Raw genomic sequence first — 70319 nt, 5'->3', positions numbered from 1 at the left:
CATGGGACCGTGATGATCTATTTAGGAGGTTGTCTACTTTCAAGTCCATGACTTGGTTTGCTAAACCACAGGTACAAATCTCAGAGCCTGCTCTCTGCAATGGGAATTGTTTTTTTTTTTTTTGGATGGTTGGTTCTAAATTGCAAGAATTAATTCTTTTCTTGTCAAATATCAATCACGGGCATTGGCTGTTAAAGTTTTGTCATGAGATATCCACAAGAAGATCAATGACTATGAGGCGTGGCAACATTTCACTGTTACAGCATAAAGTAATCTTGCCTATTTTAATGAGATGCTAGAAGCTCCATAAGCTGATCCGCTTTGCCATATAATTATAGCATCATTTGTCAAAATTGTTTCAACCAGGATGTTTGCCTTTAGTGGCCATTGTGGTGCTCACAACATCATACATTCTGGCACACATTTTTCTCCATATTCATGAAACCAGAAATTTATATTTTGTAAAACTCCATCACTCCCACATCACCGATATATACACCACATTTAGAATCCACTGTGGTTCATCTTTTCAAAGAGACTTGTCCAAAATATAGTCCCTTGTGAGAATATAAGTATCATGCTCATGATATTGAAATCGAGTTTCTTGGCTGCTATAAATCAAGTTTTCAGTTCTTATATTTTTTAGAAAAAAAAAATTCTCTCTCATTTTTTCGTAAGCACTAAATGAGAGCCTAAGTTTCTCAGCGATATTAAGTATTCTATCATAATTGAAAGTGCAGACATGTATTGCCAGTCTTCATGCCAAGAGCTCAGGATGGAGAGGCTCACTAAAATTTTCCTCTATGGTATTGAAAAGCTCACTAAACTGCCGCGGACTTTGAGGGAACAAAAGATGGAAACATAGAAAGCATGTGCAGTCCCAAAGCATGCTTCTCTTAATTAATATTTCTGCCAAACTCTAAACCAAACTCTAAGGACAAATTGGTCATTTCAATGCTCTGCATGTCAGCAATGGACCCCAAAACTCTGCCAGGGGAGCTAGGTGAAATTTTTAAAACCTTGAGGGGTCTCAGTGCAAGTGTCAGAAACCTCAGGGGAGGTTTGTGAAATTATCCCTTTATTAAAATATTAAGATTAGTATTGTCATTTTAAATGGGCAAGGGAGGTAGGTGTAATTTTTGAAACCTTAAGGGAGCCAAGTGAAATTATTAGAAACCTCAAGGGAGGTTTATGAAATTATCCCTTATATATATATATATATATATATATATATATATATATATATGTTTCTTGACATTTTCTATCTTTGACTTTTTAGGAAAGAAAAACTTTTCTGAAGTCTAAAACGAAACGCTCCATTTTCCTTATCGTATGAACTTTTCTAGATTTGTGCTCCAATAGTTGACATTCATGCAGGATATCTCTGCCTTAAATTAACTATATTCAAAGATAAAAGATGAATTGAAACATAGATGTTTTACTAGTAAACATCTTCCATCGCGAAGATTTTTTTCTCTCTTTTTTTTTCCCCATTTCGAATTGGATAGTGTTTAGAATGAGGATAACTTGTCCAATTGCTTTTTCAATGTTGTTAGCTCATCAAACAATCAGAACAATATTTATAAAGCAAGAAACCTTCCTTTAATTCCTGTCCATCCCAATAAAAAAAAATTAGAAACAAAAAATTGTTTATTGCAACGTGTGCTCCTCATCTCTTCTGTTTCCCCAAATAAATAAATAAATAAATAAAAGCAACAACATAAATCCAGTTTCACATTCCTTTACAAAATAGGACACAATGTGGAAAATATATATGCATGTTGAAAGAGAGAATCATTTGGAAGCCTTGTCAAAGTGATAGAGTAGGACCTTCAATTATATGTGCAGTTTGGACTAGCTTTGAAATGTGCAATATGGAAAATATAAGGGATATAAAGTGATTTAAAAAAAAATAAAATTGGACACTCGATTCACGATTACTCATTATGGTACAATATTGAAATCGAGATAACGTGTAAAGGTCTTCCATGGATGAAATGCAAGATTTCTTTCACATTGTGAAATGATAATTGTTCCAAGAATTAGATCAAAGGCAAATTGATTGGAAATTTCCTCAGTCGCAGCCCTTTAACACATTAAATCTTTCTTCGGTGTTTGAAAGGACCATTAGATGAACCTAAAAATTCTTCGAAAAAGAAAATGAAAGAACCGCCGAAAGCAAGAAAAGTTTAATTCGGTTAAAGGTCATGAAATTTCAAAGAACTTGCACTTTGAAATGGGCGGGTGACTCGTAGGTAGTAATTTTTTTTAAATTATTTTTTAGTACGGAAAGGTGGAATTTAAGGAGCGGGAAGAGTAGGAGGATTAGAATCCAGAACTTCTAATTTTTAGAGTCTAATTTCAGCCACAGTCCATATATTAAGACCTATTGCATGGTAAAACTTTTTGGTTCCGAGAAAAATGAGAAATTCTGGGGACGTAGCAGTTGCAAAATGGTCTTCTAGTTTTGGTTAACTAAATTGGAGCTGTTTCTATAGCAACTATATTTGGTTTCATTTCCAAAAGAGAATTTTTTAAAAAGGACTAATTTTACCTTGTACCGCTTTTCTACTTTACACCCTAAACTTTAATTTTGAATACTTTACATCCTAAACTCTTAATTTTGGACACTTTGCATCCAAAATTCTCAAGTATGTCACATTTAAATCCAATCAATAATACATTATAATTTTCTGAAAGTGGTCGAAAGGAGCCAAGGTATCGCAATTAAAACAAAACAATACATTGTCATCAATTTGCACTGCCTCTTATTTCTTTAATTTTTCTAATAATATTAGTGATTGAAATCATATAAATCGATGAGAATTTGCTAAAAATGGTCAAAAGAAGTCAAGAGATCACAATAAGAACAAAACGATACATCACCATTAATTTATTACATCCTTAATCTCATTAATAAAGCATGTGGCATTAACACGATTAAACACCCAATGCTAAGATTAACTTTGTAAAAGGTAAAACGTGAATGGGAGAACTCTTGGATACTTGATGCAAAATTCTTGCACCCAATGCTAATAGTTTTTGATAAGATAAAGAATTGGGTGTCTCAAATATTCCACTTCTCGTGCTCTGTAGTTAGGAAATTGTTGGACGTCACAAATATAGAATTCCGTTTGTGCGCATGAATGCTATCCATTTGTTTAAAAAGCGACTAAACCTCAGCTGAGAAATACAAGATTAGCAATATTTTGTGCTTAAAATATACTTACCCTAGAACCGGATTTAACTTTTATTCTGGTTTATGGCACATATTATTATCACAAAAAAAAAATTAAAAATTTTTTTTTGAGTACATTACTGGCATCATATAATCCATTGGTATACTGTACTAGAACTTGATTCATGAAATACATCTTATCATAATATTTATGGGTTTTATTTTGTCACAGAAGAAAATAGTACAGGCCGGAAAGCTTTTTACATCCTTCATATTTACAATTGACAGTAACGGGTTTTTTTTTTTTTTTTTTTTTTTTAAGTTTGACAAGAAGCATTCATAACACTTGAGGATTATTGTGAATTAATTGTACAAACTTATCTGTACAATTTTATGACTGGTTTTCATGACAAAAAGGTCGTGCACTCAGCAGCCTCCTTTTCTTTTTTTCTTTTTTTTTTTTGTTTTAAGCAAAGAAAAATCTTGCTTACATACCTTGTTTGGAAAGGGATTTTCTACCAAAAAATCTTTACGTTTTCCATGAACACATTTTCTAATCACTTTTTTATCTCATATATATCAAATTGTTATAATACATTTTCTACAAAAAAAAAAAACTCCAGAAAATTGCAATCCAAACATGATTAGAATCAGTCACATCACTAATCTACATTCTTTTCCTGTTATCTTTACAACCCTAATCAACTCAAGTGATCACTGCTAATCCGTCGCTAATTCGCGTTTGTTGCTCGATCCACTATTTGTCAGTACTTCACTTTATTCCAAGAGGTGGCTGATTTTTCAATTTCAAACCCTCAATCAAAGATGAATATATATATATATATATAGAGAACCTCCTGCAATAGAATGTTAGTGCCACTTCAATACAAGAATAGTTTGTGACTTCAATTGTACTTTAATGATTCGTTCAACAGCATTAAACTGTAAATTAAACCAATGACTAAACTGTAATGTGATGCATGCTTTGCCGTTTTTTGCATAGTGATTAGTACTGATTAATGACCTAGATTCAATGCATCCGACTCAACATTGTTGTGTAGTCCATAACTTTTTATGACTGGAAGCTTGCAAAAGAAAATCGGAAAAAAACAAGAAAAAGAACGACTGAGAATCACTTCACCACATTAGATCCTCGTACAGTTAATACTTTTTGATTAAATGGCTGTAAACTTGTGGGGTTGATATCAAGAAATCCTTGTCATCGTATGGTGACTTTCAAGATTTCTTATAAGATTCAATTGCGGGCCTGTAATCAAATCTCGCATGCCTCCTTGATTTGCAGCTTTCGCCTGTCACCATCAGAAAAATTCACATTCACACACACTAGCGCCGAATATGTGCTTATATCCACACACATTTACATATCAGCCTCGTCGGCATAGAAGTTGATAGAGGCATATGGCAGATTTGGCGGTCGTTCGTTTAAAAAAAGCATAAACGTGCACAAAAGAGTGGAATAATGAGTATCAACTTGACCTTGATATATACACATACATATATAAAGCGCTAAAAGGCCAACTTGTCAATTGAAACAAACAAAATATGAGATATTGAATGATCCAAGATGATTGGACATTTTCGTATCAGCTGATTGAAATCATCCCCATCCCTTTACAAGAATTGAGCAGAAGATACCAATGAAATACTTCATGATTTGGTTTTCTTGGGGAATTCCCTTATTCTCTTTTTTTTTTTTATTGATACGATAGTTTCCTATATTATGGGGAGCAGAGGACTTGAAGAGGTCCTGTAGTAATCCAGAGAGGCCTGAATTCCCTTATTCTCAGTTTCGTGCAAAACGGTTGTGGTTCTGAACGTCAAGTTCAATAGATTATCCCCCCTTTTTTTTTTTTTTCGTTGGGGTATCCCGGGACCACCCGACTATCCCACCAACCCCGAGGAGAGCGGGCCCCACCGATCCCCAGGAAGTTACCCCGAGCTGCCCAAGCTTGGAATCGAACCCAGGACCGGCGCCTTAACTAAGGAAAGCGAAATCCGCCCGAGCAACCCGTGGGGGGCTTATTAGGTGATGCCCTTATTAGGTGATGTGGTTTATGTATGGCTTTATTGATGATGATCATCATCTAGTCTATCTATAAATATTCCACGTGAAAACTAGAAAAGCAAAAGCATTCGAAAATGGTGTCAAACCGTGACTTGCTTAGAGAGAGTAAGAACAAGCTGGATATGGTTGCACTGTCCAAGGAGATATATGCCATACTACTTGGAATTATCATCTAAGAAATAGATGGGATGGGATAGAAAGGCGTGTTAATTTGGATAATATCATGGACCGGAATTGGATATTGATTGATGAAAAGACATTATTGAAATTTTCATTCCAACTATTAAAAAGCAGAAGAAAGCAAGAACAATAATGAGTTTTGGTCTGTAGTGTTTAACTTTTACTGGCAACTATTGGAATTCCTTAATTAACAGACAAACTTTTACAGAATGTTAGCTACAGTTACATTTCTTTTTTTTTTGTTACCTTGAATATTCCAGTACTTTTTTTTTCTTTTTAACACTCTTCATATGTACGTCCTAATTTTTTTGAAAAAAAAAATAAAAGTAGACGAAATCCCCAATAAATGACTTTTACATCTTTTGTGTGGATAACTCTACAAAACGGTACCGTAGTGAGTTTGTGTTGGAACCAAAAACGAGATAGTTCAAGTTTTAAAGGCCGAATGTCCAGATGCGTATATCACATCGATCCAACAATGGTCAATCTCACCATCTGATTTGGGCTTTTGTGTTGTGAATAGATACCAACTCTTTTTGTAAATTGTGATTGATTGACATGGACCGCGTCAGACTACAGCCCAGGTAAAATCTGGAGAACCAAGAGTTCAAGGGAAGATACTAAGGCAAAATACATTTTACCTCCTCCTGTGGTTTAATACTTTTTCGCATAACCTTTTATGGTTTCAAAAGTTATATATACCATTCATGATTTAAATTAAAATGTCAAAATAACGAAATCTGTATTCCATAATAGAATCAACTAAAATGTCAAAAGTACTCCTATGTAAAGTTGAAAAATATTTATTAATCATAGGGGGATTATGCATATATTTTAAAAACCATGAGAGGTTATATGGTAAAGTATAAAATCATACGGGGGCTAAAGTGTTATATATATTATGTTTATATATTTTAGTCACTTCAGCCATTTTAACTTTTAAACGAAGGTAATTTCAATATTTTCATGGGTTCCATTATAAATGATCATTTTTATTACTTCGATACTTTAATTCAAATGATGAGGGGTTATATATAACTTTTGAAACTATAAGAGGTTATGTGAAAAATTGTTAAACCACAGGAGGGTAAAGTGTATTTGTTCAAGATACTAAAGTGCCCAAAATAGTTGTCCCCATCATCGTTAATTTGAGGACTTAGCATTTAACTTTTTATGTACTGATAATGTAGTGTTTTTTTTTACACTAACATCTATGGATGTATGTCACATATGCATGATTTGAATTTCAAATTTGAATTTATGTTATGTGGCATGATCTAAATCTACTAGTGTGAAAAAAATTATATACTGACTGGGTATAAAAAAAGTTACTCAAAAATAAATGAAAATTTTATCGTACCAATAAGTTTAGATAAATGCCAAGCAATAACTATTTAAATTTGAAATTAACATTCTGTGCATGTGGCATGCATTTACAGTATCTATTCATGCAAAAAAAAAAAAAAATTCTACACTATCTGAGTATAAAAGATTAATACAAAGTTAATTATTACAAGTTTGTCAAAAAAAAAAAAGATATAGTAGATTCAATTGGATTTTAAAATTTTCTTGAAAGTAAAGGCACGATTTCTTTTTTTTTTTTTTGTGTGCATTTTTTGTAACATGCTTATTGCTTTAACAAAAGGAAAAAAAAAAAAGAATTGTTGTAAATTGGTTACACGGCACATCAAGGGAAATTCTAAAACTTTTAAAGCATAGAATTGAATAAATGTTTTCCATTTCCTCTCCTCTTTCAGTTGGTTATATTTTTCAGAATCAAGCGTTGCAAAAGGTTTGTTCTCCTTCTTTTGAGCCTTACTTGTTCCTAGCTCTCATAGGCTAAATATATACATATGTTCACCCAACTTCACTCTAATCAAAACCAGAATCAAAGTATTAATGGACTTTTTTTTTTCTTTTAATTTTCTGACACTAAATTTTCTGGTAGTGTATGTGAAGAAATCGAACACCTTTTGACAACAACATGCCAGCCATTTCTTCAAACTCTGAGACTTTTGAAGGATGGACGGCCAAAGACGGTGAGCAAGCACCAAACATATGCTTATGCAACATTTGTAACAGGTCTTCCACATTGCAAAGCTAAGTAGAGTTTTTCATTTGAAGAAAGAATCTTGACAATGCACCACACATAAAAAAGAACACGCAAGCAAAAGAAACAAATATGCATTTTTCATTTGAATTGATGTCTCCTGAACAAGTCAAAATAAACATCATTGTCACGATGGCAATTGTTTACCTGCTCCATGGTTCTCCCATCAAGGGAGGCACAGTCCCATTAATTTTAAGCTCTGAATTTGTCGAGATCAGTCAACAAAAGAGGTTATGGTGCTCCATGCATGATGTTTACTTGTTTGATTTTCGGTTGTCATTCTCTTTTCCAGTGACCAGAGAAGTGAGAAATTTTTCTTTTCAACTCGTCTATCTCAATCATTAAGTTTCGGGAGCTAGCTAGAAGAGTTGACCCCAAGCAAATCGGCAGAAATCAAACTCACGTTTCTGCATTTTTCATTTTCAACATTACGTCTCAAACTTGCAATGTAGTCAAATTCTTTTCCCAACAATGTGGAGAAGACTCAGTGTTGAGTTAGATGAGTACGCTACTTTTGTACGCAAAATAAAACAGTCCGCAACCTGAGGATATGAGGATTGTGCAGAGACCCGTTTGCGGCTGACAAAAAGGGGAAAATCCCATGATCATATCGGCAAGAATTTCATCTTTGCTATGCTCTCGTCACATAGGGCCTTGGAGCTAGAAACGAGACGTACAACAGAATAATCCAACTAAATCCATTCTAACCATCTCATTTGGGCTTTTATGAGTTTAATAATATAAAACCTGTGATTCATCAACTTGGTCCGTGCTATTATAGAACCAGCCCAAAATCTCGAAAGTTCCTTTTTTTTTTCAATCTGTTTCCATTCATTGGTAAGGTCGAACATGAAAGATGGAAAATTTTATACTAAGTGACATATGATTTATACACAACAAACATAAGTTAAAAGATGGTCCGACTTTTGATGTTTAGGAATTTGTATGCTTGTATCTCTCGTTTAGCTGTGTAGTATTTTTAGAATCGATTTTTTTGTAGATGGACTCTATTATAAGTGCCTGAAATAGTTGTCTTCAGTTTCTTTGCTGAGGAGATGTGGCATCATAATTTAGGAAAATTCTATGGATTAATCTTTCCTACGACAGTGTATATATTGTCAGCGTTGGATGAATGACAACTATATAAAATTTGAATTTGAAATTCAACTTTTGCACACATGTCATGAATCCAACAGTGATAGTGTATACACTGTCAGTATATATAAAACTATCTCAAATTCTATAGGTCTCTTTGAGACACTAATCCCTAAATTTCTATCGCACAATAATGACAGTGGTTATAGTAAAAGTATATGCATTAAGGTATGGTAGATTCAATTCAATTTGAAATATTTCTTTGAAAATAAAATTTATATAGCTAATTTCTTTCTCACGAGAAAAATTGTGAAAAAGAAAATTATGGTAGTATGATCGCAGGGCACATGAAAGGAAGTTCTAAAACCTTTATAAAGTATAGACCTCAATATATTGTGTTTCTCTTCCTCTTCTCTTTTAGTTGTTTATTGTCTTAGGACCAAACTCTGCAAGAGGTTTGTTCTCCCTGCTTTCTAGCTGATCTCCCCTCATTTCTTCTCCACTCCCATTCTCAAAAATTTTTTAAAAAGGAATTTGCTACGGTGCCACACTAGCACATTAACAGCTAATCTCTAAGCATGATTAATAAACTAATCACGGCAGTAACAGTAAAAATTGCATGTACAGTCTTACATAATCGAGTATTAATCTTTAAGTGCACACGACTTTTATTATACTGTTATTGTTTTGCATGGTCAAAGATAGAGATTTGCAAGTGATCTCTTGCTCACCATATGTTAATTATTGGATTCCACTGTGATCTCTTGCTCACCTTTTTTTTTTCTTTTCTTCTCTTTTCCTTTTATACTTACCAAATTGTTTTGGTAGTGTACATGAACAAATTGAATACCTTAAAGTAACAATAACATGCTAGCCAATTTTTCAAACTCTATGACTTTGATGGATGGACTGGCCAAAAAGGTGACCAAGACATGGAATTATATACTTGGGAGAATTTGAAAAAAGAAAACATGTAAAATTGATGTAACTTTAAAATGGTCATTTTTCAAGATCGGTCAACAAAAGTGGTTATGGTGCTCCATGCATGATGTGTACTTTGTTTGATTTTCAGTTGTTATTTTCTTTGTTTATGTCAAAAAAATTGAGAAAGTCAATAGGTGGGGAGAAATTTTTTGTTTTTTCAATTTGACTATGAATTTAGTAAAATTTTGGGAGCTACAAGAGTTAGACCGCAACCCAATCAAAGAATTATCTGTAGTTTTCCCTTTTAAACTTCACTTAAATGGTGTTCCAAGAATGTGAGAAACCTCAGCGTTTGAGTTAGATGAGCAGGCTTTCTCTTCACATCACAAGCACAATAGTTGATGAACCCTCAAGAAATACGGATTTTGCATGGAAATGTATATGCTTACAAAAAGGAAAAGAAATACGAATTGGGAAGTGTGAGAGCCCGTAATTTTTCCATTTTAGGGTTTTATTATATTCAATGGCTTGTTTTCTGCACTTTCTGTATCCGAAAAATTTTCTAGATAATTTTTATGAGTAAATATAGTTTTTAGATGATTTTTCTAGTATCGAATAGGTTTTGAGAAATTAAGAGCGTATACCGGACGTGGGACCCACTAGTGCGAAAAGTTTGGAAAAATTCGGCCAACTAGGTTAAGTTTTGGATACTGGAATTAATTTACCGGGTGTTAAGAGATAAGTAGAGGTTGCAATTTGGATTGGTGTGAGAGGAAACAAAGTGATAGACTTGCATTAATGGTGGTGACAAGTGTCACCATTGGATTGGTCCTTAAGTAAGACTACTATTCCTTTTCTTACCATTGACCAAATAAATCAAAAAAATAACCAAAAATTCACCATTTTCTCTTCATCTTGGGCCGAGCTCCTTGAGCAACAAAAGAAAGAAAACTCTTCAAGATTTTGGCTTCAATCTTGCTTCAATCAACTTACCCAACCATCCAACCTTGATTTTGCTCCATAAAACCACTTAAGGGAGTGATAGTGAAGTGTTGTGTGGAGTTATTTGGAAAGCTAAGAGGACTTGTTGCTCTCTCTCTCTTGTTTTTAAGGTGAGTTGTGAAGAACCACTCTCCTCCCTTTATTGATGCTTAAATCATGCTTAGTGATAGTATGAGATGCAATATTATGGATTATTTCTTGATTTGTGGTTGAATTGATGAAGTTTTATAATTTTTGGAAATTTTTCTGTTTTAATATGAACATGATTGTGTGGCTATATATGATGATTGGAAATGATGTTTAAGGACTCTATGAGGTGGAAAAAGTGGTTAATTGCAAACAATTTCTGTTTTGGAAGAAATCTTGGAAAGTTAGGGTTTATGATGATAACATTCTGCCCGGTTTTGTAGCTCCTAGTTAGAGGCCGAATTGGCCTTGGTTTAAAACATGAAAGTTGTAGGGAATGATATTTTAGAGGCGCCTGCAAAATTTCAGGTCAATCGGAGTAGCGTAGCTTGATAAAAGTCAAAATTACCCTTGCTGTTCTGGTTTTACCCGAATTGGAAAATTGCGTCTGTAATTGGTTATTTTGGTTAGGAATGCTTTCGAATTGGTTATTGAGGCCTTCTGATGAAATGTAGCCCTGTTTCTTAGCTTTCAGCTGGTTTTAGAATTTCTGGATTTGGACTTGGATAGCCTGATTTATGATGTTTCCGCTAGAATGCGTTCTGTGAATCTATTTTTGTGATTCTGGTGTAGTATCTTGCATTTTTGACCTGGTTACACTCGAAACTGTGTTGAGTGACCTTCTGCAATATTGTAGCCCTATTTCTTAGCTTCGAAATGGTGAGTCTTGCACCTTCATCCGATAATCGTAGTGTCTTTGGTGCCATTACCGCAAAATGAGGTCGAAAACTATTTTTTTTTCAGGGTTACAACTAGTTTCATTTCCGGATTTTCTGGTTTCCCCTAATGCTTGTATATGCTTATGGAACCCTATTGGGGTCGTGTTTGGTATTGGTTTATGACTCGTTATCGAGTCTCATTGTACTTGTCTGCATGTTTTAGGGCGTGACGGTGGTTCACGACGTTCTTTTGACGGAAGTGCATGAAACACCATTTGCAAGCTTGGTGAGTGTACTACTCACTTGTGTGTTACTATATGACTTTGATACTTGAACTTGATGAGTTAAATGTTATTGCACCATCGATATTGATTGAAGTGAGGGTGTACTTTATCACTCTCACTTATTTCTCATGTTATTTGAATGTTACATGGAATGTTACATGAAATGAAAAGTACTTGACTTGGTGTCGATTGGACGAGTATCCAACGACCATGATTGTTACCATTGAGTTCAACCCCATTGGTAATTGATTGAATCGAGCCGGCGAGGGCTTGGTCGTGCCAATCAATGAACCTTGGGGACTGTTATATGGAATCTTGTAGTATGAGAGACTCTCGATTCCGGTATACTCGAGTAATACCACAGTGCAAGTGTTTGGAGTTCGGGCCCGGTAGGGGTATGTTGGGTGGAAGGAATGGAAGTAAAGTGGAGTCTACGGTTGGTTACTTTTAAACATTGACGGAGAGTCAATGAGGTTCGATCAAGAATGCAAACGAGGAAAAGGGCTCTTGAGAGCCGTCCATATCCTTTTATCTCCACCATTAATGTGTGCCTTTACTTACTTTTGATGAATTGAAATGAAAAGCTTTATGCTTATGTGAACTTTGCTGATTGAGTGGTATTATCTCACTGGGCGTAAGCTCACCCTATTCCTTTTGTTTTCCTTACAGGAAAATAAATACTTTTGGACTGCAATTGATAGTTGGTTGCCGAATTGAGCTAGTTGGACATATCTTTTGTATAACTCATTTATTGAAACCCTAAATGTACTTTTAGGACCGTTTCTCTTTTGATTTGGCAAACCAGATATATATCCACTTTTGAATACTTTTGTATGCCACTTTGGCTTGTAAATGCTAAATTTCAAGATGTGAACGTTTGCTTGGTTTTTGGTTGGATTCTGACGGGTCGGTTACTATTCATGGCCGACTCCGAATTTCATTTTTTTTTATTTTGGGTTATTTTGCCATTTTGACTTGTTTACGCGCGTTTGTAAGTTCCGAAACGCAATAGATCGTTCTAACTGCACCGTTAGTCCTGGCGAGAGTTGGGCAAGCAGTTCGCTAACCCCGTTGGTTCGCCTTAGGGGAAGGTGGGGCTGTCACAGGAAGACCTTTCTTTTTGGCTTTGCTCTTAATTAGTTTAAAGGTTTTTAAGTAGAAAACTGAAATCATTAGCCCTTTTACAAGGCAACCAATGATTTAGACCAGTTCGTCCGATTTCTTTAAGTTTTCACACACTTCAATTTTAAAATATTGTAAACATAGGGCAACAATCATGATAACTTGAAGGCCTTGCAGTTTTTGAGTTGCAAATTTAGTGAACATAATCACTGGGGTCGGTCCAGTGCCGAGAGAGGACTCTTATAATCTTCCCCACTGTTAGATTTAGATTCCAATTCTATACTTAACAGTTGGGAATGAAAAGAGTATGGAGAGTGGTTGAACTCTCGTATAGTTTCCCTCAAATTCATAGGAAGAATAAATTAACATTGTCAAAGTCTTGAATAATACCAAAAAAGTCCTGAAACTTTCCATTTTTTGGACATGTTTTTAACATTCATGTTATTTCATTATATCCCAAAAATTAATCTGATAAAGGGTAAATTACACTTTATCCTCCTGTAGTTTAGTGCTTTTTGTACATAACTCCCCTATAATTTCAAAAATTATACATAACTCTCTCATGATTTGAATTAAAGTGTCAAAGTAATGGAATTTGTAATTCATAACAGAGTCACTTAAAATATCAAAAATACTCCCATGTAAAGTTATATGTATATTTTAAAAGGTATAAGGGTGTATATTATATTTATATATTTTAGTCACTTTAACTATTTTAATTTTTAAATAAAGGTAATCTCGACATTTTTAAAGGTTCCGTTACGAATGATCATTTCCGTCATTTTAACACTTTAATCTAAATCATGAGAAGGTTATGTATAACTTTTGAAACCATAGAAGGGTTATGTACAAAAACATTATACCATAGGGGGGAAAAAGCCCCTCGATAAACAGTTAAAAACAACAGAATTTGTTTTAATGAGAACAAACAAAGAAACTGTATCATTTGTTTGTCTTAGAGTACTTTCGAATCTCCATTCTTCAATCTGATCTCTATTCATTCTGGTACTTGTTCAAGGAACTATCACCAATGCGGCAACTGCTGGTACAAAAATGTACATATCTGAAAGAACAACAAATCTCCAAATCAAAGTTAAGCTCACAAAAGCTCAGAAATAATTTCATCAATGCATTTATCAGAACTTCCCCCTTCACTTATTGCCTCCTTAGCCAGTTCCTTCCAACGAATTGCATTTCTTTTAATCTCATGTCCTCTTACTCCTTCCATCACTTCTGCAATGCATCTTTCCAGTTCATCACCAGAAGTAAAGCGGTTTTCATCAGCCTTAGCTACAACTCCTACCTTCCAAACTTGCTCCACAAAATGTGCATTGATTATTTGGTCTAGAAACTGCGGAATTGCCACCACCGGGACACCAAAGCTGATTGCCTCCATTGTTGAATTCCATCCACAGTGTGACACGAAACAACCAACTGCATTATGGGACAAAACTTCCAGCTGGGGACACCATGTCACTACAATTCCCTTATCTGATGTTTCCTCTTTGAAATTGCTTGGGAGTTTACCACCCAGAGAAAGTTATTGTTGCCATGCTCAAGGGCCTCAGCTATCTCTGCAATCTGTTCTACACTTAAGCTCGTTACACTGCCGTACGACACATACACAATCGAACCATTCTTCTGTTTGTTGAGCCAGTCCAGACAGGTGCCGGTGCTTGGCTTATGAATATTAAACACATAATCACGGGCACTTTCCACTCGTTTATCAAGATAAACAGATGGCACTATTAGGCCAATGGTTCTCGCGCGCCAGAATTTTGACAGCCATCTGACAACCTAAATCAACATAATTACACTGGCAAGGTTCTTTAAGCTTTTCAAAGGTTTCATCAGAAAAGGAAATGCAAACTCAATATAAGAAAATAAATCACATATGATGATGAACCACAAGTCCCTTTTGTATGTGCAGAAACTGCATCCAGTGTCGATTATAAGATGCTTTGAATCATGTACTCAGGAACAAGTATTATGAAACTTTCTGGATATCAAATACCAAAGTCGAGTTCATACGGGAGATTTCTACACTTTATCCTCGCTAGATATCATCTTAAAACTTGGCATTTGATAAAGCTAATACTGCAACAGCATAGTTACAAACAGAGGACTAAACAGGAACCGTATTGTTTCAGCACCAAGGCGCAAAATATATTCAAGGAATGTACTCAGTGTCAGTTAATATGATATGAAAAGAATCGATGAAGAGACTTACCTCTTCTTCCAACGCATTAAAGGAGTAAAAGAGGACCCAATCTGCCTTATCAAGATTATCAAATTGGCGTAATATGTGCATAATCAATGGAGGATAATGTCCTGTATCAGAACCAAGTGATGGCAAGTGGGGAGCGAAATCTTCCTAATGGATGGCAGAGCATATCTATCTATATTAATACAACCCCTAACAGGCCGAGGGAGTTCTTGAAAACTGTTGAAGATCACATCTGAATTTACTTGCAAACCAAAATTGGATAGGAAATCCGCTGGCTGATTCGCTTCCCTGTAGCAATGAGAAATCGAAGCAAAATGTGACTTATACACCAATATCTCATTGATCTCTCGCTGAACTTTCCAAAGGCAATCCGGGTATCGCAAAAGCAGGAAGAGGAACTTCTGTTCCTAACAATTCACAGTGCATTGGATAGTAAGTACCAATGGCTGCACATGATTGAGTAAAGAAGGCAGCCCTTGCAATGCCTAGCTCGGTCGCAACACTTGAAGCCCACATCATATCAGCATCATGCACGAGACACTTGATGGGGTGATCAGTATTTTCATGTTTCACAACAATTTCAGTCAACTTTTTCAAGCCACTGGCTTCAAACCTGTCAAGAAAGCCTTTAAATCCTCCAGGTCCTGCCACCCCACCGTCAGTAATGTCATCATACATTGACACGACTGAGAATAGATCAGAGGTTCGTTCCATAGTCTTGGCAGTTGATGCTGTGGTAGCTATGGTGATTTTGATTCCTTTAGAGGCCAATCTTTTAGCAAACTGCACCATTGGATTAATGTGGCCCTGTCCATGATACGGTACCACAATAACATGAGCTTTACAAACACTCTCTTTCTCCATCTCCCTGACAAATCTTCCCAAGCAGAATCCCCCTACAGAGCTCCTTTATCTCGAAGAAAATCACCTATTATAAATTGACATAAAAAAGTATGGCAGAAAAGTCAGGCAAAGAATAAAAAAAGGGGCACATAATTGTGAAACTGAGTTATCTAAAAAGCATGACTAATCTTGAAATTTACTTAGAATATTGACAAGTAAAGTGTGATATGTGTCGCGCATAATTGGTGTGGTTTGCTAAACTTGATCCCTGCATATCTAGGACTGCTTCTGGACTGTCTTCAACTTTGGAGTGAAGACGTGCTTTAGAAGATCACTAATACTGAATTTACAAATACCAATCTTGATTGCAAAATAATCAACTAAAGACGTGGCTAACCTTGAAATTTTAGTTAGAAATGATCCCTGCAATGATCTCTACTACTTCAGAACTCCTAGTTCATAGCTTACAAGAAAAATTGCTCAGGAGGCTAAGCTTCAACTCCTGCAACAAAGTTAAGAGATTAAACAAGAAGCTCACATCCAAAAAAAGAGAAGAAAAAATAATGCATAGCAATAGAAGGTTTTCAAGAAAGTTTTCAACTTTTCATCTACTCGTCTGACCAGAAATCTAATTTTGATCAAGAATAATAATAATAATAATAACAACAGTTCGAAACATGAATTCAAGGATGAAGTATATCTTACCTTCACCTGATCTGATTGAACTATAACATTAGCTCTTCAAACATCAAACTCAGACAAGTAAATATCTTCTGCAAAATTACAACTAAAATTCGTATGGATGAAATCCGGCCGAGGATATCACGGGCATCTCGCGGGAACGGAGATAATAACAAGGAAAATAACTAATGAAAATTTTATGGCCGGCCTGTCTAGATTGTCACATAAAAATGTGCTTCCAATATTGAATCCAATATTATTAGTACTAGAATTTCTTGCTTTCTTTACTTGTTTGTCTTCTCATGGAAATTTCTGACGGCAACGCTTTAGTAGTTTGTCTGATTTATGTTTTATATCGTCTGAATCCAAAAGGATATTGGTCCAAAAGATGATTCCATTTATGTTCCATTGTGACCCTCTGGGTTGGCTTTAGCGCCATATAAAATTCAACTCCGAAAATCTAGACTCTGCTTTTTTTTTTTTAAAACCCAAAGTAAACAATTGGCTCTAAATCTTGTCTTCATCCACATATGCCCTCCACCATTTTATGGATTTTGATGAATAATGTCTTCATCCACCATTTAATGATGCCTACTACCTCCTACCTCATGCAAAAGTAGTTGGTCTTTACAAAAGCACTTCTTCACTTCTTAATAGTAGTTTTTTCTTTTCTTTTTTTGATAAAAAGCAAATTTCAATCATCTAGAATTGATTTACATCTCTGCCTTAGTAGCAAGATAAACATGCATTTGAAATAACAAATTTGCAATTTAACAACAGATACATGCAGTAGATTTAAATGATGTGAAAAATACAAGAAAATTTTCTCTCTAATAAGATAAATCAGTATAGCTATCTTCTGTATATCTTCCAATCGCCAAATTTGCTAATCAATAGTTTCAAACTTCAATACTCCAATAATGATAATGAGGTCGGTTGAAATAGACCCAATACCCAAAAAAACTCGAGATCTAAAATAATTTCAGGTCAAACAATAAAATAAGGATAAAAACAGAAAATTCCCACTAGAAACTTCTAGGAAAAATAGAAAATTTTCATTAAGAACCCTAGGAGAAACAAAGGACTCTTACTCAGAAAATTAGGAGAGACTTTATTGAAAAGTACAATAAAACGAAATTTATGGGAGGGATCCCAAAAAAAGAAAGCATTTTAAGAAGACAAGAAGAAGTAGAGAGAAGTTGGAGAAAAGGAGAGGTCCATTTCTTAATAGTAGTTAATGTAACAAATCTTGAAGTCGTTAGGAAAATTATGTGGTCTTTCCAATGTTTAGAGAGTAAATTGATGATTGATAGGAATAGCAATAAAAATTAAGATGTCTATTTTTCAGATTTTCTACGATGATCACAGAGCTAATTATCAATGAAATAGTCAATTGAAATTTTGAGGAAAAAAAGATAAGTTTATATAACAAATTATGTTTTGCCTTTTCATCTTTTTTGACACAAATGCTGGGTAAAGGTACTTACCTATTTCTATTTTGTTCTTTTGGCGATAAACCAATAAAACCCAAGAATTTGAAAATTTTGATTCAGAAAAGAAAAAAGAAATAGTAGTAAATTTTAAAGATGACTTTACACCTGGGCTGTCATAAAAATGGCTCGATACTATAGGGGTGTAATATGCAATTTCCTAAAAATCACAAATCTACCGTCCTTGGTTCTCCTAAACCGCTTGCCCATTGTCAGACCTGCTGAAGCAAATCAACTCCCTCCTGTTTTCTCCTTCACTAAATCATCTATGCCATCAAATTAACTTCAAATTTCCATCAGCTTGTATCCTCATTTAGCCAGGTAATGCATTAATTTTTGTGTTTTTCCTTGTATGCTGTCCCTTATTCTTGTACTCCTATTTGCCTTGTAATACATGGATGTGCGAATTTTTTTTCCGATTCTTGATCAAAGTTTTTGTTTTTCATCGACCCTTTCACTTCAAAGGAAATGGGTCGATTTTATTTTTCTTTTTCTTTGTGTTAATATATGTAATGATGAAGGGTTCTTGTTTGAGTACAGGAAGTACTGGTTTTATAATAGAATGGCTGGACAGGAGACTGTGAAACAACTTGAGGAGTGCTCAGTTTCCAAGTAAAAATCTTTGGTTTCATGCTTCTGATTTGAGCTAATGGCTGAAATGATTTAAGTCAATCTGTATTATGCCATTATTTTGAGATGATTAGTGCAATATATTTGTTTAATCTCATTTTGATGGTTAAATTTCGGGAAAGTTATGGACCTTATATAGGTAAAATTCTATTTTGTTTTCATAAATGTGGCTAATCTCAAACTGCACCTTGATAATAGTGTTTAGAAGTTTCATGAATTGATGAACTTTGGTCTTTTTTGCATTTTTTTTCTCCATACTTGAATATACTCATGTTGAGAGAACATTTAGGTAAATTAGCAGTTGAATTGTGCTATGGTTGTCACTCTTGGAGTGATTTACATTATCCTGTTGAACTCTTTTGGCTTAAAAATCTCTGTGGAGCTTTTTATCTAGGTTTGCATATTCACTGTTTTTTATTAATATCTCAGTTTGCTTAGTCTTGACAATTACATTCTCCTGGATTCGTGATTATTGTGTGAGGATGAGTGATCTGTTTAGTCATGATGCACTTATGTAATTTTTGTGTGCGTGTGCCGAACATTTGATTAGATGCACTTGAGGTGGTAAGTCCTGGAAATTTCTTCATCAGAGTATTTTATGATTTTCTCTTTGCCATCAAATGCCTAAGGATTTAAAAAGCAAAGAGTCTGATGGGAAATCATGCCCCAGCCTCTTATAATGAGTTCTCTTCATCATAAGTTGAGCGAATAGGTGGATATGCTTCATCTGTCCTCTCATTTCTTTATTATGATTTGTTCTCTCTTTTCTTTTGAGGAACATCTTATGACATTTGACATTGTGGCACTGCAATTTCATTTATTTCCCAATTCTGGAGATTTGGAAGTTTTATCGATTTTTTGTTGATCTTAAATCCACAAGGATGATAAAGCATGTGATAGACTTAAGAGAGAGAATGTACACATACGTTGTTATCATATATAACATGTCTTTTAGTTTCTGCTGTAGAAAAGCATGGCATCTCATTGTAATCTGTTTCAGATTTTGGCAGTGGCCTGACTGCTTTGAACCCTTGTGAGGGACTATTTCTTGTCAATCTAGGCCTTTAAAAGAACTGTAGAAAAGGAAGGATCAATCACTCTTTTTAACTAATTGGGTAAGGCTAGTCTGTAAATGAGGCACTGTCGTGTTCTTTATTGTTCTTCAGTGGTAATGCAATATGCAAAAAAATTACCTATTAGCATTCCATATCAACAAACATGTAATTGCAGTAGTGCAACTATGCTGCTGTAGCTATGAATGGAATGAATTAAACCAGTGTTATTTCTGCTAGATATTAAGCTCATTTGCTTGAAACTTCTGTTAAAAAATATCTTGTCTTTATTCTGTTATATACTTAATATTGTATGACTAGTGTGTGGCTAGTGCGATTCTTTGAGTAGATTCTCCAGTTGTGACCTTGATATTACATAAACGTATGCAGTGCACTTGGTACATGGGTGTTCTCAGTTGCTGGTGCCTTGCTTGCAATTCCAGTGGGAATAAAACGAAAATCTTTGGCACCCCTTGTTTTCTTTGGCACAACAGGTACCATGCTTGATATAATCATGGGAATTAGTGCCTGTGAAAGAGAACATGCAGAACGTCAAATGAAGCTTTTGGAAGCGCAAAATGCTGCCAGTGCTGACGCCGGAGCTGAATCTTGATGGCCTTTATTGGTTTCTTTTCTTCTCCCAGCCTTCAGAAGGCAAAATGTCTGTGAATAGCTTTTCGCAAGACTAGATGGTCTTTCCTTCCCTGCAGTCACAGTACAAAAAACTCATTTGACTACAATCAGAGTTGAAAAAATTCATTTGGCTGCTGTGAATGACATGATTCTAGCTAAACTTCATTTGGCTAAATGAATCAGCGATTTCATGTTGTAACTCCCTCTCTTGGTTTGCCACATTGTGACAATAAAATGGTTGCTTCCTTGCCTGTGGTGTCTCTTGATATTTGCATTACCCCTGTTTTTACTGGCATCCCTACTCAGATAACCTGTTTTGCTTCCGCGTTCTACATATACTTTCTCTCCGTGGACATCTTAATTTCTCATTGTGTTATTTCTGGAACTGACAGCTGCTGCTTCTTAGATGCAGTATATCTAACCAAAGCCTGGTTCTTTTGTCTCGGCCTTTCTCAGAGATCCTTTGGAAGAAGCCAAGCTACGGTTGATACTTGTGCGTTTTATGCTTCTGAGTTCTCCTTCTGCCCTTTGTATACGTAAAGAACCTTGTCCTTTTCTTTCTCTCTCTCTCTTTTTTTTTTTTTTCCTTTTCTCTTCAAGCAGAGGAGGGGTGGAGGATTGGGAAGAACGAAATTTGAACCCAAAACTTCTATTTCTTGAGATTTTATCCTTGGTCACTAAACCAAAACCTCATTAGCCCTATCGAAAAGAGATGCAAACAAAGGTCTCATTTAGCAAGTGAGTTTTTTAGGTATTTGTCTAAAACTTTTATGCTCCCATTGAATTCAAGATCTTTTAGGTACAATTTCTTTTACCTTATCATCCAATCCAATCCTTTCGTGTATTTAATCAATTAATTATGATTCATAATTGCTTGTTGACATTACCAAATTAAATCACTAGAGAATGGCACTTATTCATGTTAATTGCGACAAAAATTATGCTTTTTTGTAGATACAAATTCAGGATATTATTGATCAATGGTAAGTCTCCATTCAAAAGCAAAAAAATCCAAAATACACCGAGCATTTTTTTTTTTAATAAAAAAGATTCCCCTTCCAATATAAGACAAATTAAACAACGACAAAACTCGAAATTTTCCTTCTCTATTATCTAATAGAAAAAATACATGGCATTAATCATTTTCTGTTAAAATTAATTATTAATATTACTACTATATAATGCCAGCATATATTATCTGGCGTCTGACTAACGAATCCGTCAATTTTAATTGGTCAACAAGGCTCGTCAGTTGGTGTATCACTTTCCCTCACGCGCTGGTATAGTAGGAGGAGTTGAGAGGAGGAAGATGGCGGAGGACAAGCGAGAGTCAACATCGGCGACATCACCGCTTCACCCGAACGACGCCGTTGAGGATCCCGAGGATCCTGCCAAGCCTCATTCTCCCAAGTCTCCTAACGGTTCCTCCACTCGCAAGGTCCAATTTTCACTCTCTCTCTCTCTCTCTCACACACACACACTCTCACGCTGCGTGTCTATTCTTGGCGACTTTGTTAGCTGTGGTGAATTTCTTTCTTCCTTTTTTTTGGGAGAAAAGATGTCTAAGCCAGGTTATTAATGATATTCGATTAATTTTTGACGAAAATAAAATAAGAAATTGCAGAGGGGGAAAGAAGATGCAGTTATTGTTGCGGAATGCTTATAGTAATTAAAGAAAATTGATTTTTTTATTTTTTATTTCTTTTGGGAAATGGGGTTCATGAGCATATTGAGATAAAATAGTTTTGCTTGGTTTGGTTTGGACATTATTAATGTGTTTTGACTGACGGGCATGGTAATTAGTTCATTAATGAGCGGAAATTTAGTGGATAGGTGTGTATAATGCCGTGTATATGATGCAACTAAGTTTCATTAAATTGGGTTGATTTGTTATGAGTAGTTTGATCCTATCGGATAAATAGATGTTGAATGTAATTGTGGTAAATGTGGAGAAAGCACGATTTCGATAAGTAAATCTAATTGTAATCATGACGGACGAATGATGTTTTCGATTTACTTGCTTGCCATAGTTGGATGGGAGAAGGGACCATCCGTTTTGAATGGAGGAGATGAGATGGAGACATTACACGTAGCGATAGGTGGGAATGCTGGATCTAGCTATTTTTGGCAACTTCGCCAAGGTCATTTCGCAGTATCATCGGTGGTCTGACAAGTTGAGAGAAGTTGAAATGGTCTTCAGATTCTTTTGGCTGTTTTTGTTGTGATGGCTTTGGGGTGTTAGCTGAAAATAAATCCTCAAAAGTTGATATTATAGAGAATCATGTCCAAGACTTCTGTATTTTTTTTATTTGACATGGAGTTGAATCCCTGCTATTCACGTCAATGCTTGATAGATCGTGTGAAGTGAAATATTTGCATCAGTAAGTGAAGGTGAACTCATAAAGTGATACTCACTTCAGCTATAGCTGGAAATGTTTACTCACAGTGGAATATAAAACAGGTAACCAGTAATGTCTTGATAACAGAAAAACCAAAGACAGAATGACAGTACAAACTTTTTGCAGAATATTTATCCAAATAAGTAATTGATCCATCACAATATGGACACACCTGTTGAGTAAATACTCATCTGGATTTCCTTATTAAGTGATTGTTATTTATTTGCACTGGGTAGTGGTGGACTGTATCATGCTATTTGGACATGCAGACTGCATTGTGCTCCCTAATTTTGGTTTCTATAGAACTCTTAAAATCTGAGGATAGGAAACGAAATGATTTTGTCGTCACGGTGAAGCTGGACATCAATATGGCTAATACAACAGTTAGCACTGCAGAACTGTTTATGGATGTTTTACTTATTCTTTTTCTTTTTCTTCTTGGAAATACCTATTATATCCCCATTTACAGAGGGGCTAAGTACACAATTTTCTGCTTTTTAGGTCACTTTTTAGGGTTTTCTGTAGTTCGTATTTCCTCACGACACCAGTGATACTCTTTCCAGCACATGAATTTTCACTGACTCTAGCATTTGATCAGGCTTGCTATGCAGTTTTCCAGAGCTGGGTCTCAAAGAAGTTCATGACTGGATGGTAATAGCCTTGGAGTCCACTTCTTTAGACGTAATATTTCCCCTTTGTTATTGCTGACTGTGTTTTTCTATTGTATTGCCAGTATGCTGTGTCAATCTATTTTCTTTGGCTGTAACTTCTTGATGTCAACTGTTTTTCTCCATTTTTTTTCCTGACTTTGATTTTTGGATTGCACTGATTTGGCAGTGTCGTTCTCTTCCCTGTAGCTGTTACATTTTACATCACCTGGTGGTTTATTCAGTTTGTTGATGGTTTCTTCAGTCCAATATATGAGAGGCTTGGCATTGACATATTTGGTGAGCCATCAAAGCTGTGCATGGATTTTTATTATTATGGATTTGTGTTGTGATACAATTCAATTTTTTACCATTTCACTGCCCTAGTATTGCACACGTGATAGAAGTCCTGCTTGCATGAGGGTCTTTTCTCTTTATTTTTTTTGTTTTGAAATTACATGTGCATGTGAATTAAGTTGATTTAACTAGTAACCAAATGGATTTTGAAGTTAATTAAAATAGATGTTTGTGAGAATTGAATTTTAAATCTAATTGAATTTGATAGTAGTAAAGTCATTATTTTGGAGGTTTTGTTTTTTTTGGGGGGGGGGGGGGGGGGGGGGGCGGACATAAAGCTAAGAAAGGGAACTTAAAACCCAAGGAGAAGCAATTTTGCTTTCTTTTCCTCTGGCTACTAAGATGCTTTAGTTCGCCAGGTTTGTCTCTTGCCTGCCCATGGATTCAGCAGCAATTCGAAAGGTTTCCCTATCCGGTAGACAATAGCTTGAATTCTTTTTCTTTTACCTTCTTTCATGTGAAAATTGACCAACTTCTTGATCAATTGTTTTTGTTTACTATCGAAGCCCCCATTAGATCAAAGAAACCCCCTTAGCCAAAGAACCAATAGACGTACCAGTTGGATTATTATTATTTCCCCTTTGGTGAATGGTTAACGAGATAAGTCCAGCATTCTGCATATCCTATCCTTTTTTCTCCAATTCACGTAAATTGTCCTCTCTCTTTCTCTCTCAATCTCTCTTTAGGTGAGCAGAGTGGGCAAGGGGTGTGGTGGTACACTGCAGCTACTTTTGCCTTCAAATTTGAGGACTTCCTGGTTGTATGCCCTGAAAAAACAAATGATTTTTAAAGAAGGCAAATTCTGGTGACACAAGTTTTTGGAATGTCAGAGCATTGTATATACAAATGCTAAATCAGCTGGTGGTGCAAGTCACTTGATATTTGATTACTTAGGTTGGCTGAAAGTAAAATAAATACATTGCTGGCTTGTTATTAGGAGTTTCTGTTTTTCTTTTCTCCTGCTAAATTGTATATTTTTCATTAAGGTCTGGAGCTTTAGTCTCTTCTGTATTAGAAGTTATGATCTGTCTAAAAGCTGCAACTAGTTCATTTGGGATTTCTCTTGCCCTCTTTATTTCCTGGTTGAAACATTTCTCTCTTTTTATTTCCTCATTTGGGTAATTTTACTCATTAGCAAATATCTGCTGAAATTTTAGTTTTATGAGTTTTTCACGTGTGGTGCAGGCATTGGGTTCATCACCTCAGTGATCTTCATATTCTTTGTTGGTGTATTTGCCTCATCATGGTTTGGTGCCACTGTTTTTTGGATTGGAGAATGGTTTATAAAGAAGATGCCATTTGTAAGACACTTATATTCTGCATCTAAGCAAATTAGTTCTGCAATTTCTCCAGGTAATTACTGGTATATGAAATTTGTATTTTAATCTTCTTGACTGGTAAGCTTTTTGGTGAATTTAAGAAGATGCAGAACGAGTAGTTTAGTCATGTCTGGGACTATATTCCACCCTTTTAGAGTCCAGGCAGTCTTGTTAGACTGAAAATGCTGTTATGAAGAATTGGTTGAAACAGAAATTGAGTTAACATGAACCAATAATTTTAGCTGTATAGTTTTTCTTTTTGCTTTAAATGCTGACTGATTAAAAAAATTCCATGTTGATATTTTCCGTGTAAATTACATTTGTCGATTGTTGCTTTTAAAAGGCTATTATAATCTTCAATACCCGGTAGATGTCAGGCTCTTGTTAGTAGCAAGGGCCATTATGTCATTTTTGTGGCTGTTAACAGGAGAGAAACTACTTCTATTAATTCAGACAAAGTTGGGCAACCAGTTAAAGATCTTCTGTAATGATGATGAATTGTTTTTGTCTTTGATAGGTTTCCCGTTGTGATTTAGGATGAGATCTCAAAGTCATCAGGTTTCCAGATCTGTGTGTATTCTGAGATCTAATAATAAGGTTATGTATGGGTAGCAAGCAAATTTTGTGTGTAGAGAAAATATAATTTCTTAAAGTTACTAGATTTGCTTCTCTCTCTCTTTTTGAGGACCATGGACATAACTTCAAGGTGACTCTTTCTCCCAAGCAATCGTCATCTGGAATCTGAATCCCAACCAGTGGGGGTATAACAAGTAACGAGACATTGTGCCACTCCTAGATTGCTGATTAGCTTGCAAATCAGATACTTAATTAGCATCCTATTATCATAATTGGCATATAATCCCTATTGCACCTAAGATGACGTTCCTTTTGTTGAATTGCCTGCACAAAGTTTCACCCACATATTTGATCAAATTATTGCAACTGATGAACTATTCTTGCTTTGGAAACTAGATTTCTAGTTTCAGTCATCTTTGTATGACCAATGCTCAAAAGATGGTGCATTTTCCTGTGAATAAAGTTGGAATCTCTTTCTCATTTTGGTTTTTCTTGCTTGCTAAAATAGTTTGTTTCTTCCCTGTGTGCATATGGTGTACATTAACCCATGGCTTTTCTTTTTGTCAGACAAAAATACTACTGCTTTCAAGGAGGTAGCAATCCTTCGTCATCCTCGTGTTGGTGAATATGTGTTTGGCTTTATCACATCATCTGTAATACTTCAGGTGCTTGGCATATGTTCCTCCTGATTAGTATCTGAACTTGTTCTTGAAGATGCCATACTTGAGGTGTACTTCACTTGTAGATTATGCATTCTCAAATAGCTTATTGTGTAATATACATGGCAATTTTGTGATTGCATCTGTTAGAAGACAGCCTGTACATTCTGATACTGCTGGGGCTTCTCGATGTTTTTTGGTTCTGTACCAGAATGATCTTCATTATATCTGGATTGCACGTCTTATTATTATTGCAGGGTAACTCTGATTTATATGAAAATGAAGCAAGTGACCTTTATCTTGAAATGATTATGAGATCCATTTTTAGTACAGATATTGTTATCAAAATGAAGAAGATTATCAGTTACTGTTTTTCCCAAGTTCTTTGGGGCTTAAATTCATAATTGGAGTATTGGCACAGTATATAACTGGGAAGTTACAATACTTGCAATATACAACGCTTTAGTGGAATTGTTCTTTTGAGTAACTTGATCTTCAAAAAGTAACGTCTGTCAATTGTGATTGCTTTTGTTTTGTTCTGATCAAGATTTGTTTGATTGCAGAGGGATAGCGGGGATGAAGAATTATGTAGTGTTTATGTGCCAACAAATCATTTGTACATAGGGGACATATATCTGCTCAACTCTAAAGAGATCATAAGGCCAAATTTGTCTGTCAGAGAAGGCATAGGTATGCTTCTTCTTTGGTTTTACAGTTTCACAAATTAAAACCCATCTGTTACGGTTAAGTATAGATGCCATACTGAGTCATTCTTCTTTGTGTTTCAGAGATCATTGTTTCAGTCGGAATGTCAATGCCTCAGGTGATCTCTTCCATAGAGAGGATCCCTCACCTGAACGACAGGATACCTATCAGCCGGATGATGTAGAAGGTTTATTGTCCTTGATGCGTGTAATACTTTACTGTTCCCTATCAGGTTTAGGACATGGTTGGTTGCTTTTGTGATTAACTCTAGTCCTCCGAGTCTGATTAGATGAGTAATGGGGGACATGAGGGAATTCTTTACATCCTGGCATCATAAAGTTTAGCAATTTCATAGTTGAAGAATGTGCTCTATCTTGGCCTCTGCCATGGCATGCTGGGGTGGTTATATTAGGACAATACACAATAGTGCGTATAGATGTATTCTTTCGACATGTAAATACTCCGAGAAGAGCATGGAGTTGTCATATTTGTCATCCCTATGTTTCTGTTGCTTCTTTAAACCCCCTCCCCCCCCCCCCCCCACACCCACAAACTGTTATTAAATTTTAACAGATGCATTCTTGTTGCTAGTCTTGTTATACCTTGTGCCAGAAAATATGACTGTTTCTTGGTTATTCATCATGGTAGAAAATCTTTGCACGCACTCGAGTTTTAACAGTTAGTTTTCCCTTGGTTAAAAAAACCCCGAGGGCTGTGTGTGTGTGGGGGGTTAAGTGAAGGCAAAAATCAGTGAGAATCGCACTAATGGAGAAATTTGTATTTCCCATGTTATTATCAGACCGTCAGTGAATTGAAGTAGCGGTAGTAGGCCTAAAACAACAGCGTGGAAAGTGACAAGAGCACACCGTGCTTGAGTTGGAATTCTTCATACTTTTGTATTGCACTTCATAGTTTTCCCAGTGTGATTGCGACATTTAAACGTTCCACATTTTGCATATGCATCGAACTGATTGTCGAAGCCCAAAACAGAATGGACTGTTTTCTCGGTTGTATTGCACCAATTGAATCAAGCACCTTCAAATTTATGCTAGCGGCCACAATTGCACGCAGCTGGAGTAGCTCAGTTGGTTAGAGCGTGTGGCTGTTAACCACAAGGTCGAAGGTTCAAGCCCTTCCTCTAGCGGTCACGGTCCGATATTTTTCCCATTTTTCCTTATCCATTCATCCTTAAAGGGTTGCTCCCAGAAAGCATTATTGTGCTTTAATTTTTCATTCTTTAACTTATGTGCATTATATGGACAACTTTATGCAGAAGGAAAAATAGAAAATTTTCAGTCGATTAAATATTTTCTCCTTCAGCCGCTGACTTATGTGTATCGTACAGGCAACTCTATGCAAAAGAAACAATAAGGAAAAATAGAAATCTACAAACAAGTATTGTACGGCTAGTTCATTTTTTATCCTATTGTTGCGTCCAAAATCTTCTGTGACTACAAGGGAAAATAATTAAGAGTTTCAAAAGTACCATTAATCCTCTAAGACAACTTTAATGAGTCTGCATCACAGATCGGAAAATGGAGATATGCTTTGAGGTTTCATTATTAACAAAGCTATTCTAAAGTGCGAACTTACACTATGCTCCCAAGCTTCTTTACGCAAACACAAACCAATAGAGCTGCTACTCACTTTTCAGATGTCATTCATTTCAGTATCACATTTAGGTCAACACAGTAATTACAAGTTACAACCTTTCTCAGTTATTAGTAAATATACATGGCAAGTTGAAAGTCTTTCTTTTTTCTGCCAGAAAATAGGGCTTGATCACAACTTAATAAAACGAATAGATACAATTTGCATGGACCTCGAAGATAAGCAACCAACTAACTGCACTTTGGGATCTACTCTGAAGAAATGGATAGATACAGCACTCAGTGGCTAAATGAATCAGCGTCTACGTTGAGCTGTTGGCGGTAGCTTCTCCGAAGGGCCACAGGGAAGCTTCTGTCCAGTTTCTCGCTCAATTCTGCTCTTCAGCTCCCTAAGTATTTTGATCTGACCAAGCTTTTCAGGAGATAGTTTGTCCCAGTAAATCCCTAGAGGCACCCATAAAAATTTGTTTAAAACCATTCTGTGCAACGAATAAGATTACTTTAAGACTTGTGCCAATATTTGTCAACTGTGTCCTTGCAATATAATCACAAAAACTTCCTGTTTCCTTTCCATACAAACACAAAGGTTTTCCACATATTAGTTCAAGCAATCCCGCTCCACTCCACACTTCATATTGGTTCATGAATTTACTTGCTATGATATAATTGCCATGGAAGAACCATAATCATATTAGACAGAAAGTCGTTAGTACATGGTCCACTAACCTTGAGGCTTTGGGATGGGAGTATTGGTGCATATGATCTTTGTTGGTGTGCATATGATGTCAACTGGCACATCATGAATTAACAGCTTCTCAACTGGAATATCATCTACAAGTTGTTCATCATGGACTGCAATTGGTCCATTCATCAACATAGTATCAAACAGAAAAAGTGATTTAAATTGCAGTACAAAGTAAAGCAATGATTATATCCTCACACAAAACACAAATAGCGACAATTGTCCAATTGATTGATTATTTGTCATGATAATTCAATCTCAACAACTTGATCTTCAAAAAAGATTTAAGTGGCATATATAATTAGAATTCTCTTTCCTGACGAGACAAGAGAAATCAGATAAAACAATAAATAAATAAACAAATAAAACAAGGGTCAGACAGAGGTACAATCAAATGCACTAGGCACTGCCTCCACACTATGTGAGAGAGAGAGAGAGAGAGAGAGCTCCAGAAGCCCAATGAACAAGATTCTACACTAGGAGGTCTAAGAAAAATGTGCATGTAGAATGATTAGTAGCAATAACTGCAATTGCATGTGGTAAACCCATGAGCCCTGAAAGAATAAGTGGCGGTACATCAAGTTCACACTCAAAAATCTATGTTTATAAGCCAATTTTGTAATGTGGTTTGCATCACAGAAGAAAATTTATCGCAAGCAGTGACTTGTGACTTGTGAACTTCCTGATAAAGAAAATGGATGTTTGTAGTAGGGATAGGAGGATGGTTACCAGATGTAACAATTGGAGTTGAGTCATCAATTGCTCCCATGTAACGCAGCATACCATATTCAAGTTCAGCAAAACCCTGCCCAAAATCTTTGCTTAGAAACATCACCTTTGTCCTTGCATAAAAACACGGAAGTTTTAAGAAAATACTTCAAGAAATCACAATCATGTTGCCAATTATGGAATCTCAGGATTCCCGAGTATCAATCAATGCCAATTATGTCCAAAAGTTTCATCATGTTGCCTATGAAATCTCAGGATTTCCCAGTATCTATCAGTGCCAATTATGTCCAAAAGTTTCATGTGCTTAGAGAATGACTACTAAACTGGGCAGATGTCCTAAAATGATAGAATTTACAAGTGTTTCTTTGTGTAAAGTAAGAGCATAAACTTAGACAAATTATCACAAAGCAACACAATAAGTTTAGTGATGGGACCCAAACAAAAACAATTCAAAAAAGGCAACTGCAATAAAAATGATAATATCGGACTCTGTAAGAGAAGCCATGCAAATCAATTAAACTACAACCATAATTTACTGCAATACAGAAAATCAAAACATATATCTAATTTGATGCCTGAACCAACGATTATGTCATCATACAGCCAATCACTGATTCGGTCCTGACAAGCTATTCCTCCTACTATAAGACTTCATGATAGAAAGCAGAAGCTAAACCCTCGAAAATTTTGAGATGCATAATCTCTTTAAAGGCAGGAATAAGTTTATTTTGCTAAGTAAAAGAATTAGTTTACCAAATTATCTTCAAATTAACTTAAAAGAGCAGCATAACTAATTATACAGGTTCTACACTCTTGCAGGCGTTATACTATTGATACTATGTAGAGTTCAATCTTCTCAAGGTTGGCCCTCTAACCCAGACTTTGCTTAGCAACATAAACAACGACAGTCAAACTATTAAATTCTTATACCTCACCCTTGCCAAGGCGTGCACCTGTCTTTGGGTCAACAGCAACAGAGCCAATTACAATTAGATCCACCTTAATCTTCTCGTCCAATCCGATAGCCCTTCCATATTTGGCAACACCAACCGAAGTGCATGCCTCTTTGATGGTGCTAGAGCTTAACATTTGAGATTCAAGTATGGAGAAAAAACCAGTCCTTAGGCGGGGCTGAGGAGTCAGCAGCTTCTTTCCAGCTGAGATGCAAATGTTTGTTTGAAAAAAAAAATTGGCGAAATTACTTCCAACAGTTATTGATTCTATTCTGGTTTTTCATGACACTCAACACATATGCATGCAAAATCTACAGAGTCTAACCAAGCTCTAGTACAAATTTTAGTCGAGTGCAAGACTGAATTTTAACCACACTGGAATTAAAATTTTTCAAAAACTCGAGATTCAGCTGAAAATCAACTTGACAAGGAAAACAGAATCTTTCTTGCATTTCAGGCTTCAGGCTAATCCGAGGATATTGAGCAAAAAATAAGCTTTTGAAGTTAGTTAAAGAAATAACTTCAGCTGCAGTATATTTCTTTGAGGTATACATAGTTCATTAAACTTTTATTTGTCCCAAACTAGAAATCATATACATAGATGAATAGAATGCAATGCATTTCAGGAATAGTCTTGGGTACTTAATTAAAAAAGTGAGCACTGGAACCCATAATAAATTAAACAAGAAATTTGCTCCAGATAAATACCATTATCGAGTAAACACAAAAAATGATAAAACTAACCGTTAAGAGTGAGAAACCTGACTTGCTTCTGAGGTGTATCTGGATTCACTTTCACGCATTTTGCCATTTTAAACTCCTCCAATTCACTTAACTGCCAGAATCCCATTTCCAAATTATTCTTAGAACCAAATAAAATAATAAATCCTTCATCATCAACCCCCAAAACAAAGGAGCAAAAAATAAAAATCCAAAAATTTACTCTTTTAGCAGCAACCCTTTTCCCATTATTGCTAAAAATAATCAACGAATATATTTACATTAATCAATTAAAACAAATTGTGCAAAAAATAAATAAAAGGAAAAATAAAAATGTCAGCTTTACTAGCACATGAGTAGAAGCTTCTACTTTATTAGCAGCAATGTGGGCTCCAACGAAGTTGGGGATCCGATGATGGACGGGTCTAGGGAACTGGGCTATGTTTTGGGCCTCCATTGACTCCCAGACCCGATTTCGGATCACCCATTTCCAAGCTTTCGGGTCGGATTCATCTTGAGTTTCTTTCTGGGAGGTTTCAGCCATGGCTTTTCGGGCTTCGGCGTCACGGCTAAGACGGTCAGCCTCATATGCTGCGGTGTCGAACCCGACGTCGTTTTTCCGAGCTGAGTGTGTTATTTTACTGTTATGGGACTCCAGTTTGATTGAGAAATGGCGATTTTCTGGGAGCGAGAAGGGGAGAAACTGTCTGGAAATAAGGGCGTGTTTGGGGATGAATGGAAGTAAAGAAGAAATTTGGAGCACGTATGCTCCCATTGGAAAATAATTTAGGAAGCTGACTTGGTAGGATTTTCTTTCACTTTGTTTTCTTTTCTTTTTTTTTTGGTTGTTGTAATGCGCTATCCTATTCCTGGTAATTTATTTAAGTCAGAAATGCAATTTTTGGTCCCAAATGTTTGGCCTACGTATTAAATTGGTCTATAATATTCCGATCAGAACAAATTTGGTTTCTTAAAATTTTCAACGGTCAAAATCAAATTAACATTAGTCAACAATTTTAAGAGAGATTTCAAATCTTATAAGAGAAAACTCGTTTTACGATTGAACCAAAGACTAAAACTTCATGAACCTAACAAAAGTTGTTAGCGTCTTGAATCAGAAAGTCTAGTGTGCTTGAGACGAACAAACTGGATTGTAATGTGAAGTACTCATTTGTTGATACTTCAATAACACATGAGTTGATGAAAACAGAACGAGGAACAGGTTGAAGCTTAAACTCTACTGTATATTACTCTCTACCAGCCAACACAATGTTCAATTTAAAGACCAATACACACCATTGCCGTCTATTATCAAGCTGCCTACTCATGAACAAAAATGAATGAAGTTAATGCACAATGATCATTGATCTAAGGTTGAAAGCAAAACTGCATGCTTGGAAGTTTCCTCCAACAGACAATATCAAGACAGGCGAGGGGCAAAGGATAATTGCAGTGCACTAGTTTTTTGGTAATTTGAACGTGGCGGCTGCACTAATTGGAAGTGGAATCATGATTCACGGGTGCCTTTCTAAGGCCCTTAATTTGTTACTACTACAATTCTATCTGTTCTGATGTTGTCTTTTGAAAAATTCGTGATTTACCTAATGTTGGTGCAGTTATAGCTCTTTGACCTGTAATAACAAAGCCAAAACTATCTGAGATAAAAAGCAGTGTACCGCAAAAAGGGCTTCAATAAACTCACTGTCCATTGAGCGGCCTAAAAGTACATGAAATGAAGTCTTGATTACACACTGAGACTAACCATTTCTAGAAAAGGAAATAGTACAGTGCTCCAATCACTTGTTTGACGTTGTTTAAGTATCTATAAATACCATTTTAGAGTAGTTCAACTGATAACTGGAAGCCTTAAGTTGCTTGTTTTATGAGGATCTGAATTCTGAAGTATACCAAAGTCCTGAATGGATAAGCATTTCTGCTCCCAATTTATGTTTCTAGGCCTACTTTTAACCCCATTCTTTCCAAAACTTGCACCTTTGCATTTCACCACTCTAAGACCAAATGCAACAGCAAGAGAAGTTGCCCATGAAAATGAAGTTGTTGCTTTGCTGAAGTGGAAAGCCAGCCTTGATGTAAACAGCCAATCACTCCTCTCAAGCTGGGATTCGAATGGAAGCAACCCTTGTAATACTTGGATCGGCATTCGCTGCAATAAGGCTGGAAGAGTTGGCTATGTTGAGCTCAGTGATTTTGGTTTAAGAGGTAGATTGCATGATCTTGATTTCTCATCCTTGAACCATGTAGTTTACCTTGACATGTCTAATAACTCTTTATACGGCACCATTCCCTCAAATATCGGTAACCTTTCTAAGCTCTACTATCTTGATCTGGCTCTCAACTTCCTTTTAGGACCGATTCCACCAGAAATAGGTTTACTAACAAATGTTTGGTATTTCAGCCTGTACCATAATAACATCACAGGTTCGATTCCCCAACAAATTGGATTACTAAGGACGCTTGTTACATTTGACTTGGGATTCAACTATATCACAGGAATCATTCCCAGCTTCATTGGAAACCTCACTCATCTCTACTTTCTTGCCCTGCCTAATAATGGGCTTTCAGGATGCATTCCTTCCACCATTTTTTCAAACCTGACAAATCTCCAGTATTTGTATCTCTACAGCAATCAATTATCTGGTCCAATCCCTGGTGAAGTTGGCATGGTAAGGTCTCTTCGGGATCTTGAGTTGGCCGACAACCATCTAACTGGTCAAATCCCAGCATCTATAGGGAATTTGAGCAACTTAATTGACCTAATTCTTCGTGTAAACCAATTATCAGGACTCATACCTGAAGAAATTGGCAAGCTACACTCCATGCTTGATCTTGAATTAGGTGCTAACAATCTAGAGGGTAATATTCCCAGCTCCATTGGCAATTTGGGACGATTGGAATACTTGAGCCTTTACGACAATAAGTTTACAGGCAAAATCCTGAGTAGCCTGAAAAATTGTACTAGGTTATACAGAATTGATCTTAGAAGCAACGAATTTTCTGAAAACATATCACAAAATTTTGGCATGTATTCGAATTTAAATTACATTGACTTGAGTGATAATAGTTTCTATGGGGAACTGTCTGTAACATGGGGTCATTGTCGGAACTTGACTGGCTTCAAGGCCTCCAACAACAATCTTTCAGGGAAGATACCAGATGAGATAGGAGGGGCATCTCAATTGGAAGTGCTAGATCTCTCCTCAAATCGATTAACTGGGAGAATACCCCAAATTTTTGTCAAGTTCATTTCACTGTTGGACCTAAGGTTGAATAACAACAAACTTTCAGGGGATATTCCATCAACAATTGGCAAGTTGTCTAAACTTCTACATCTTAATTTGGCCGAGAATAACCTTAGTGGTCCAATTCCCCCAGAAATAGGAGAGTGCAAAGAGCTATTGGACTCGAACCTGAGCCAAAATGCACTTAATGGAAAAATTCCTTTCCAGATTGGAGAAATGAATTCTCTGGAAACTCTCGATCTCAGCCACAACATGCTGATTGGTGAGCTACCACAGCAGTTGGGAGAACTAAAGAGCTTTCAGATAATGAATTTCTCACATAATGAGCTGTCAGGTTCGGTACCTTCAAGCTTTAGCCAATGTTTGAGCTTGGTTTTGGTTAATATATCGTACAACCAATTGGAGGGTCCTCTTCCCAACATTGCAGCATTTCGGAAAGCCCCATTTGATGCCTTGAGGAATAACAAAGATTTGTGTGGCGATGTTGCTGGCTTGAAAGCTTGCCCTCGATCAGGAAGTAATCAGGTCAACAAAAGCAGCAGCAAAGCAAAGACAATGTTGATTGTATTTCCGACGCTGGGAACCATGCTTTTCTGTGTTTTGCTTCTTTTTGTTGCACTAACACGTAAGAGCAGTAAAGCAAGAACTGAGTCCGGCTGTGACCGAAATAAAGATCCGTTTGCAATATGGAGCTTTGATGGAAAGATGGTGTATAAAGACATCGTCAAAGCAACAGAGGACTTCAGTGCCCACTACTGTATTGGAGTAGGAGGAAATGCAAGTGTTTTCGGGGCTGAAATGCCAAATGGTCAAATTGTTGCCGTGAAAAAGCTCCATACACAAGAAAATATTGGATTGAGCAGTCCAGAAGGTTTTAGGAATGAAATACTTGCATTAACGGAAATAAGGCATCGCAGTATTGTGAAGCTTTATGGATTCTGTTCACATGCACTGCATTCATTCTTGGTGTACGAATTCTTGGAAGGAGGAAGCCTATTAGACAGACTCAGTAGCGATGAAAAGGCTATGAATTTGAAATGGATCACAAGGATTAGAATTCTTACAGATGTAGCAAATGCACTGTTCTATATGCATCATGACTGCTCACCTCCCATAATCCATCGAGACATATCAAGCAAGAATGTGTTGTTAGACTCTGAAAACGTGGCTCACATCTCTGATTTTGGCTGTGCAAGGTTCTTGAAACCTCACTCATCTAATTGGACAACATTTGCTGGAACCTATGGTTATGCAGCTCCAGGTAAGTTCATTGTACTGCTCAATCACCTCAAACTTATCAGTTTTTTATTTCTGTCTGGATTGAACCCTAAAGAAGTGCTACAACAGTTCATGAGTATTAATTTCGATCCAAACTTTCTGACAAGGTTCTGAGTCCACAATAGTGCTTGATAATCAAGTTGGCCATTTCATTATTCTTTCTATAAGCTTACTCTTCATCAGTCCACACCTTAGCTAAAACTATACTCTTCATCAGTCCACACCTTAGCTAAAACTATTGAAGAATTATTGGTAACCTACACAATTAATAGGCAACAAAAAGATAAGTTCACAACTCAAAAGTTAATGCAATTTGTATAGATTTGGCATAGGAGACATCGAAAATCAGTCAGCGCTCTTAACATGAATGTATAACGTAGCTAAGTTGTATATATTTATTTTCAGCCCAAAGTCGATTTGATTTGCACCCATTTAGCATATCGTTTAAGTTTGTTTATCTTTCTCCTCTTTGTTTAATGTCTTTTTTTTTTTCGCTTTTCCTTGGTAATTTGTAGAACTTGCTTACACAATGGAAGTCACTGAGAAATGTGATGTATATAGTTTTGGAGTTCTAGCCCTTGAAGTGATTGTGGGGAAGCATCCAAGCGACCTAATTTCCATTTTACTATCAACACCATCATCAATGCCAAAGCCAAAATCTCTTGACATAATGCTGAAAGACGTCTTGGACAAAAGAATTCCTCCACCTACCCTACAAGAGGCTGAAGATGTGGTACTAGCTGCAAAACTAGCAATTGCATGTGTTCATACAAGTCCCCAGTTTCGGCCGACGATGCAACAAGTTTCTGGACACATATCAAGAAAAAAATCAGCTTCCAAGAGCCTGTCCCTTGTTACACTAAGTGAACTGTTATATTCCTGAGTACTTGTGCATTTTATAACTTGTATCAACACCATATGGGGAGACATGGGGAAAATCTTATGTTTGTCCTGCATTTCCTGCTGGTTCTGGTAATTGGGATTATCCGAAAAAGAGGAATAGCAATTTGGTTGAATTACATTGATATTTTGCACTAACCTTCTTTCTTGACATTCCATTATATTAGTACTTAAATTTTTCTGGCAATAGCTTCATTTTTTTTATTACTAACAAGTTTAGATGTTACGTCAGAGTTTTTAATGAATTTGACAAACCAAGATTACGCCACTAATCCCAACAAAAATACCATAAAAAAAAAAACTAAAGGCATCATCAAGCACCAATTACTTCATAAAACTAGTAGATCTTTTGCAATTTCTTTTGTAATGGAAGGATATACAGGATCAATCAATCACAAGAAGGCTCAAAGTAAAACATGATAAAACACCACATAAAAATACAGGAAGTATCTCCAATTAGTCAAACTTTAGAGGGGGTAACTGCAATTTATCCAAATTGAAAAGAAGGGTTTATACGTTTTCCTCTGATCACATTGCCTCTATAGCCGCCAGGCCACAACTCTGATGAAGATCTTCTCCTATTAAACCCCTCCCGCGATCCGAATGAAGAGAACCCTTTTCCTCTCAAAGGATATCCTGCGAAACCCTCTTGCAGATCCTCTTGATTTCTCCTATAACCTGCTCTGATTTAGCAATTAATCTTTGGTTTCCCTCAGTATATGGGAAAAAATGGGCAATACTTATTTGGGACAAATTCCTTTTTTTTCTGGTTGTTGAAAAATTAAGATATGCAAAGGAAATGGATGATGATAATCTCTAAAATGTGCAAACGCAGCACCATATTGCTTGTGGTGCAGTGAGCGGCACTTTCCACACGAGATTTCTGACTCGTTTTTGTATTTTTTTGCACTATTTTCTCATTTTTGTGGGTCTCTCTGTGTGTGCTCGTGTTTTTTTTTTTTTTACTGCGATTGGATGTTTTGACTATGGTTTCAAGATTTCTGAAGTAAATTTGTATTCAAGAAATGATTTTGCAGGCTTGAATCTTCACTGGGCTGGATGTTAATTAACTGCCTCACCCTTATCATTGGACACCATTGAAGACAGAAGAAAAAATAATTATTGCTAATATATAGGTCTACAAGTATGGTTTTCGTGTCAATTTCCGCAGACTTTGCTTTTCAGGAAAATCTGTGCGATGAATGCTCATGAATCGTCTAATATGCTGTAGGTGTAATGCTACAATTTGGGTAGATCTTATGAGGCTTATTTTTCTGCATACCTTCCGCTTGCTACAATGCCATTCTTTTATATGTATCTTAGTTATTTGAACCATCTGTTAAACCTTGAAAGATGTTTTGCATATATTACTCTCGTTCTTCCAGTAAGAGACTGGTGATGGTCTATTGAGTTGCTGTGCAATGTAGGCCTGGTTTTAGCTTCACTATGTAGACCAGGTTTATCGACATGTGATGGGTAGAAGCTATTGTTAAATCTTTCGGCAGAGGTTGTAAAAATGTGCAGTACCAATTGTTGTCAGGTAGTTTAGTGTGAATTTTTATGGCTACTAATGTCAAAAAGCATTTGCTCTGCCTCCATCAGCTTGATCTCACATTCTTCATGTATGATAACATATTGTTGTTGTTTACTAGTGTCTTTCACCTGGAGTCGAGAAAACAATAATATGGTTGATTTATGTGGTAGATGTGCACTAAGTATATAGCTTGATGTTGGCTAACTGTCCAACTTTGGTATGATTTCCTATCTTACTTACCTTTCTCTTGTCAACTGAGTGGCAGTGACAGCATTTGCTTTCGCGAAGTTTTTCTACAATGGCACCAATTTTTCTTGTTAATGTGTTAGTGCTGCTTAGAGCAGGGCTTTGGGGAGGCTTGAGGGAGCTTCTCTTGAGGGAGCTTCTGGCATTTTTTCAGTTAAAAAAGGAGTTCAATAATCTGGTTGAAAGTTCCTTTTGATGCGACTTCTTTTGCTGGAATTGTAAAACTCACTCGTGCTGGACCTTTTGCAAATGATAGTTTCAAGGCTTGAAGCTGCAGTAACCTATCGTCTATACATCTTCTCTACAAGAAGAATGCAGGTATAAATGCTGAAGATCTTGAGATGCCCTGGAATTAGGCCGCGATTTTAGGGTGAATCTTCATGACAATGTTGAAGGTCTTGATGTAATCTTTAATTTTCTGTACATAGCAGAGAAAAGTTTGTTGAATATATGTAGCGCATTGAAGCTTCAGTGAATGGTATGCCTTTGCAAGTTTTGGATTTTCTTCTTCTTCCAAGAATCAGGCGCACATAAATGAACAGTTTCTGTATATGTTTCCAATACCTTTGGAATCGCCCATACCCTATAACTAAATCCCACCAATAAAGCAAAGAAATTAATTCTACTATTGTATTTAGTTGAAAACAGTAATTCATATTGTAATAGGGCCAATAACTCAAGATCAGCTGATTTATTAGTTGTAGTAATTGAATAAAGCTGACAAGAATTAAAAAACTAATTAAACTTTAGTTTCTTTTTCCCCATAAGCTCCTCACATTCTCTCACGTGATCATCCGCTCAAAGGACTATCTTTATTATCCAATTTCACTTCTCCAAACCCACGCGCCGTTTCAGGGTTCAACTTCACTCGACCCATCTGCGAGTCTTTGGGAAATGTGTCAACATCGGGCTTGAGAGTGCCGAGTACGCACGTTTCCGCATCCGCGAAGTTAAAAAAACTTCCCATGAAAAATTTAAAAAGCGAACGCTGCCCGTTTGGTTCAAATTTCAAACGTTCCCCTGCCTATTTAAACTACAAACACCCAAAAAACTATTCAATTTTCTTCCTGCATCAAGAAAGTATGTATTTTTATCCGTAACCCGAGAACTGGATGTGAAGTTTTGTCAGGTATAGCTTACTGAAAATGTCATTTGTGATTTTCTTGCAAATATTTTATCGTTGATTACTGGTTTTTCTTGTTGCGTGGTCTTGCAGGGATGGATTTTCACAACTTGAAAAGAAGGGAACTGCAAGAATTATGCAAGAAGCACAAAATTCCTGCAAATTTAACCAATTTGGAGATGGCCACCAAACTTACTGCCCTTTTAAGGGTAACCCTTTTCATTTTCATTTTTTTTTTGGCATAATAGTAGGAAAAAGTTTATCTTTTTGTTGTCTGAAATGTCTGTCTGGTGATGTGCAGTGCAAAAGATTTAACTGATTGTTGAAAAAGAAATGTACCCATTGAGTAGGAAATGGTTTAGCTTTTTATTTTTTTTTGTGGGAAATGGTGTTGGTTCATTGTTTTTGACTTCGGAAATTAATCAAATATATATATGCGCAGGGCAATCAACAGCCCTTAACTCGAGGGCGAAGGTCGTGTTTGAAGGGTTTAGAAGAAAATGTGAGCGAAAATGAATCTGATTTTGAAAATAGGCCAGCCAAAAAAGTTAGGTTTAGTCCACAAAATGAGATGATTGAGTTTGAGAAGTCAGCAGTTAAGTGTATGGAGACAAGGGGTCGAGGAAGGCGAAAATCTGCTATGAATCACAGTAAGGGTGGTGAGGTTGTGGAAAATGATAGTCCTGTTATTTTGGTGGATGAGGGAGTTGGAAGGGGCAGAAGATCTAGAAGGGGGAAAGTGATAGAAGGCAGCTATGTAAAGAGAAAGGGAGGGAAAATGGGGGTAGAAGATAATGTTTTGAAGGATAAATTACCGTCTGCCAGTGGTGTTGTAGGTATGAGTAGCGATGCTCCGATGGATGAAGGTGCTGGAAGGGTTACAAGGTCTAGAAAGGTTAAATTCATGGAGGATTGCGAGGTTGAGAGCAAGGGAGGTAAAAAGGGGATGAAAGCTGATGCTTTGAAGGGTGAATTGCCTTCTGCTGCTGCTGATAATGCACCTTTAGTTGATTTTAGTAACGAAGAGCATGTAGTGGTAGGGAAGAGATCTTTGAGGAATAGAGTCGTCGATGTGGAGAAGAAGAAAATTGCCCTAGTGGAGAAGGGGTCTCAGCAGAATGAAGAGGACTTACTGGTGAGAAAGAGATCTTTGAGGAATATAGAGCTAAAAGATAACGAAATGAGGGCATATGAGGATGTGGAGAAGGGTTCTAGGAAACCAGAAAGACAGGTGAAGGACATGCGTAGGAAGGATATTGTTAGAACTAAAGCAACCGAGGAAGAACCTGAGGCCATTCAAGCTGAAAAGGTGTTGCGGAGGTCAAGGAGACATGTTGCCAAGATGGAATGCCACAAACTGGTAAAGGAGGATGTGAGAAAAATTGAAAAGGCTGTACAAAGAAGATTGAGAAGCATTGTAGCTGTTGAGGTAAAGGAAGTTTCTGAGGTTGACAGTGTTTCTGGAATGATGAAGGAAAGTTATCCATTTGACGAGAATCTAAGGAGGTCTAAAAGGAATGCTGCTAAACCTGAAGTTATATACACTAGGGAGCAAACTGACAAAGTGGCCAATGCTAAAGGTAAAGAAGAAAGTAAAAAGCGAAGAAGGGATGCTTTTCTTCAAGAACAAGCTGTTAAGGTTGATGGTAACTCCGTTGAAAGGCCTCTTAGACGATCTACACGAAATACTGAAAAAATTGAGAGAGTTGCAGCAACAACTGTAAGAGGAAAAGTTGCTCAAAAACAGAAGGGCAAATCAAAGAAAACAAGAGGAAAGTTTGAAGATTCTTTCACTGAAAAAATCTTGATAACTGAGGATCTTTCGGCTCCTGAAGCTGAGCTTATGATCCCTGAAATTGCGAAAGATACTGTAATCGATAATTTTAATGTTGTAGTAGATTTGACAGGATATGTTTCTGACTTAAATGGTGCAGATACTTCTGAGCCAAACTTCATTGGAGAGGACCAGGGTAGGGGAATTGTTTATTTTCCTTTATTTGTACTCTTTTATTTGTAACTATTGGTTTTGTCTGTTGAAGCTTTTTAACAGAATTTCTTCTGTCCAGACTCAGGTTCAGTTTCTGGTACATTTGTTAATGCTGATTCTCCTTTTACAGATAACAGGGTAGAAAAGAAAGGTTAGACAGTAATAATCTTTTGCTTCATTTGTTTAGAATGTTGAATTTGAATACTTCAACTCAATGAAATAACAAGCAGTTTTTCATGGGAAATCTGAAGCAGTTCCTGGCACTAATGGCAAAAGTGTGCACCCTCTGTCAGATGATAATGATGTACAAAAGCAAGGTCAGGCTGCATATAGTTTATCTGTTGACAACTAATCTAACATAAGCAAAGTCCTATAGGGTAACAACCTAAAGAAAAAGCTGCTCTGCTCATATAGACTAACATATCATGTAGTCTAATCATGAACAAAAGTAATACTTATGTGATTCTGTTTCTGGCATGCAGGAGGTGAAACATGTACTGACGAGAGTAGCAAATGGGGAAATGACTCTGAGGAAGTATTATATATGAGTAAAACAGCACAGATAGATAAAAATAACAGATTGACAGGGCAACGTATATGCTCGGATGTCAGTTTGAATGGTGTCATTCATGATGTTAATGAACTTGTAGGAATGTCAGAGAGCATAATTCCAGAAACATATTCCACCTCTGTTTGTGAGCACTGCAAAGAACAACAGATGCATGAAAGCATTGCACACGAAAGTGGGCAGCTCAACTTGGAAGAGAGTTATTTTGGAGATCATGAAAAGTCCCTTCCCGTTGCTGTTTGTAAAGGTGAGAAAATGACATTGACGGTTATGATTGTGTTTCCTTAGTATCCACTTCTGAAGGGAAATTTTCCCCATGGGATATTATGCTTCTTCATCCAGTTACTGGCTTTTTACATGCAGTTGCAACCATAGATACACTCAATTGTTGTACCTTGGATACTGCTGTCAATCCTTTGGATAATGCTGTTCAAAATGAGCAAGGTTAGTACTTTGGTCCATGTTGTCAAGAAACTATCAACATAAGGTGTTCCTTTTGTAATGTACTATTCTGAACTAGATGCCCTACCTAAGAACTTCTGAACACCATTTATGTAATGAAGAAATTTTTTGTGTATGTTAAATCTGTGGAAGATGGCCATTCAAATTTCAAGCGTGGCACTTTGGAGGAATATTGGCATCCTAGTTCATCTGATGCATTGAGGTTAAGTACAACAAGAGAGGTGCAGGATGGAAATGTTGATAGTGGTGAAGATACTCATCAGCCTCTTGAAATGCATCGAATTGTTTCAGCGGTCACTCCAATATCAGCCAATGCTGTTGAATCATTGATAGAGTTTACCCAAAGCAACTTTGATTCTATAAGAGTGGAGCTTCACAAATCCAATATTTTGGAGTTGCAAGGTAAGCAATTATAGGTCTCCTTATTCTATGATACTTTGTTAATCAGGCATAGGGAAACATATTTTGTTTAGACTTCATAAAACTCTGGTATAAGAAGACCCCGGCTTCGTATTCAAGGTCAGAGACCTCCTGGCATTTTATTCAATCTAGTTCCAGATATTTGAAAGCAGATATTGCCAGAATGGATGAGTCATGCTCAAATTATACAGGAACTAAAATGGTGGATCTGATAGCTGATAGTTTGTTGGTTTAATCTTTGTTACAGATGGCCTCAACTGCAACGTTGCAGGGGAATCGCTAGATGCAGCGGATTTGGAGACACAATTAGAGCCAAGGGCACAATCACCAATTGAACAAGGGAGGGGCGCTGAGGCTAAGTTAATTGAAGATGGAGATAATCTTGTAGAATTGAGTGACTATGAAGAGGTTGGACATTTAAAACATAAAGCTGATGCCATCCATGACAGTTGTCGGTCTAATGAGTTGGAATCAGTTGCCCGAAATAAGTTGTGCGTTTTACCAGAGCAAGGCGCCACTAATGATGAAGAGTCTGTTGTCATATCTGATGCACAAGGGGTAATTTTATCCTTACATGGTGAAGGTACCCCAATTACCAATGGAGGAAAACATACAGAAATAAAGCTAAGTGCAAGTAAACATCATTCAGTGACCGCTACTATTGCAAATTCCAGTTCCATTTTAAGACATCGATGTATGTAGCATTTGTTGTTTTGCTGGCATTCCTTAGTTTGTTAGCATGGTTATTTTTTTTTATAACTAGCACTTTTGCCTCTTGTGCAGCTGCCAGTGCTAACACTAAAAATGAGAACTCTATTTTGGCAGATGATAATGCACAAAATCAAGGTCAGAACTTTTTTTTTTTTGTTAGCCTTTTTTTTTTGTGGATTACTCAGCTTCAAGTTCAAGTTTTATAAAGAATATGACATGATGTTTCTCGAAAGAGAACCACATGGAGGACTGTAGCATTGAATGAAACTCACCCATCTAAGATTCTTTAATGTAACTCAGAAAATGGAGCTATCAGTGAAGTGGAAAGGAAAGAAAAAAGTGTTCACATGAAAGAATCATACAGGATAAAAATGTCTCCAACTACCGAGCATGACGATTTCTAAAGATGCAACATAACCCTTGATGGAAGTTTGAAGAATGGGGTAATTGATGTGTTAAATAATCAAATAGAATCAGTGGCAGAACTGGAACACAGAAAATTTAGAATCTGGATGTGAGGCTGCCACAGAAGGTCTACCTGAAAGTTACAGTGGACTGTGGCAATTAACCTGGAAAAGATTAATTATATTGCACTTGAAAATCATTGCAATCTCCTTTCTATTTTTGAATGTGAACAGATACGTGTTTGTCTGTATCTGTTTTTCCTCATTCTCCTTTTCATTTGAGAGTTATTTTAGATGGATGTTTTGCATCTTGGCTTTGCTTAGAAATATGCCTTGCTGTTTGCATAACAGGAATAGTTGATGATTGTATGTCAGTAGACGTACAGGCTACTTCCAAGAATAAAGATGAAAATCATCAAGGTTAGTCCCTTGATCCCCTATCATGTAACTACCATCTTTTAATGTATGCTTATTGATCTGCTTGTGCCAGTTTATCATTGCAAGGTTTTTTAATAAAAGAAGAGGTTCTCTTTTAATAAGCTATTACATTGTTGTGGTTGAGAATTATTTTGTAATCATGCAGGTGAAAATACAAGGTTAATGAACTCTGGGGAAGCATTGAAGCAGAAGGAGGAATCATCTTGTGGGGAAAGGAATAGTCATGAGGTTCATTACCATTTTCAACTAGGCACATATTTTACCCATCATGAGCTGATATCTCGTGAATATGGTAAATCTGATGGAGATGGGCAGTCAAAGGATTGCTGTGACACCTCTGATGAGTGTCAGGATTCGCTTCGTGATGCTTCCAGAAGCAGCATCGATAAGATACTACAGGAGGAAAATGTTCATGGTGGCGAAACTTTCGTTGTGCCTTCCCATTTGCATGAAAAAGCTTTAGCTTCGACTCTAATATCTACCACCGCTATTGAAACAGAGTGCAAGTTTGGTGAAAGCATTTTTGATACTAACAGAGTGGAATTGCCTAAAGCCAAATTCAACTTTGAATTCCTAGGTAATCGCAGGAGGAATTCTTACCCAATTGTGATGTTTAGCTCTAGTTGATGCTGAATAACTTAATAATGCAACAGCTTCTGATTAGACTTAAGATAAGACTCATACTTTGGTTATGACAGCAAAAGTTCTCCTTTACCAGATAACAAAGCAATATCAGACCTTCTCATATCTTTTTCAAAATAGATGATAATATTTATTTCTTGAATCTGTAACTGAGCTATTGTTGCAAGGAAATTGACAAATCATTTTAGAAAATATACTAAAAATGTAGTTCTATCTGGTTATCACTTTACTTAGCAATCTCTAAAATTTTCTGCAATAACACAGGGGCATTTACTGAAAAAGTGGGCTCGGAGAAACAGTCAGAAGTACGGACTCAATCACCAAATCAGCAAAGGAAAGGTGTGGATGGAGATTTTGCAGTTGAAGCATACACAGCGCTAGCAGATGGGCAGAATAGTGCAGAAGTAGCTAAACTTGAAGAGGGTGGACTATTGAAGGATCAAGATGTTGCCCCCAGTGATTCTCTGCAGCATGCTGAATTTGATTCCTCTGCAAGAAGTAAGTTTAGCTTCATAAAGGATCAAGCTGTCTCTTGTGCTGAAGCTATTGATGGGACAGCCAATTCGCACTTTGTTGCTGAACCATACACAGCATTAGAAGATGGGCAGAATAGTGAAGAAGTAGCTAAATTTGAAGAGATTGGACATTCTAGGAATCCAGATACTTCCTTTGATTGTCTGCTGCATGCTCAGTTCAATTCCTCCACAAGAAGTACGTTTAGCTTCATCCAGGATCAAGGTGTCCCCATCACTGAAGATACTGTGGAGAAAGTTCATTTATCTCCACCTTCTGTAGCCACCAACAACACTGAAGAAAGAAATAAAGGAATTGAGCTCAGTGCAAGGAAATGCAATTCATTGAACAAAACTCTTTCAAATTCAAGTTTCTTCTCAGAATGTCAGCGTATGTATTGAACTCATTTACTTGCTTTCAATAGTGCCTTATGCATGGAGGATGCATCTCATTGTTTTGTCTTTTGGCTCTGCTGCACCTGACTGGTAATATTTGTTTATTGCTTAACCTGAAATCAATCTGGAAAGTGTACAAGAAAAATTGGCTAAGTTGTACTAAAGAAGATTCTCATTCAAGAAGCTGTAACATTAGATTAAAGAACAGTGATACAAGTCAATGTTCATGTGATTCAGGAGATATAGCTTGTGGCGAAGGGGAAACAAATGAGGAAAGTGATCCCATTGAAGCATATCACATGATACAAATGGCTTCGACTAGTAAGGACTATAATTCAGAAGGATGTGATAAAAGCATGGATGGAAGTTTGGATGGGGTCATTGATGCATTAAATGTTGAATTAGGATCAAAGACAGATGTTGAACTAGGATTAGTGACAGAAAGCATGGGAGCCAATGGAAATTATGTACTTTGTTTTGAGGCTGATACAGGAGGAGAGATGCTAGAAAGCAGCACTGGAGAAGAGAGTGGGCCATTTAACCTGGAGGCTACAAATGAACCTGAAAGTGTTCACTCCCTTGATACTGCCCCAGAAGGTTAGCATTTTTAGAATAGCTGTTGTTCTTCTGATTCCTGTGTTTCAAGAGGTACTTTTGATGGTTGTTTTTAATTCACACTATTAATTCTTGCAGTAGCCACTATTGTTACACTTGATAGTTGCCCCTTACACAGTGCCCAGACTCCTTCAAAAAGCTGCAACAAAAATGAACATGGTCAGTCCTTCAGTCCTTTCTGCTAGGACTTGATGACCATTAGAATTTGTTTAATGATCTGCTATTCTTAATGCGACAGGTCAAAAACTTGAATTGACTGATGAGCCTGTCAGTCTCTCAACCACTGAGGAAGAGAAAAATAATCTGAGTTCTGAAGAGGAAGTGAAACATGATTTTTTGTCTTTGAAAAAGATTAGTAGCTCAGGAAGGGATGGATGCTCTGGTCAACATGACGTGGTGCATAGTAGGGAAGAACAAGGTTAGCATTTCTCTTTTTTCATTCATTTAGCAAGCTTCATCTTAGTGACTTTCTTATACCCTAAAGTTCTTTACCTATTTGTGAAGAAAAAGATATTTCCAGTTATGAAGAGCTTGTGGATTCTGAAACAGCTGTAGATTATGAAACTCAGAGAACAAATCAGCAGAATATCTTCCCTACTGCTGCTGAAGGGAACCCCGATGGATGCAATTTCAGCAATAGCTGGCATGGTTAGCTATACAGTAAGTTTTATGGGGTTTATTTCTTTTATTGTTCACTTGTTAATGTATTTTTATGTCTTGCGCAGGAGATGAACTTAAAATGCTGTTTGGTAACTCAGAAACCAGTCACAAGGTTTTATGTCTTCAGGAGAGGGATGATGGAGCTTATGCTAAATCCGTGTCTGAGTTTGCTTCTGAATTCAAGGATAATTTGGTGCTTTCTAATAGCACTCCAGCGCAACATGATGATCAGAAGATTGGTGATTCTGAAATTCAGAAGGAAAATGAAGTAGGGAAGAGTAATACAAGCGAAACCTCTGCTAAGTTTTTGGAAGGTAACATTCTAAATATTCGTTCTTTTCCTAATGACTACAGAGTGGAAATGTTATTGAGAAATGTATTCTGAAGTTGCCTGCTTATATTAGAATCATTATGAAGGATTTTAGATCATGGAAACCCTTCAGCAATCTTTCAGATCCTTTTTATATTATGTGAACCTTAATATTTAAACTTTTGTTTTGAAGAATGGGAACTAGAAGATAGTTAGCTTATAGTTGCTCGAGTGTATCTGTATATGGACAAGAAATTTTAGATCATGGAAACCCTTCAGCAATCTTTCAGATCCTTTTTAAATTATGTGAACCTTAATATTTAAACTTTTGTTTTGAAGAATGGGAACTAGAAGATAGTTAGCTTATAGTTGCTCGAGTGTATCTGTATATAGACAAGAAATTTATGGTATTTTATCTGAAAAATTATCCTCGTTCCATCCTTTGTTGAGTTAAAATGACTCGTCATTGAAAAGATTTTACTGATTAATCTTGATTTAATTTCCAGATAATCAAAATGATAAGCATGCTGAGTCTGGCACTGAAGTTCCTACTTTCAGCAGTTTAGAAATGAATATACATCCACAAGAGAGCAAAGGGGATCAGAGCTTTTCATTTGACCAAAGCAAGGATGTTAAAGTTGAAATAGAAACTTCTGAAGCTACTTTTGTTGGTGAAGAAGTTACCACGCTAGGCCATGATGCTGAAGATAAAGTTGGAGAGTTAGTTATTCAGGATTCTTTTGCTTCTGAATCTTTCATCTCCAAGAGTCATGAGTTGTCTAAGGAGTGTGATGATGATACCATGATAGACTATATCAATTCAGAGTCTACAGAAAATGTTCCTTCAATGATCAATAGCCCCGAGAAAAACTTGATTATTGATGCCTTAGCAGCTGTTGCAGAACTCGCAAATTTGGTTGAGCCAGAGGCAAAAAATGTGGAAAAGACTGGTACTGCTGATATAAAAAATGTAATTGTGCCTGCTGAAGAACAAAAAGATGGTGAAGCAAGGGAAGAATCAAACCATCAATATCTTGAAGATGCTGGAGGAGGTAAGCAGCATAGTAAATCATAAAATGATGTAGGAGCTAATTTGAATGATGGCTTTTTTTGTTTGTATCTGTAGTTCTTGAAGATACTATAGCAATGCATTCAGAGACACACTCCAGTTCAAATAAAAACTCAGATTCAGCAGCAGATGAGAGCATCAAATCACCTTCCAAGCCATTCATGTCTACTTTCAAAGGGAAGAATAGGAGAACCATTCTAATACATGGAACACCAAACAAGCTGCAAACAGCAGTGGATATGAAGGAGAATGCACCAAATTCCAAATTAGAAAAAGTTGGTACTTGGACAACAGTGAGACCAGCAGCAAAGAGGCCAGCCCTTAAGGATCTTCTGCATAAATAGAAGGGGTCTCTGTTCTTCTGTGCTGATACAGCAAGTGATCCCAGTGAATGGATGCATATCTCATGCAAGTAGTTCCTGGATATGCACGTGAGTGATGTAATATTGTACTTTTTTTTCTTGTTTTCCTGAGTTAAAAATGGTCTTGTTTTGTAAATCAGACGTTGTCAATGGTGGGAAAAGAACTGAACAAGTTTTTTTAGTTGTTTACTGAGAAAAATTGTGATCACTGACCGATAATATCAGAATGATAATTTTTCTTGCCCTGTGCTTGGTGTTTGAAGCTTAGATAATATTGTTGTTTCACAGCTAATGGTGAAAACTCGGGCTAGTGTTGCTTTTAGTGTCTGAACATTGCACAAATCGGTTGTCACCTCTGGTTCTAAAGCATTTACCAACTTTAGAAAATTTTCTTAATTCGCTTTTAGCTTCTTCTGTGATCATCCAGGCATTAAAAACGAGTGTATAATAAACTACCAACCATCCATGAAACCAAATCATCCAAGTCCCAGCAACTGATGTGAAATAAAAGATTCAAAAGCTATGAAGTTTGAAAGCAACAGAAGATTAATAAATTGCACCATGCTGAAGAGTGTAGCAGGAGAGGATCTTTCTAGCTATTCATTGACAATGTTGCAATCAGATAATGAAAGAACCAAACAAAGGCTAAAAGAATTGAACATCCACGTAACACAGCAACTGAGAAATGAGGAGAGAGGGATTATATTGAAACTAGAGTTTTGAGAACACTGCTTTATATTGAAACTAGAGTTTTGAGAACACTGCTTGTATGGAGTCCCTTATTAAGAAGGGAATATAAAATTATGAAACATTATGTTCTTTTTGGGACTGCACAGATATTTTTCCACTTATGTTTCTTCCAAACAACAAAATCTCAAAAATTTATCAAAAGAATCAAAGAAAAACTTTGCAAACAAATATCAACCTGACTGGCCTCGGCTCTTTTTATCTACACAACCCATGACAGAGTTCCTTCCAATCAATTTATACCACTTTCTTGAATAAACAACAAACTGTGCCCTCTGGGATTTCATTTTCACCCCAAGACTCAGCCCTTTCTTCTGTACCATCTCAACCATCTAAATGTTTTCTATCCTTCCTGTATCTTCTCACTCACAGTCCAACCCACAAATTTCTAATACAATGCCATTCTTGTTCACAAAAGGGTTGATGCGGACCCATAGCAGGGAGAATATTGAAGCCAACAGGATTGACCACACCACAATAATAGTGGGAAGTCTATCCTGCCTCCCCATCAAACCCTTCAGGAATGGGTATAAATGGACAATCACCCAAAAGGCAAAGAACAGCTTGCCAAACAGTGGACCCCAAGAATCATATCCAGTATTGATGGCATCTGCCACCCCAACAATGACGCCGATGATGTTAATTATTAACAAGGTCATTGGAGGGATCAATAATGAAGTCCACTTAAACAGATAAAGCTCAGAAAACGCCCCATCATCAGCTGCTTTTGATGTAACGGTAAAGTTGGTATTGACACCAGCTAAAACCTTGAGTAAACCTTGGAGGAGAGCAAAAAGATGCGCTGACACACCACCAATAACCCAGAACTGCTCGTTTCTCCACCAATCATCTATGCCAACACCACCCCATTGCATTTCCAGGATACCGGTAACGGCAATTAATATGAAGAGGCCCATGAAAATGATACTGGCATAGTTGCTTATCTGCAAGGAGTAAATGAAATATTGTTGGAAGATAACTAGCAAACTTAGACTGAATAAATACATGTCCAATTTTTTTTTTTCCCCTCGCTTCCCAGACAAGCATCTAGGCCTTACCTCGGGGACAATGAACTTCCCAGTTAAGAGACACACAGCTGGCAAGGTACAATAAGCAATCAACGGCAGCGATGTCAATGGATAGACGACTGAGTTTATGTATGAAAATCGCTCCAGTGGCTTCAAGCCACATCCATAGCCGTACCAAACTGGACAATGTCTGCTCAAGAAAATCTCAACAGAACCCAAGGCCCAACGGAGAACCTGGTGTAGACGATCTGACAGATTAATAGGGGCAGAACCCTTAAATGCAGGCCTTTTAGGAATGCAATATACTGATCGCCAGCCATGGCAATGCATTTTAAAACCGGTCAATATATCCTCAGTAACAGATCCATATATCCAACCAACCTGTTACATAAGCAAAGTAAGATAACTTAGATGCTTTGCTTAAGAGAAAGAACTAGATTTTTTAAGAGATTTTGATCTTTTAAGCAGTCCAAGTACCTCCTTCCCCCATTCTGTTTTGTCTTCATAACCACAACTGATCACATGGATGGCCTCTTTCAAAAGTGATGAGGGTGTTGCACCTGGAGGCACACCACCATCTTCAAGAAGTGTAGAAGCAATAAATACAGGCGATTGTCCAAATTTTTTCTCAAATTTTATCTGGGGCATGAGGGAGGACTTTTCACTGTCAATTCCTGCACCAAAGATACATCAGGCAAGTTGAGGTTGGAGTGCAGAATAAACAAAGTAAAAAAGGCACAGCTGATATTATCCAATAGTAATTTGATTTTCAAAATGCTAAATATAGTATTGATTCGGATAGTCATCTGGTTCCAGATTCTTACCTTCAATTCCTTCTTCAATATTTTCAAGTGCATGTATCTGAGTTGAAGTTTCCCTGCCTTTTGTCTTCTTTTTATCCTTCGATTTCCCTTTCTTGTTCTTGTTCCTTGAGCAACAACAACAGCAACACAACTTTGGGAGACAATTGCATGTTTTGCCTGGGGGTTTCTTCTTTTTAGGAGCATCATATCCATAAAGAGCTTGCCTCCTGAAGACACATCCAGTTCCAACATAAATCGGACCTTGGATCCCATCCAGGCCTTTCATATTTATCTGTGTCAGTTTAAGAGAAAGATCTTAGCTTCTCAGAAGAGTGTTTGCTGAGTTTTACAAAAAACACGTATATATAACATTCAAGTGGATCCATAAATGGTATAACATGAAAATCATATAGTGGTGATTACATACATCGAAAAAGACAACATTGCGATTTGAATATCTATCATGACGATCAATCCCATCAAATCTCTGAGGAAACTGCACATAGCATATTTTCTTTCCTGATGTGGGGTCCATCATGAAGCACATAGCTTCTCGAAGAGCCTTACTGTTATTGATGTAGTGATCACAATCAACATTAAGCAGGTATGGGGCATTTGAGATGACTGCTGAAACTCGAATCTACATTGACAATAAACAAATTAAAGACAATATATTATGTTTAAATGGTAATATCAATGGTGACACGTGTAACATGCCAAATAATTCAGACTTACCAAAGCATTCATGGCTCCAGCCTTCTTATGGTTCTCAAATCCCGGCCTTTTCTCTCGAGAAACATATATAAGACGGGGCAATTCATTTCCTTCAATATCACGGACACCATTATGTCCCAGGAATACCTGTGGATATAATAGGTTTAAGTTATTCACTTTGCAAGAATGATCAGTACTACTGTCAGAAGTGGAGATGATGAGACAGGAAAAATATGTACCTGGATCATTCCAGGATGATCCCTGACACTATTTCCAGGCCAAGGAGTTCCATCCTGCATGGTCCAACCCTCCTCGGGTACCTTTTGAGCCATGGCAACCAACCCATTTATCCGAACCTTAAACTCCTCGTATTCTCTCTGTACCAGAAAAGCAGACACACTCCAATTTAAAATTGAGTAATCATTGAGCTAGCCTTTAATGAAAACTAAAACTTCACCAGTCCATCTAATTAATGTCTAGCACACTATTTTTTTTTTTTTGGGGGGAAGAGGGGCCGTTGGGGGGGGGGGGGGTTGTTTTCACCTTCATTGCACGGCGTTCCCTCACAAATGTAGGATCTACTTTGTCTCTGAGATAGTCAACCTTCTGAGCAAAGTACCATTCTGGGGCTCGAGGCTCTAAGCTGAACCTCTTACAGAATGGTACCCATTTTCTGGCAAATTCAGATGTCTCCGAAAGTGCCTCAAAAGTAAGCATTGCAGCACCATCATCAGATACATAACAGGCAACCTTATCCACTGGGTAATCCACAGCAAGGATGGAAAGAACTGTATTTGCTGTGATAAGGGGAGGTTCTTTCATTGGATCCACTGTACTCACAAATATATCGACTGGAGCTAACTCAGAAGGCTTCCCTTCTTTCTCATACCTAGGAGAAAAGGTCAATGCAGAGAAACTTTGAGAACCAGAGAAACTTTGAGAACCAAAAATGAAAGGAGATGCTAACCTACCCGTCTTTAGTATATTGACAAAAAAATAAAAGTAAAAATTGAAGCCATTAAATATATGTGAAAATGTATACTGCATAAGCAAACAAATGCTCATGAAAGGAAACTTTAGAAAAAAAAATAAGTACCTTAGTGAAAGTCTGTCTAGGTATGTCTCTCGCTCAATAGGGAACCACTTAGGGAATTGATCAAATATCCATGACACTGCAAACCATATCTCACATATAATTGATGTCAGCCACAATCCATATGCATCATTGACAGGATGAAGAATTCTATAATGGAAAAATAAGCCAAGAATCGCCATGCGGATTAGAATAATCATCCTGTATGGATTTATCTTGCTTGAAGGAATTGGCAACTTTCTTGAAAGTGGCTGCCTGCCTTCATCCATCCTGTACAAGCAATTTAAAGAAGAAGAATTAAGTCAAAAAGTTACAGGAGAATGTCAGAAGACAGTGGCACTTTCCGGACAAGCAATCCTCTCAATATAGTCAATTACACAGATAGTTATACTTGTTCATCAATGTTCCAAAGCATATAATAATAGTTACACAGTATGCTTGTCCACAGATTTAGATTTCCAAACTTGTAATAAGCATTCATGCAATTGAAATTTAGTATCTTCCAAGTGTCATGGTCATTACATTCCACTCAGTCATTAAGCATGTCTAACTTTCTTCCAAGCATGCCTAACTTTCTTCCTGAAATAAGGATATAAATGGCAACCAAACTTTGATGGGAGGATGTCAGTGAAGCTGGCAGACCAGGGGAAAAAAATAACTTCTGGTTCATTTGTAAAACATAGAAATGAAATTTATTCTGCTACCAACTGAATGATTTTGCGAAAATTCACAGTAGATCCACTTCCCTCACTCGAACAGGAAAATTTATCTCTGTGATGAATAAAATAAGAGTAGGAATTGTTTCTGTTCCTCCTTTTCTCTCTCCTCCATAAGTCAAAAGATGTAAAATTACTAGTTAATGCCTAATGCAAGTTCGTAGTTGGATGGTATGTTATATTTTGTTTTCTACCCTGCATTCTAAATTTGGGCTCACTTATGAAGCATTTGACCCCATGTTATACACCAGCTGCTTTATTCCACTTAGTAAATCAATCACAGTATTTAAATTGATACGGCGTTTTTAATATTTACACCACTACATTCTGGAAATTGCAATTTCCGTTCCAATTAGTCCATAACATATACTAAATTAGATAACACCAAGCAAAGAGTAACACTTGTACAATCTATGCCAACTGTCACTCAAGAGGGGAATCTGTTAATTTCTCCAACCTCAGCTACCAGCTAAAATATGGCATACTCCAGGTAAGAATTTCACTCTCAACTCATTTGTCGTGAACTTCATAAACTCGGATAGCTACAACTTTACAAGCTGTTATGCTCGAAACAACCTTAGATTTGACTGTCGGGGATACCAAGGGGCCACTTGATTGACTTGACCATCAATCACTTTCCTACTCGAGTGTCAGAGATACGACCTAAACGAGTCGAATGTCAAGCTCTTACTCGTTATTTACACGTGCCTCACATTTTATGTCCAACTAGAAAAAAAATTAACAGTGAAACCACTGTAATTTTCTTAGCTCTAGTAACAATTCTTAACTTCGTCATCCCTATACAGACACATGGCTAACTTTCCAACAGCAAATAATCCAGAGGCCAGAAGTAGCAAATCTATAACAAGTATAATAGTCTCTGTAAAAATTTTGAACTCGACATACTTGGGAAATGCAGAAATATGATCCACGCATTCACACTTCAGCAATTACCTAATGCAATTATACTTTCTACCTAATATCTCCCTACAACAAAACAATTACATTGGGGCCTGCTGACTTTCTAACAGAGCAAATTTCCAACACCAAACTTGCTGCTTGCAGGGGGGTAAATCAGTCAAAGGCCATATGATGTGGCAAATTCCAGTGCCAAGAATAATTGCATTACGTCTTGTCGTTTATCAAACCAAAGGAGAGATTTTCTAACCAAGATTATCATCCATCTCGAGAATATGCACTGTCAAAATGACAACATTTACTAGCCAAATTATTCACCCTCAAAAGATTAGAAAAAAAAATTTGAAAAGGTACACAAGTCAAACCACCGACACTACCACATAATATAGAGAATACACCTACTTGGGCAAGTCAGGATCATCCAGCTCATCTCCATCATTATTTCCACCACCTTTATCCCCTTGATGCTTAACAACTTGCAATTTTTCATTTTGTTTTTTCTTCCACTCTTCCATCCTATCCTTCCATGCAACAGTACCATATCCATAAACTGCAAGATCCTTCTTAGGATCCATTGGGCGAGGTGGCACTGCAAGATCAACCGCATAAGGAAATCAAGCTCAAAAAATAACTAAAATGGACAAAAGACTCAAAATTAGAATAAACTGAAGGACATACAAGACATGGAGTTATCAGTAAACGGAACTGGATGGACTCTCTTTCCACGACCCATAAAAGGAGGGATTATCAAAGCATGCTTGTCAGCCGATATCCCATCATCCTTCACCAAAATAACAGAATTCATTTAAGCTTGTTACAAAGAAAACAATTACTATAACAACCAATTGAGGAAATTATGAGAAAGTAGAGTGCATCTACCTCTTGACCATAGGTAAGGAGAGGGATCTCTGAATCAAGGGCTGAATCCATTTCTGATGGGGTAGTAATTCCAGATGCATTGACATTACCACCACGGCCAATATTAAGTCTAGCAGCAAGGGCTGCCTCTGCAATCTGTTGAGGGTCTCTTCTCTCATTGCTGTTATAGTCAAACTCGTGCTCCAAATCATCAAATTCATCCTCATCTTCATCACCCTCTACTCTTGGACTCCCTGAAAGTGAAGCAAATGATTATTAATTACCAAAGATACAATTTTTACCAAAAACATAGATGTATTCTGGAAATGAATAAAGTCAGAAATGGCGATTGGGACAAAGGATTACCTTTTATGCGCTTGTATCTAGTCTTGCACTGAGGGCAAGCTTGATTACCCTCCCTTCTCTCGTATTCATAGCAAGGTCTACAAACAGGGAATGCACATTCATTGCAGGCGACAAACGGCTCTCCATCAACAGTAAATTCAACCTCATCTCCACAAATCTGACAAATCTGCCCACTCAATTCCTTCACAGATGTTACCTGCTAGCAAGAAAACATTAAAAAAGATGCTGATTAGCACCAGATCAAGAAGCACAGAAATTTTGACAAGCAGATATATCGCCGAAAAAATGCAACTTGGCTCAGAAATCTAAATAGAAGCTAAATTTGGTAATACATTTACTTGAATCTATTAATGCATCAGCACGGGGGAAGTAACAAACCAAAAGATTCTGAAAGCTACATAGTTCTTAAAAAGCCATTAAACAAATAGCCAAATTGGCGACAGAATTCCCCAAGAAACAGCGGAAATCTAGCTTAAAGCATAAAAGCCAACGAATGACGAAAACCCAACAACAAAACAAGAATAAAATGGAATTTTTGCTTCAAAATGTCAACTTTGTCCCAAAAGAAAAAGAAAAAGAAAGAAAGCAACGGGGAAACTCCAGAAACCAAAAATGTAGGTGAAAAACCAAAGAAAACACCAAAATTTGAGACCAAAAAGAAACGTTTGTGTGAGGTAGAGAGGAAAACAGCAAGAGATAAAGAAAGACAGATTTGAGGGGCACTTACTCTTCCAATCTCATCAGCATTGATTAGTACAAACTCATTTCTGTTATGTGAACCAGCAATAAGCCTCCCTTTGGTATCCATCAAAAAAACACTACACACGCTCAGACAAACAGTGAGAGCGTTCTAAAGCACCACCTCCTCCGCCTTCACAGTCCACAAGAAAGAAAGAGAAGACTCTCACCTCTCTCTCCCTCTCTCTCACAGACTTCCACACACAGTGAGAGAGAGCAAAAAATCAATCACTCAAGAACAGAAGACGAAGAAGAAGAAGAAGAACCATTTGCCTAGTTTTTTCTTTTTTTCCCTCTCTTCCTTCCCTCTTCTCCTGTCTGCCTCTCTATGCTCTTCTCTTAAAACTTAAGAACCCCATCACAAGAAACACCAACCCCACATTAAAGAATCAGTGAAAATGATGTATTAACACACATACCTCTCACTCACTAATGTGCTCCTACTATTAAAAAAATGCAAATGCCACTGCTACAATACAAAAAAATGGGATTTACTCTGTTCAGTAAATAGAGTAAATCCCAGAATTTTTTTACAGTAAATTAACAATTTTTACATGTAAATAAGAAATCCAATGACAACCCTTTTATGGGTTTGGAAGTTTTAAGATTCTTTTCTTTGAGAGAAATCCCAAGTTTGGGATAAATATCGGTTCTTTCCCTCTTCTACCCCTTTTTCTATAGCTGTAGTCAGCAGTGGCTTTTAGTGTAAGAACTGTTGGGATCAGGAATCAAAATACAACTGGTACTCTCCGGGGGTATAGCGGTGAACCGAGCAGGGGGCTAAAGCGGTGAACCGTGGAGTTGGAGGAGGGATTTGGACAAAGAAAAAAAAGAAGGATTACAACTACTTAGTTTTTTTTTTTTTTTTGGGATTTGGTTTTACAGAGAGATAGAGAGAGAGAGAGAGAGAATCAAGGGGTTTGAAAGTTCAACGCGTAATACAGAAGGGACAGGGATCGGTGTGATGAACGTTTTTTCTGTATTTTTATCCTTTTACGTTTTGGGGTATTTTGGGGATTTTACAGGTTATTTGATTAATGAAGTAGGAAAGTGGACGTAAGCTGGGTTTAGATGTCTTTCTCTTAGAGTGGGGCTCCCCTTGTGGCTGTTGGACAGTGACGGTGGTGGAAGGTGGTGGGGAGGAGGGGGGCCCCACCGTGGAAGAGGTGGTTCTTGGCCGGGATGGAAGGGGTAGTTTGGTAAATGCAACCGTGGTTGGTAAATTTTGGGGGATGAATGGCATTTTGGTAATTTGAGTTTAATAATTTGTTGCTTGATTGATGATGGTGATTGGTGATGTTTTATTTTTGCACTCCATCTAATTTAGGGTTGTCTCTCACGGTTTTTGTGTGGAATGTACTTTGTCAAATGAGAGAGAGAGAGAGGAGTAGGAGGATGGAGATGGTAAATCCAATTTGAAAGAGAAATTACAAGATTTATATTTATTTGGAACTTGACTTGCTAATACTAACAAATAAAGTGGTTAATTAAGACGTAAATAGTTGTCACGTATCGATCATATTAAGACTATATAAATTTAACGTAAACGATGATAAAATAATAACGAATTAAAGTTCTCACGTGGCTTGGATTGATGAGTTGCCGAATATAATATTCGATCATCATGAATTTTTTTTTTGTCGGTCATGCGCAACAATACAAAAGTTTAAAATTTTCATTAAACGAAGTTGTTAGGATGTTGTAAAAGTGAAAAATTGTTCGTTTTGATTTTCATAATCTACGTAATTGAGCGTGAGATCACATTTTTGTCGAAGAATTACAAACAAATTCACTAGGTAGTTCAAAAGGTTTACAAATGTGATTAATGTAATAGAAGAAAGTTAATAGTAGTATTGCGAGGGAAAATCAATAGCAGATGTATGATTTGGCTAAGAAACTTTTCATAATGTTGTAGGACAATAATGTCCTAAGGCTAAGAATCACACCTCCAACTGACTAGATAAGCAAAAATTGAGTTAGCCAAGAGAAGAAAATGGATAATCATTGGAGGAAAAACAAAAACAACAGGAAGAAAATAGTAGTATAATGCAAAAGGCTAGACGAGACAAGTAATGCCTCTATCACAAGAGTAATGTGTGGGTACAAAGCTCGTTATGAACCAATTTGTGTAGTCTACTTTTGTGACTCTTTTTAAGCAGGAGACAAAAAATATATTGTCGTTGTAATTATAGTGAGAGGTTTTTTTTGCTCCAATTAAGTCCCTTTTTAAGACTCTGAAATAGCTTGGAGTCACAAACTAAAGAACCACCATTTCCATTTAAGCCCTTCTTTTTCGATCAATTTTTTGCAGGGCATCCACTACCTCTTTTGGACAATTTAGATAAATAATAAATGATGCCGACATGACTTGTCTATTATCATGAACATGAAGAGCTAGATATATTGTGCTGAAATTCACAATACTAGATTATAATGAGGTGGTACCACCTTATTCTGCTACTTCTTTGCCCCTTGGTTGCCTTTTTGACAATTACTAGTATTTGGTTTAGAACCACTAGGTCAGCCCTGTGATCGGGAAAGAATTCTTAAGATTTTCCGCACTATCAGATTCAGGATTTGAATCCTATACCTAATAGTCGGGAATGAGAAGAGCGTGGGAAAGGATAGAAGGGGTTCAAGAAAAAAGTATTTGAATTAGTATTTATCTACTTTTACTTTTTCTGTTTGTTTGTTAACAGTTAAAAATGAACAGATCATTGAACATGCAATTGGCTCTGAAAGTAAATATTATTATTTGTGATGTGTGAGACTTTCTACGATTAAATTTTGTACAACACAAAATTGTATTGATCTTTCTTGATTGCACATATATGTATATCAGTTCACAAGACAATATTATTGCTTTCGTCGATTATTCAAAATTTTGTTGATTTTGCAGCTATATGAAAGTGCCATTCTCCTCGTGGAATTAAAATTTTAATTTAGGTTTTATACATTACAGAAATTAATACCAAAGTTAGGAAAGATTTCTCTTTAATTTCAGCTTAAATAATGGAGTGCATGCTATTATCTGTCCTTGTTCATTAGATGATACGAAAATGTACTTGGATTAGGAAGAACGTTAAAAAAAATGGGGGTAAATGCTTTAATATAATGCACAACATGACTTTTCCTTCGTTAAATTTTAAAGATCTAATGGATTTGCAATACCCAACAATGAAAATTTGGGAGTAAATTAGCTACGATGGTACTTAATAACATCCAAAAATTAACAGTACCCACTGAAAAAGCCTGAAAGAAAATGACAATTAACTGTTACCTAATGGAATGCTTAATTAATGCTTGGCATCTACTTTTTGAAGTATCAAAAACCTTGTTTGGATTGCCATTTCTTTCAAAAAAAAAAAAATTATGTTTCCCGTAAACACATTTTTCCATCACTTTTTTAACTCATAGACATGAAATCATTATACTACATTTTTCTACAAAAACTCCAAAACTGATGTGGTATAAAGAAAGAATGTATAGGTATGTTTCGACGGAATATTTTTATTAGTGTTTTTAAAAAATTTTACTGTAATTGTAATCTTTAAAAGATTTTCAAAATAGGAAAACTTTCTTTCTTTTTCTTTAGAAGACACGAAAAAAAAAGAAGGAAACCAACTAGAATACGCTATGTACCATCTTGGATGCATAGTCAGGTCGGCCGCTGGAAATTCATAATAATTTCTAAAGTTGTTATTCTGTCCTTATAAAATGTGATCTTGTTTTTATTTTAAAGTCGCTATAGAGCACCCCACATGATTAAAAAATCCAAAGAGATTCTTCCAATATTCTTTTGGCTACTCCGCCCAATTTGTTTACATCATACAACTTCCCTTTCCCAAAGTCAAACTTCTTTGACACCTCCAAAGACATATAAAACATCATCCACGGCAAAAGTTATAAGTATGTATCTCAACTATTATCCCAAAAAAAAAAAATCAGAAGAAATGTTTCAATCTGAACAATGATCCAAAAATTGGAAGTGCTATTTCTTTTTTAAATGTATTTTAGTAAAATAATAATAAAAAAAAAAGCAATTCCGTATTGAAATTTAAAGCTGCAGCATTAAATATTCTTCTGTAAGTTTGCTAACAATCGCTGGCTCTCTCTGCCTTTTCTGCCAAAAAATAAATCATGTTAAATGGTGTCGGTCGACTCGGTCCAATACTCCAATGGTTGCCGTTAAGATAAGGTACATCATATCATGTGTAGTCAATTCACCTTTTCTCTTCTTTTTTTCTTTTTTTTTTTTTCAAAGAAGTGTAAGTTCACACTTTCAGTCCTTGAGACATTACCCTTGGATATAAAAATGCTTGCCTAAAAACTTACCATTCTCAGTAAATCTCTACGCAAGTGGAAGGATACTGGAAAAAGAAAAAAGAAATTTTTTTTTTCCCTTTTTTGAGGAGGGATAGGGGGGAATTTTCGAAGTTATGTACATGAGAAAGGGACATTTGATAAAATTGAAGTTTGAAAGCTTGAATTCATTAAGTTAATGAATTGTTAAATACCAAATTTGATATATTTGAGTGTATATTGTATTAAGTGATAAGTGAGTAGCTTATTACTTAATTTTAGGAATAAGTTTTGCCTAAAAAATTCAGTGTCACTTAATTAATTGAGATGTTGAATTTTTTTTATTATCAAACGCGTCTGAACATATTAAGATTTGAATCCATTAAATTTAAATGCTGCATTAGATTATCAAACAAGGTCTAATTCCAGCCTCTTCTGTTTTAAATCTAATTTTGAAGGACTTAAGAGCTCTCTTCTGCCTGTTGAATCTACCACAATGATGATTATACAAGTTATCATCAATATATTAAAGGTATATATTAAGTTAGGATGGGGCATATAAAATTAACTGCTCTTGCATGAAATTCTTAAGGGAAATAATAATATGTAAATATTTTAGGTATAGAGATATTTGAGAAAAGAAAATAAAGAAAAAAAGGCATGTGTACAGGAATGCATCCACATGCCCCATGGGGTTGCTTGAAGATTGTGACAGCTCTTGTAAGCAGCGAGAGCGGACCCTCTGGATGTTCCTTCTTCATCATCTTCTTCTCTGGTTCTTCTTCATACAGGCAGGCAGTCCATTTATGTCCCAGTATTTATGTGGATCAGCTACACCCCCAACTCCAAGACGGTGACACAGCCTTAAGAACACTCGATAACAGAATTGTGTTTTGATGTTTGTTTGTAGCCCTAGAATGAGGTGCTACAATACACATTGCCTGCGACAACCTCAAAATTTTTTATTGCTTTATTGTTGTTGATCTTCCATCGAATTACACTTCACATTAAGTCAAAAGTTGTTAGAAGGTCGAGTTCTCTTTTTTCTAGTGTGTAGCTGTAATACTAGAACATGATTATTACAGTTCACAGATACATACTTAAGTGTAGTTTTTATAATCTTCGTTTAGATTGAAGATTAATTTGAAATATCTTGTTCATTAGTTACTGCAGCACTTTTCCTAATGTAATATAAGTAAAATAAAAGCCTGATTAAACAACGTGTTCAAAAAATAATCATGTGTATTTTTTGTTCCAAAAAATGCTTTTCGAGGTCGTGTATTTGATACCGTTCTAACAAATCTTACTAACTAGATGCATTATGGCATTGTTCTCGGTTGTTTTAGATTTTACAAAATTTGATTATAAAAGCTGATTATAGAGAATAATCAGAATCAACAAAGGCTGCGCTTTAGGTGATTATAGATTTTATTTTTTCATTATTAAAAACATTTATAATCAGAATACAAAAACAATCGAGAATATCACAAAAACTGATATCAAAATTTATAATCAATTAAAATAATCAATCGAGAGCAAGTCCTATATCAATAAAAAAAAAAATATTTATGATATCATGAACAGTTTGCAGGAGGGCAGTCATTCGAGATAAAATGAGTGTGTGTGTGTGTGTGCAAATAGGTTATGAGATATGTGAGAATATGAAGAAATGTGCACCAAAATTGGCTGTATAGAGAGCATAATTTAGAGTGGAATAAATGTGTTGACAACAAGCCTATCTTCCTCTTCCAAATACCAATTCTTTGTTCAAGTTCAGATCTCATTGCCGTCCACACAAATGAGTGAAATGACATATTATTAATTCGAGGTTTGGTGGCTTCAATTTTGTCTTCTGTGTGATAACGGGGATGAATAATCAATCCTTGACCATATATCAACAATATTAAAGAGAGCAAAATGCATTATATCAAATAGATTCATGTGGTAAGAATATATAAAGATGGCAATGGAACATGTTCTAACCACTTTCTGCATTTTCTAATTCTTCACAATTTCACGCGCAATACTTTATTATAAATAGATGTTGCATTTAAGGGGCAAAAAAAAAAAAAAAAAAAAAAGAAGGAATGATTGAGGAGGGTGTTAATCCATTCATAAAAAATATTTATGTAATTCCACTTTGCAATTAACGAAATTAACCTCTGTGTTCAGGGACCACACATGTCATGGACCTTCTCTGCAAGAAAGATTTACTTAAATAATCTCAATTTGCTTTTGCACATGACTTGCAACCAGGCTGGTAATTAATGAACATGGATGGGCATTTGAGATTACCAACTGGAATCATCATTCCAAATAGTAATTTTCCCCCATATAGAAGGAATATAGTACACTGTTTATCGTGTATCGGAAATTACTTCAGTTCTCGAGTCAAAATCCACTCTTTTTAAGTCTCAAATTTTCTGATTTTGGCTAGGAATTGTTTTTACTTTATTGCCCTTCTTGGTATACCAGACACTGTAGGGTCAGGAAAAGTTTCAGAATTGTTTTGGAAGATCATGATCATGATTGTTTATCAATTGTATAGTATTGCATAGTAAGTAGACATGGCCCCATTTAGCAAATGCATTTTTTGGGCATTTGTCTAAAATTTTACTGTAGAAGTTGTACGAAAACTTTTTGAAATGTGTAAATTTTTGGATATTTTGATGTGTATAGTTTAAAAATTTTAAGAAATTTTTTGAAATTGCTGTAGTTAAAGTTCTTAAAAAAATTTATAGCAGACAAATTTGGTCAAAAACTTGTTTGCCAAACGGACCCAATGTGGTTCTGAAAGTATCTTCTGAGAAAGTTGATTGATTTCGAAGAAAGTTTTGAGTATGTAAAAATTGAGGGGAGACAAAAATCATATATTCCCAAACTGGTAGGAACTTTCCACTTTTGATTGTAGGCGTTTCGCCACAATATAATGGTCCTCCTGTATTTCCAACGAATCCACTTGGTAGGGGAACAAAGATGCAGATAATTTGGTGGATCATTTTGAGAATGTTTCTGTTTGGATAGAATATTATTTGAAATAATTACTATAGTATTTTTTGTGATGTGATGTATGTAAGATAAAAAGATGGTTGGGAATATAAAATGATAAATTGAAAAATATGTTTATGATGTAAGCGAAATATTATTTGAAAAAATAATGTATCCAAACAACCATCAACTTTTCAATGAGAAATTGATTTTATAACCCTTCTAATTGATTCCTTAACGAAATGGAAAAAGCAGACAAAAGTTTTCTTTCAATTCATTTACTGGGATATCAGAAAAAAGCTTTAACAATCTAGAATTGGTTAGTTGTTTTGGAAAATTAAAAAATAAAAACTAATATTTATCACTTTTGTTTTAAGATCTATTTTTCGCAAGTGTTCAATATGTTTGAAAAAAAAATAGACAATAATGTTAATCTGAATTGCAGAGAAATTTCAACAGTGGAAATTCATTTATTTTTTTTGTAAAAAGTTAACAATTTATTAATCAGACCAATTTTCTAAGGCTTCACAACTTTTCCATATCTTCTTAATTCTTGAAAATAAGTTCGAACATCAATTATGCCTATCCTCTTTCCACGTTTTGTCAACAATGGCTTTTTCATTTCTTCATATTGATGATTCCAGAATGCACTGGAGTTTGGTCGAAAATCGAATGTGCTCTAGAGTTTAGATTTTTTTTTTTGTGGTAATTTATTGCTTGGTTTTGTTTTACACGAGACAGAAAATGGACTGGAAATCTATATATTAATTGCATGTTTTACTCTAGAACACTTATGCATGACGCTGAAAATTGCCATACGAAATCAAAATCCACTTCTGAATTCCTTCTTCTTTTTTTTCCCTGTCCCATAAGCAACACAAAGACCGTATTTAATGTCTTGCAGATTTTTCAAGATTTTTTAGAGCAATTGACAAGTACATATATAGTAAGGAAATACTAGAAACATTTTAGAGTATATAAATGTCATTTCCATCTAGATATTTTTTTCCTTTGCCTTTTATTTTGTGTTAGTTCCACTACCAATTAAATAACGTCCAAATAAATTAACTTTACATTTTTCTTGTGTTTATGAAGTGTTCAGATGGAAGAAAAAAGCATTGATAGAACCATCCCTGAAAAGATTCTAACAGCAGTGCTCGATTCTGGATTAGTCGGAGGTAATATCATCATCGAAGAGCACTGATATATTCTCACAAAAATTAAAAACTGAAGTGTTTAGTTGAACAAGTCATTATGTCAATGACTAACCATTGCATTACTACCATCGATCAGCAAAAAAAAATTTCCCGTCAAGTCTAAACAATACCTTATTTAGCAGGGATGAGAAGAAGGAAAAGAGACGACAGAATCCTATAAATAGACAAAAGGCCTTTTTAAGCTAACTTCTGAATAACCACACCATGATTACCAATTGTTTCACAAAGATGAAGCATATCCACTTCCTCCAACATGATTAAAATCAGTAGTGCATCGGATGACTTTATTAGGAGTTTTGCTTTAGATTTAATGTATCATCATCTTTCCATATACAAAGTAAAAGACTAGGAAGTTTAAAGTAAAAGGAAACAAGCTAAAGCAAAAGAAACCAAATGATGGCACTAATCGTGGACAAGGCTGCACAATCTACTTAAAATACTTCGTGGACAGTTCAAGAAAAGTGTATATACTTATACAATACCGTATTGTATGCATGCTATTAGAGTATTATTTGAAAATTTATTTTAAAAAATTACCGTATCATTTTTTGTGATGTGGTATGTGTATAATTAAAAAAATAGTGTTAAAAGTATAAAAAGTAATTATAAAATATATTTATCATGCAAGTAAAATAATATTTTTAAAAAAAATTGTATCTAAAATGGGCATCGAACCAGAATTCAGCTTATTCTTTTACTTTTGTGTACATTTTCTGTTTTTGAAATTCCTTGACTTGAACCAAAACAAAACATTCTTAATTACGTCATCCTTAGAACCTTAAGCATTCTTAATTACTTTAAAGTCATAACTTGAATTAACACCTCATTGAACTACAATTTACCTACTAACCAAATTCGTAAAATCTTTAACAGTGAAATCAAATCTGTCTTTTCACTGCTAGATAAATCTTATTAACTTGAAATAAGCGTAATTGAAAGATTTGCAAGTCACTATTAGTAAAAAGCTCCACCATACTTAAGACATAAAATTTTACTCCAGTATCTAATCACTATCTAATCAGTAATAATAATATAAATGCTGGACAATTATTGTTGGACTTCTACAGCAAGTCTTTAATTGACTGCTAAGGCCGAGAAGCTCCATTAATTTACTGAGTTGGGAAGCTGGCTACGAACCTTTAGCGGTAGCTTTTTACCGTGGCATTGGATGCTTAATGTGTCACCAATTTTGATGCTTGTCATCATTAGCGAATTGGAAAGTGATGATCCATGATTGAGGACCCCTCCTACGTCTTACACGTGTCATTCATTACATGGTTCGGAACAGATTAAACATTGGATTTACCACAGCTTTCTCAAGGTTGTCAATATCAAACTCTGTTGTTCACTAGTCACATCAATTGCCAATCAATCCACTTTCTAATTTGTTCTTAGTTAATTAATCTCAGCCACTTCCTTAATTTATCCATTAGTCCACGTGGATTATTATTTGCAATTGATGAATCATTCATGACTACTATGAGTTTTTCTTGATCTGCATGGCATTCCATGTACACAATGAGCTCATAAAATCTTGAAAAATCTTTGATATGTTTTTTTTTTGTTGACAAGAATCAAATGCAAATACAAAATGCTTTCTTATTCAATATTAAAATGTCTACCACTATAAGAAAATAGCACAACTATATGTCATAATTGCCATGCCCGAATGGTTCTATAATCTCGAAATCTCCCATAGAATTTTCTTAGAACTAATTGCACAAAAAGAAGCTGTAAAATCTTGCTACACTTTCTCCGTCAAAATGTATAAGATGGAGTAATTCTTTGTACCACATGTCCCCTATCCACCCGAGACTCCATTTATGGCTAGCACTCAAGGCTCAATTTTCTGAACACATTTTTTAATTATCTTTTTGCATCATTAAAGAGTGCTGCAGTAATTTGTCTACAAAAAATCTTGAAAAATTGCGATCCAAACAACACACTGTTGCAATATTTCTCATATCATGTAAAACCCTTCTTCTCTCTCTCTTTTTTTTTCAATACAATTGCATCCTTTATTCTAAAACTACCTACTTCTCAACATTGTATCGCAGATTAGTCGGAGTAGAAAATTCATTTAGCCTTTTTGATTTTTCTAACATGTAATGGTCAAAGTTGAAAAGATTATCCTAACTAATGATTGCAACCATTACTGTAGCGAAGTTGTTAACAGCAAGCAATTGGTGCCGCCAATGAGAATCAGGTGAAAACCCTCATCATCATTAATTTTATCGATTGATCAAAAAAAGAAAAGAAAAAGAAAAAGGACGAAGAACCCTACTTTTATAAGTACTCAAAGAAGATTAGTGAAACATTAAAAAATAGCAACCCACGTTTGTCAATGCATGTAATGAAAAGTACAACCCCGTAAGCGGTAGGTCCCATCAGAGATAGCACGAGGGGCGTCGTAGCGGGTCCCACATGAACTTTCCGACAGACAATTGACAGCTGGCACTATTTCACACTCCTCCACTGTTTTCGTCGGTGGAAGTTAAAACAACCCAAAAATCCCAAATGGGAAAAGTTTTTATATCACGTGGGACCCGCGTGATAGATAGCCGTGTCTGAATATTGAGTACTTTTTTCCAATGCGAAATGTACGACGACAAACCTCTCACCGACAGAAACCATTGGATTCATCGAACGGTGACGAGGAGATCCACGTGTCAAGATCGGGGGCCTTTAAGACAGCTCAGTGACCTCAAGCAATGTTGGTCTGTCGCTTTCATGTGCTGTCAAGCAATTGCTACATTAGTTCTTGTCTGATTTAGAATTATTTGACGACGCTGTGAAAAATCTCTAGCAGGATTATTTTTGTTGTTTTTTTCCTTTTTTTAATTCTTTTGTTTTCCTAATTTTGATTTTTATTTTTTCAAAAAAAATTCCTTTTTCTAGCTTTGCGCTATGATTAGAACAATTGGGAATGGTGAGATGGTGACATGGAGGTCTACTAGCTCTTGTCTTGGTCTGTAATTTTTTATGAGTTCGAGAAAAAAAAAATCATATTTTGTACGAGAAAAATTCGAGGGGAAATGGTGGCGGGTAAATTTTTCTGGGACTTTATTCTGTGTTTGCCTTTTACTAAGTTTCTAGCAGTTCCTATCCTACGTATTTCCTGAAAAAGAAAGCCAAGAAAATAGTTCCTCTCTTCTGGATAGAAACATGTAGCAAGAAGAATTGCCTAAGCATGGGGCAGCCCAATTAGGTTATTAGTTCCATCTTGGTGAAAGCTCCAAGCGTTTTCATGGATAGAGGACCATTTTGACCATTTTGACAAGGGTCTGTGTCTGTCTAATGGGCGCCTTGAGTGGTCAGTAAAATATATTTTATGTATTATATTTTTTAAAATATAAAATTAATTAAACAAAATAAATAAATACAAAAAAATAGGTAAAATTAAATAGAAAAAAATATATAAATTCAACAGACGATAGTAATTGTTAGTATATGTATATACATAATAAATTAGTTGAATGTTAGATATGTTAATAAATACCCTATGGGTATCCATTAGGAAAACTTTTCTGGCAAAGTGCTTAAATTTTTTTTGACAAAGTGCTTAAAAATTCCTTTTCATCAAGTGCTGATGGATTAACTCAGGTAATTAATATAACCTTTTTCAAAAAAGATTTGTGTCAACAGGTTAAGATGTCGATAATGAAACTTGAAGTCACCAATTAGAATTCTGATTATTAATACTTTGGCCTTGTTTGGCAGACAAGTTTTTTGCCAAGTTTATCTGTCACAAGTTTTTTAAAAACTTTACCTACAATAACTTCAAAAAACTTCTCAAAGTTTTTAAACTATATATTTCAAAAAAAAATTTTAAAAATTTCTACAGTAAATTACAGTAAGATTTTAGACAAACACCCAATAGACTCACTTGCCAAACGGAGCTAAGTTAATCAAATTAAATATTACTAATAGTTTGTGCGTTAATTTGGTCTTACAATAATGTGTGGCTCGTTATATACTTAAACAATTATTGCTATCCATAATCGGAAGATAAGGCATCGCTAAAAATAGTCAAATATCAAATGAAACCGAGTCAATAAAATTCAAAGTGAAGCTATTACAATTAATTGCTGTTAAGTTTCTTGTTATGTCCCCCCATAACGTCAACAGTTATAAAT

At 36.0% G+C, this 70319-nt stretch overlaps 7 protein-coding genes and 1 non-coding gene across 8 annotated transcripts; 5 read left to right on the top strand and 3 right to left on the bottom strand.

Moving 5' to 3' along the window:
• Nucleotides 1–14302: 14302 nt before the first annotated feature.
• LOC113750695 (flavonol 7-O-beta-glucosyltransferase UGT74F1-like) lies at nucleotides 14303–15917 on the bottom strand. The gene is made up of 4 exons (XM_027294644.1): nucleotides 15494–15917; nucleotides 15304–15341; nucleotides 15057–15200; nucleotides 14303–14623 (listed from the first exon to the last, which is right to left on the bottom strand). The coding sequence occupies exons 1-4, from the start codon at nucleotides 15915–15917 to the stop codon at nucleotides 14303–14305; spliced, it is 927 nt and encodes a 308-aa protein (XP_027150445.1).
• Nucleotides 15918–18261: 2344 nt separating this feature from the next.
• On the top strand, nucleotides 18262–20633 carry LOC113749399. Its single transcript, XM_027293124.1, has 3 exons — nucleotides 18262–18388; nucleotides 18608–18679; nucleotides 20140–20633. Exons 2-3 carry the CDS (start codon nucleotides 18630–18632, stop codon nucleotides 20360–20362), a joined length of 273 nt encoding a protein of 90 aa, XP_027148925.1. The 5' UTR covers nucleotides 18262–18388; nucleotides 18608–18629; the 3' UTR covers nucleotides 20363–20633.
• Nucleotides 20634–21605: 972 nt separating this feature from the next.
• Nucleotides 21606–27538, top strand: LOC113749699 (protein LIKE COV 2-like). The gene is made up of 7 exons (XM_027293525.1): nucleotides 21606–21820; nucleotides 23380–23432; nucleotides 23619–23728; nucleotides 24971–25138; nucleotides 26248–26345; nucleotides 26903–27029; nucleotides 27128–27538. The coding sequence occupies exons 1-7, from the start codon at nucleotides 21692–21694 to the stop codon at nucleotides 27226–27228; spliced, it is 786 nt and encodes a 261-aa protein (XP_027149326.1). The 5' UTR covers nucleotides 21606–21691; the 3' UTR covers nucleotides 27229–27538.
• Nucleotides 27539–28114: 576 nt separating this feature from the next.
• On the top strand, nucleotides 28115–28188 carry TRNAN-GUU. Its single transcript has one exon. It is a non-coding gene; the product is annotated as a tRNA-Asn (tRNA).
• Nucleotides 28189–28675: 487 nt separating this feature from the next.
• Nucleotides 28676–32608, bottom strand: LOC113749339 (5-formyltetrahydrofolate cyclo-ligase-like protein COG0212). Its single transcript, XM_027293037.1, has 6 exons — nucleotides 32169–32608; nucleotides 31823–31913; nucleotides 31056–31282; nucleotides 30126–30201; nucleotides 29381–29506; nucleotides 28676–29098 (listed from the first exon to the last, which is right to left on the bottom strand). Exons 1-6 carry the CDS (start codon nucleotides 32571–32573, stop codon nucleotides 28950–28952), a joined length of 1074 nt encoding a protein of 357 aa, XP_027148838.1. The 5' UTR covers nucleotides 32574–32608; the 3' UTR covers nucleotides 28676–28949.
• A 1109-nt stretch (nucleotides 32609–33717) lies between these two features.
• Nucleotides 33718–37219, top strand: LOC113750694 (MDIS1-interacting receptor like kinase 2-like). Its single transcript, XM_027294643.1, has 2 exons — nucleotides 33718–36319; nucleotides 36852–37219. Exons 1-2 carry the CDS (start codon nucleotides 33718–33720, stop codon nucleotides 37217–37219), a joined length of 2970 nt encoding a protein of 989 aa, XP_027150444.1.
• Nucleotides 37220–40095: 2876 nt separating this feature from the next.
• On the top strand, nucleotides 40096–49876 carry LOC113748656. Its single transcript, XM_027292166.1, has 20 exons — nucleotides 40096–40145; nucleotides 40233–40348; nucleotides 40582–42109; nucleotides 42206–42277; nucleotides 42381–42443; nucleotides 42609–42941; nucleotides 43058–43138; nucleotides 43289–43558; nucleotides 43824–44270; nucleotides 44360–44422; nucleotides 45043–45111; nucleotides 45275–45706; nucleotides 46036–46674; nucleotides 46917–47276; nucleotides 47373–47453; nucleotides 47533–47712; nucleotides 47799–47942; nucleotides 48020–48268; nucleotides 48771–49316; nucleotides 49391–49876. The coding sequence occupies exons 2-20, from the start codon at nucleotides 40235–40237 to the stop codon at nucleotides 49675–49677; spliced, it is 5958 nt and encodes a 1985-aa protein (XP_027147967.1). The 5' UTR covers nucleotides 40096–40145; nucleotides 40233–40234; the 3' UTR covers nucleotides 49678–49876.
• Nucleotides 49877–50374: 498 nt separating this feature from the next.
• LOC113748842 (cellulose synthase A catalytic subunit 2 [UDP-forming]-like) lies at nucleotides 50375–58021 on the bottom strand. Its single transcript, XM_027292417.1, has 14 exons — nucleotides 57666–58021; nucleotides 56939–57134; nucleotides 56594–56826; nucleotides 56393–56495; nucleotides 56117–56303; nucleotides 54084–54350; nucleotides 53531–53876; nucleotides 53227–53364; nucleotides 53009–53134; nucleotides 52701–52913; nucleotides 52295–52565; nucleotides 51948–52144; nucleotides 51501–51851; nucleotides 50375–51386 (listed from the first exon to the last, which is right to left on the bottom strand). The coding sequence occupies exons 1-14, from the start codon at nucleotides 57744–57746 to the stop codon at nucleotides 50805–50807; spliced, it is 3291 nt and encodes a 1096-aa protein (XP_027148218.1). The 5' UTR covers nucleotides 57747–58021; the 3' UTR covers nucleotides 50375–50804.
• Between the last annotated feature and the right edge of the window lie 12298 nt (nucleotides 58022–70319).

Source organism: Coffea eugenioides, chromosome 10 (genome assembly GCF_003713205.1).
Source record: "Coffea eugenioides isolate CCC68of chromosome 10, Ceug_1.0, whole genome shotgun sequence".
Taxonomy (NCBI): Eukaryota; Viridiplantae; Streptophyta; class Magnoliopsida; order Gentianales; family Rubiaceae; genus Coffea; species Coffea eugenioides.
Note: the sequence above shows the minus strand (reverse complement) of the source record. Positions and strands in the feature narration are given on the sequence as shown.

Bases quoted from the DNA above. Each gene is read 5' to 3' on its own strand.
- LOC113749339 (XM_027293037.1), bottom strand. From the start codon at position 32,573: ATGGGAGCATACGTGCTCCAAATTTCTTCTTTACTTCCATTCATCCCC. The intron at 31,283-31,822 runs GTTAGTTTTATC...TTTGCATCTCAG, and splicing joins CAGGTTTCTCACTCTTAACG to CTGGAAAGAAGCTGCTGACT. The intron at 29,099-29,380 runs GTTAGTGGACCA...GGGTGCCTCTAG, and splicing joins TCCCATCCCAAAGCCTCAAG to GGATTTACTGGGACAAACTA.
- LOC113749399 (XM_027293124.1), top strand. From the start codon at position 18,630: ATGGCTGGACAGGAGACTGTGAAACAACTTGAGGAGTGCTCAGTTTCC. The intron at 18,680-20,139 runs GTAAAAATCTTT...AAACGTATGCAG, and splicing joins GAGGAGTGCTCAGTTTCCAA to TGCACTTGGTACATGGGTGT.
- LOC113750695 (XM_027294644.1), bottom strand. From the start codon at position 15,917: ATGGAGAAAGAGAGTGTTTGTAAAGCTCATGTTATTGTGGTACCGTAT. The intron at 15,201-15,303 runs GTTTGCAAGTAA...GCCATCCATTAG, and splicing joins GGATTTCCTATCCAATTTTG to GAAGATTTCGCTCCCCACTT. The intron at 14,624-15,056 runs GTAAGTCTCTTC...ATGTTGATTTAG, and splicing joins TTAATGCGTTGGAAGAAGAG to GTTGTCAGATGGCTGTCAAA.
- LOC113748842 (XM_027292417.1), bottom strand. From the start codon at position 57,746: ATGGATACCAAAGGGAGGCTTATTGCTGGTTCACATAACAGAAATGAG. The intron at 53,877-54,083 runs GTACTTATTTTT...CTTTTCTCCTAG, and splicing joins CTAGACAGACTTTCACTAAG to GTATGAGAAAGAAGGGAAGC. The intron at 53,135-53,226 runs GTACATATTTTT...TTATATCCACAG, and splicing joins ATCATCCTGGAATGATCCAG to GTATTCCTGGGACATAATGG.
- LOC113749699 (XM_027293525.1), top strand. From the start codon at position 21,692: ATGGCGGAGGACAAGCGAGAGTCAACATCGGCGACATCACCGCTTCAC. The intron at 23,729-24,970 runs GTGAGCCATCAA...CGTGTGGTGCAG, and splicing joins GCTTGGCATTGACATATTTG to GCATTGGGTTCATCACCTCA. The intron at 26,346-26,902 runs GTGCTTGGCATA...GTTTGATTGCAG, and splicing joins CATCATCTGTAATACTTCAG to AGGGATAGCGGGGATGAAGA.
- LOC113748656 (XM_027292166.1), top strand. From the start codon at position 40,235: ATGGATTTTCACAACTTGAAAAGAAGGGAACTGCAAGAATTATGCAAG. The intron at 40,349-40,581 runs GTAACCCTTTTC...ATATATGCGCAG, and splicing joins AACTTACTGCCCTTTTAAGG to GGCAATCAACAGCCCTTAAC. The intron at 44,271-44,359 runs GTATGTAGCATT...CCTCTTGTGCAG, and splicing joins TTCCATTTTAAGACATCGAT to CTGCCAGTGCTAACACTAAA.
- LOC113750694 (XM_027294643.1), top strand. From the start codon at position 33,718: ATGGATAAGCATTTCTGCTCCCAATTTATGTTTCTAGGCCTACTTTTA. The intron at 36,320-36,851 runs GTAAGTTCATTG...GGTAATTTGTAG, and splicing joins CTATGGTTATGCAGCTCCAG to AACTTGCTTACACAATGGAA.